This window comes from Myotis nattereri, assembly GCF_964212035.1.
Source record: "Myotis nattereri genome assembly, chromosome: 12".
Lineage (NCBI taxonomy): Eukaryota > Metazoa > Chordata > Mammalia > Chiroptera > Vespertilionidae > Myotis > Myotis nattereri.
Window position 1 is genome coordinate 60,319,692 of NC_138087.1, and position 72,089 is coordinate 60,391,780.

At 37.2% G+C, this 72,089-nt stretch overlaps 1 protein-coding gene across 1 annotated transcript; it reads left to right on the forward strand.

The window, feature by feature from the left end:
* Window positions 1-12,500: 12,500 nt before the first annotated feature.
* On the forward strand, window positions 12,501-60,199 carry SMC2 (structural maintenance of chromosomes 2). Its single transcript, XM_081102928.1, has 24 exons — window positions 12,501-13,551; window positions 14,165-14,314; window positions 16,694-16,816; window positions 18,299-18,337; window positions 21,156-21,266; window positions 21,445-21,489; window positions 23,736-23,969; window positions 24,165-24,314; window positions 27,235-27,468; window positions 28,847-29,006; window positions 29,495-29,612; window positions 30,213-30,351; window positions 30,840-30,959; window positions 33,309-33,513; window positions 35,385-35,520; window positions 38,026-38,150; window positions 38,950-39,143; window positions 40,188-40,331; window positions 44,947-45,141; window positions 47,923-48,123; window positions 51,524-51,640; window positions 53,608-53,768; window positions 57,344-57,491; window positions 58,461-60,199. The coding sequence occupies exons 1-24, from the start codon at window positions 13,261-13,263 to the stop codon at window positions 58,617-58,619; spliced, it is 3,699 nt and encodes a 1,232-aa protein (XP_080959054.1). The 5' UTR covers window positions 12,501-13,260; the 3' UTR covers window positions 58,620-60,199.
* Window positions 60,200-72,089: the final 11,890 nt, after the last annotated feature.

The following is a 72,089-nucleotide window of genomic DNA, read 5'->3' on the forward strand; positions in this document are numbered from 1 at the left end:
TGGAATCAGACACCTGTGCTATGTGTTGTATTACAGTCCAGAAGCCAGCAATGTTTGCCCTCCCTCCATTCCCCAGAAGGTAATAAGCCTGTTTTGCCTACTACTATGTCTCTGATCTTCCATGTAGCACCAGGTTTGCCTGACATAACCTCTTCAACTCCCTGTTGCCTCATTCACTACAGGAGATGTAACTGGGAATCAGAGAGGGAAAGCATTTTCTCAACACAGCCAGTAAGTAGCAAACCATGAAATGTAACTCAGTCCTGCTTCTTAGTAAAATGTTCTTTCTACTAAGCCATTCTTCCCAAGTGATTCTTCCCTTTAGTTTCTCTGGTTTTTCCTCTGAGTTTTATTGGTATTTGCTAGACAAAATTGGGTTTTGTAATGTATTTCTAGAAATAATGTTATGTAAACATAAACTTTAGTCTCAATATTGCATAGGTCCTCTGCATACAATATTCCATCCCCTGACAACTCTTACAGTCACAGAATTTCAGAGCAGGAAGGGGCCCTCAAAATGTTGGCTGAACACTGTCAATTTCAGATAAGTCAAAGGTGGAAAATTAAATGTAAAGAGGTATTTGCCCAGTGTCAACCTGCTAGCAAGTGGCAGAGCCCCTATCATCCTAACTTTTTCTAATTGTACTAGTAGAGAATAAAGTAAAACTCAGCTACAAAATCCTACCAGAGATAACTACTATTAAAATATTATTGTCTATGACCTGTTCCCTTGTTTTGGCATCTATAGAAGCTAATTCATTAATAGGAGAACAGATAAATTGTGGTATGTATTTAATGCCATAATAATTACCACAGTCCTCTTGGGATTGATTTCAATTTGAGCATTTATTAGATATGTGACCTTGGGCAATAATACTTAATTTCCCTGATCTTCAGTTCCCCATCTATAAATACAGGGATGGTTTGAGGATTAGATGTAACATATGAGAAAACAGAGTACAGTATCTGCCAATAACCCATGCTTGATAAAGCACAGCTATTATTCTGTCTAAACAAGTGAAAACATGCATTGTGCATCATTATAATAAGACAGGTATTTTTACAATTTACATGTATTCTATTCTGTACACATACATAGTTATACATTTAAAACTCTATTAACGATGCCTGTGTGTTTCTCATTTGTTAAAAAGAGATCTATCAACATCAGCCTGTGGACTGAAGGGTCCCAGGTTTGATTCCGGTTCAAGGGCAGATGCCCAGGTTGTGGGCTCCATCCCCAGTAGTGGGTGTACAGGAGGAAGCCAATCAACGATTCTTTCTCATCATTGATGTTTCTATCTCTCTCCTCCCTTCCTCTCTGAGAGATCTATCAGATCAATCAGAAACCTGAGCTATGTTGGGCATAATTTTATCTTAGGAAATGGCATCCTGCTGGGCCACTCACAAAAACTAGTCATGTCCTGAAAACAGCCATCCAGTTCAGTAGAAGCATTTAGATCACAGGCCCAAATAACCTTGGTCTTGAACAATTAATTCATATGTGCATTACAGGTCAGAAAAAAGTAACAAGGTATATAAAATATCACCTTAGTTATATATTTAAAATTGTGTATTAGTATTAGGAATATATACCAGTATATAAAACACAAACATATATTTAAATAGGATAAAATATGCCCAAATGGTATCATATACTTTTCTATATTTTTTGAATTCCCACTATGAGTTAGAATACTTTTATCAGAAAATTTTTCAGAAAGAAACAAAGGGATGCCTTCTCTCCCATATGAATTATTTATAGCTGAACCCATAATACATTTTTTTAATTGAAGACAAAGACAAATCTTTGGGTGTGCAACTTAGACTGATTTAATACATTACAGTATGTCACAAGTTGGGGCACCCCTCTGTGTTTTCCCTATGATGCTCCAACTGCCTGGATTCCCTTTTGTCTTTTTGCTTCTTCTACTCCATCAAAAGCCTAAGGGGAAAAAAAGAACCTAACTGTATCTCCAGACACAACTTGTTTCTCCTTCTGAATTAAGGCTTTATTAAATACTCACTAATAATTGACTTCTACCATCTTTAGGACCCATTGTAACTTGAACATATATTTGTCATAAACCTGAAACAATTTTTTGTACCTTCCAAGTGTGTATGTCTGTACCTTGGGATTGCAGGCTCTGCCTAATTCATCTTTGTTTCCTCAGTACTTAGCAGAACAGGTGCTCTGGGAATATTTGTTAAGGTAGATAGGAAAGGAGAAAGAGAGAAAAGGAGGGAAAGAAGGATGGACTTGGATAAACTGGAGCCAGACGGTAGTCAGGGACAATGGGGATTCTGCAAGAGAATTTTCTTGAAGAATGAACGGAATTAGAAGGAAAAGAAACTGGCCCCTTTTGGTGTTACATTTTTCCAATTATGATTGTGTATAGGTCCAGGGAGAATAAAAGAGGCTGTGTGTCCATTGCAAGGTCTATTTCACTAAGCTCAGTAATGATTTGGGGCCTAAACTAGTGCTTTGGAATACTTCTGTTTACAAATGAACATAACACACTTCACAAGTGCAGAGATATTTGCATATTGGCAGCAGTGATGTTGCTTCATGCTATCCGAGGCCCTGGACAGAGCATCATTAAAATAAGGGCAAAGCGGTTTTGGAGGCCAGCAGCTGGGAAATCCCTGTCAGACTAGCAACCCCAGCTGTGACATCAGCAGATCTTGAGAGTGGCTGGTTTAATAAATAGCAGTGGTAGAAACAGACTGATCTAAGGACAGTGAGAACTATCTCTGCTTAGAGCAGAGATGTCTTCTTCTTTAGAATTGTTGAGGCCAGTGGCTGTGGAGTTGGTTAAAAGAAATTAACTTCTTCACAAATTTATTCATCATCTATTTGTTTAACACCTACTCTAAGTCATGGCCCTAAGTTTTTGTCGGTGCTAGATACATACTGGGGAACAAAGCAACTTCTCTTTCTGTTCTCAGGGAGCTAAACTTTAGGAAAAGGAGACAGAAAATAAATAAGTAGATGAGCAAATAAGTAATGTAATTTCAAGTATTCGCACCCAGATGACTTCCAGGTTTTAGAGAAATGTGGAAGCATAGGGGTTTCGGTGGGCAAAATCAAGTGTTTGGTTTTGGACAAGTAAATTTTAAGATGCTGACTTGATATTAGCAGAAATATTGATTAAGCAGTTGGGTATAAGAGCCTGGATCTTGGTGGATAGGTTGAAGCACAATAATGAATCTCCACTGTAGCTAGCATGGGATTAGGGGTAGGGGCATTAGTAGTGCAGCCTGGAGCATAAATAAAGGCTGGGCCGATTCATAGTCCATAAATCCTATCTAGGGCTGTTCCCACAAATATTTAAGGATGGTTACTCTGAAAGGAAAGGAGCCAGAATTGTTTGGGGGAGCATGTGGGAGTGTGGAACCAGAAAGATTTGAGCAATGTTGATATGATCATATTGATACCTACAAATTTGTAAGGTATGGCATGCTTCGGTGATAGATATACATGCAAAAGTGCTATGTGATTGTTTAACAATGTCCCGATGTGATGATTCGTTTTCATTGTATAACTTAATTTACAATTAACATCTATTAATGTCTACAGAATAGTGATGTTATATTAGTGGAGATATAGTAGTGCGGTATAATGGGAGGGTACTGGATTCAAAGCCAAAGTGAGGTCATTGCTTTTTAATGAAGAACTTATTGTTTCAAGCTTCTGGGAGTCATTTTAGCAGCCAGTCTTCAGCTGTGACCACCTTCAGGGATTGCTTTGGCTGCAGAGAACCATGTTTTCCAAGTTCACACCCTTGGGGGAGGGTGGTAGCACATCCAATGTACAAAGACCGTGTAGGGAGACCAGAGAGAGAGAGCTATGCTTGAGGAGCCCCAACTGTTGTCACACCAGATGTTGGGAGTCCTCTTCCCAGCCCAGACATCGCACACACGCACGTGTGAGTGAAGCCTCTGAGTGACCTCAGCCCCCGCCATCACGCATTTGCAACTCATGAGAGACCACAAGCTGAGCCTAGCTAACCCTCAGGTGAGCAAAATAAACGAGTGCTATTATTGCAAGCCACTGTTTTAGGGTGGTTTGTTCGCACCTATAAATAACTGCAAATATAATTAAATTATTTTAACTTTTTCAACCTCAATTTCTCTATGTATGGCATGAAAATAATTTTATTAAAACTTCCTGAACCAATCTCATGAGCATATTGTGGAAATAACTTTAATAGTATATGTAAACTTGCTTTATAAGCTATAAGAGGCATTAGAGGTGCAATTTATTATAATTATCACCATAAATCATCATTAACTTGAAGGATAGTGTACAGAATACCAAAAAGTTTGGCTCCTGATTTCAAGGCACAGTGACATCAGCTTTTAGTTCACAAAAACTTATCCTAACCACATAAGATTTGTAGCACTATGGGAAAAATCTTAGAATACAAATAGAAGGGTCTAAATGGCGGGGTGTTGGGAGGGGGGTGGAAATCAAGAAGTGGATTTAAATGCCTATGAGTCCCAAAGTACCTTGTTGCTACAGTGTCTTGTAAGCTAGCTTCTCTCTTTTTACCATATTCTATGGATTATTCTTCCATTATTGTTCTTAAAGCTTTCATAAAGGATCGTTTAAATGTTTCCTTCTCTATTTGGCCTTGTTTCAGAGCCTTAAAGGGAGAGCAGACCATTTCAATTCCTTCTCAGGCCTTCTGTTCCCATTCCCACCCCTGACCCCATTCCCCATTCATGGCTGAATCCTGCTTGGTGGATGTAGTGGTATTTGTAAGGGATTTCCCCCAGGGCAAGGCAGATGTCAGAGTAAGAGCCTGGCTGTCAGGTCTAACTGTTCTTTTCCAAGTAGGAATCCTCCCTACAGTGTCAAGCTCTGACTATCTAATTATTTTAATTTTTATTTTATAGGGAAGCAATTTCTTTATACTTTAAATTAAAAATACTCATACATATATTTTACTACCTTATTAGACCTTCCTTAATTTACTTGAGATAAAGAATAAATTTAGGAAAATCTCTAGAAGCCTTAATTTCCAAATTGGAGAATGAGCAGCTGTAATTCTTTAAGGGCTCTTCCAGTTGCGGGGTTTACTGATTTTATGTGAGTCAGCCTAGATACCATGACTCTAGAAAGGTGGAGGATACCTTATCTCCAGTTTCCATATTAGTTTGCTGGCAGATATGCTGCTTACATCTTTTTGTTGCTGTCAAGTGAAATAACTGCTCTGGAACAGAGGGTGAGAATAACACAAAGAAATAAAACAAAGAAATTCCACATCAGCCATCATCAGGAGCTCAGGGGCAATTTGGCTAAAAGGAGCTTGAAATGTTAAAAGAAAAACTGAAAATGCAATCTGTTTTCTCATTTGCTTTCTGTTTCTCCTTTAAACAAGCACACTCTGTCTCACCAAAGATTTCTCCTAAAAAGAAATACATCGCACAGCTTGACCTGTAATTTAAATCACAATTAAGGTTCCAGTTAGAATGCATCTTTATCATAAATCTGCCACAAATCCCCCAGTGCTCTGGTAAATTCCCTTATCCTCTTAAACAGCACGACCATAGTTTTATTTTCCCTAGACATAAAATGCTAAATTATAGCTTATTTATGAGCTTCATGAATAAGACTAATTTGATTGCCATTTGCAGAGAAATTCTCACCAGGTTATTACACTCCTAGATCCCATTAACTAATAAAAAATATATACAAAATAAGAATTACTCCCAATTAGTTGTACAAGCAGCATTGCTGGCAATATTTCTTTGTATTAAAAAGAAGATGCCACCACTATTAAGAACTTTTCCTCCTGTTCCCTTGGCCCAGCATTTCTACCTACACTACATCCATCCGTTTTTTATAAACATTTACAAATCTACCTTTTAGCCTGTTATAGCATTTATTACTAGTGGGCCATTGCTTCTCCACTAAGAATTCACTCCCTATGAGCAGTGCTTTCTTTTTGTAACCTATTCATTGCCTTCACCTTTATCAGAAAGCATCAAATAAGCCCCCTAAATATATTCATATTCAACAAATATTTATTGTATACTATGTGCTACGTACTGAGGTATGTCACAAAGGAATAGAGGTCAGAAGAAAAATCTGGATAAAGGATTAAGGGATTATAGACCAGGTTGCAAATAATTCTTCCAGAAATGGACCAGATTCAGGGTTTGAAATATAGGAATACACATGGTGGGGAAATAGGAAGAGGGGATGATCATTTCAAGTTCGCACGTGCAAAGACACAGAGATGGGGAAGAGAACATCAACATTTAGGAATGACAAAAAGTCCTTTAAGATGACACATAAAGTGCTCCATAGTCTGGCTTCTGAGCTTCTCCTACACTAAATCTTGCTCCTTCTTGCCTCATATATTGTGTTTATCTTCTATGTCCTTGCCTGTGCAAGCATGTCTATTTATAATACCTTTCATTCTTCTCTTGCTCTGGTTATGTCTTTATATGTGTTATCTCTACTGAACTATAGACTCCTTTAAGACAGGCCCATATTTTACTTATCTTGGTATTCCAACACCTAACACACTCTTTAGCATAAGGTAGGCATTCTACAAATGCCTATCTCTCATCTATTCATTAACAAAGTTAGCTAACATTATTTTTGTCATTGGTAGGTGCTTGGTACACAGTAGTAAACAACAACAAAACAGAAGATGAGTCTGGGGAAATAGGTTGAGAATAAATTGTCAAAGACCAAGCATGTCACCTTAAAAATGTTACAATTAAAGTTCTGTAAGCAATTTTCACGAAGGGTTTACGCAGTGATGAGATAACATATTTCTGATATAGAAACAGGTATTTGCAGATTAGACCTTTAGAGGGGCAGAAACAGGTGGCTAATAAGTATTGTTGAAATGGGAATTTAAGTTAGAATTTGAAGACAATGACTGTACAGGACTGCAGAATGATGTACAGAAGAGGCAGAGCTTGTGAAAAAAAATCTGAAGTCTTTTCGGGTTTAGTAAAAACTGAGTTGGTAATAAAGGAAACCAATAGGAAGATCAAGCAGATATGTAAGGATTTTAAATAAAAGATAATAAGCAACCATGATGACAGGGAGAACAATGAAATGAGAAGACCAGTTGAGAAAGAGAAGCCAGTCATCAACCCTATAAAGGAAGAGATGTGACAAAGAGGAAGAGAGATGAGATGAGTGGCTTTGGCTATGAACCAGCATGGAGGTGATAAAAGCCAAGGAAATATGGGAAAACTGAGAGAACAAATATGAGAAAAGAAGAAACTGGATTTTATAAGTAGTGAATAAAAATATTTTAAGAGCTGATAGCAGAATTCTTTTTTAAAAGCTGCTTTAAATGTGAACTGTGGGATTCTGAAAGAAAGGCTTGGCAGGAGTAAAACAAAGATCACTGATGTTTTTCATAAAAAATAAATAAGAAGACCTCCTCCAACTCAGTTGACTGATGAGTCCAGGGCAGACCAGCAGCCCCTGACCAATGAATGAACATATTATTCCAACACAGTTTCACTGTGAAAGAGAAGGCTAAGGTACAGCCCAGCTATGGCAGCTAGGCAGCCTTGATTGCCTGCCTCGTTGGGCTTTTATTGGAATTTTTATCTTTAGATGCAATCAGTAGGGTAATCTTGGGAGGACACATGTGTTTACAGTGTCCTCTAGGCAAGAGCATCCAGGGATTAAGCATAAGGATTCCAGTAAACACCGGGGTCTACACATGCATAGACTTGTTTGCAAAAGTCAAGGAATAATTAGGGGCTCTGCCCTCGACACTCCCCTAAGTTGGAATTCCATTAAACAGGGCAGGTGGCCTTCCACACACTTCCCTTTTATCAGAATGTCTTCCTTAGAAACTTTCCAACCAAGTCTTGTGTGTTCCCCAACAGACAAGTTCCTTTTAAAACTCAAGAGATATACTTAGTAAAATATAATTATTATTATTATGTTAACTACATACCAAGATCAATAACAGAAAACAACAATAAACAGGAAATTCTCAGGCTTGCAACTGATATGTTTACAATATCTGCATAATTCAGGAACCACAAACAGAAGTAATAATTTACCAATGCTCCGAGGTCTTTAAGACCCAATAACTCTGGAAGAAGCAAATACATATCACTGCTCTGTAGGGACTCATTTACAACTTAGGGCATAAGAGACTCCCATAAACAAGACTACCCCCTCCCAGAACAGCACCATGGGAGGAAATAAATTGATATGAGTAAAGATTCAGCAAATGTTGTAAACAGTAGAGTTAGGAACTCAAAAGCTGGAATAGAAGAACCTGAAAGAGAAGATAAAATAGATATTTAATTTGATTAAAGATGCACAATCCTATATAATAAAAGCCCAGCGACCAAATGGCAGAACAACCAGAATGACTGGTTGACCAGTCACTATGATGTGCACTGACCACCAGGGGGCAGATGCTCAGCGCAGAAGCTGCCCCCTGGTGGTCAGCGCGCTCCCACAGTGGGAATGCCACTGGGCTGACCAGGATGAGTGGCTGCTCCAGGAACAGCAGCTCAGAGGGTGGGTCCACAGCTGCTCAGCTGACCGGGATGAGTGGTGCTCCCACAGAGGGCCAATCCCCAAAGGCCATGCCCCCACCAGTGCACAAATCCCGTGCACCAGACCTCTAGTAATAGAAATGAAAGAACAGGTGCATTTCTCAAAGAACCAAACAAAACATGTAGTATTGACAATATCGCCATTGAAATGAAAATGAATGGGTCTAACCAGACCCCATAACTGAGTGAATATAATCACCTCCTTTTCTAGTCCTCCTTTTAAATTATGCTCAGCTGCATATCTTTCCAAGTTGGTTAGACAGGTTGTACTTGTATTCTAAATGTGCTGCTACTCAATACAATTTTAAAGTATGAACTTCCTGTCATTATCAATTCATCCCTTGAAGCCAAAATTAACCTCAACAAAACAAATCAGCCTTTCCTTATTTCTATAGTAAAGTTCTTCCATTTTTCCTTATAAGTTCAGGAGAGAGGATTCACCCAGGTCCCTTAAAAAGCTACTTTAGGATTCCAAAGTTCGGAAAGTGCAGGTGGGAAAGAGGGTCCCGCCCAGTGCCCTGGAGGAGGAGACCAAACCTTTTCCTAGGTGCCACTTTATAACTTTAATGATACCTTTACAGTAAGAACTAAGATTCCTCTGGCCTGGCACCGTTGAAGCTTTCAAAAGCTTTTGATCCATGGTGATAAAAGAATAGTGCTCTATTTATACACCTACCCAGTAGTCTACTTTTACTTAACAGTCCTTTCCTCTCCAAATCTGGGGGGTGTATCAGTGCCTTGGTCTTCCCCACTTTCCTGTGATCTCAGGAGGCAGTTATACTTCACCCATTAGTGATTTCTTCAAGCCATCTGTACTAACAGTTCCTTAGTATTTCTGGCAAGCTCTAAAAATTGATACAGCTCTCTCCCTTTATAAGCAATTTTCATTTTAATAAATACTTTTAGTGGGAGTTAATGAGGTGTGTATATTCTTGTAACTACCCAGAAGCCTTTATTTGGCAAAAGTGCATTTGTATACATTTGTTTTTTCCTTTTATCTTAAACATATCAGCTAGTTATTAATCTATTAAATAAGTGCAAAGGCTTATATCTGTCTTACACTTATAATTTCACCCAATAAGGATTATTTCACAATTTAACAAAATTCACATTACAGTTTGTTGGCAAATTAAAATTCTTTACTCACAGTGATGAAATGAAGGGGATACAGTTGAAAATAAATAAAGATTAAATAGAACCGCCTGAAGGGTCCCAGGTTCGATTCCGGCCAAGGGCACATGCCTGGGTTGCTGGCTCCATCCCCAGTAAGGGGCGTGCAGGAGGCAGCTGATCAATGATTCTCTCTCATCATTGATGTTTCTCTCTCTCCTTCTCCCTTCCTCTCTGAAATCAATAAAGAAACATATATTTTAAAAAAAGATTAAATAGAGTCAATACAAGTGAGTAGCTGTGGAGTAAAGGGGATGCAGGAATTAAGGTCGACAAAAATAACTGCTTAACTAAATTGGTTTTAGGGCTGTAATGGTTGACATTATGGGAGGAGGTGAGATATAAGAGTAAATAAATGAATTCTTTCTTAAACAACCCCCCTGACCTCCAGACACACACACACACACACACACACACACACACACACACACACACACTTCTTTTACTCTCAGAGAATTTGGTAGTGTACTGAGACTGGTGTCAAATACTGCAAAGCCATTCCCCGGCCGGAGAGGAACTCTCCACGGATGGCCTGAACTATACCCTCCTCACCGGCTTCCTATTTCTCGGGATCTAGCACCACAGCGCACTCTCAAGCCACGCTCTTCCTAAGAGTTAATGTAAGAAAACGTTACAACCTGTAGAGAATTTTTGTGCGTTTATTTGAGCCAAACTGTGGACAATTGCCGGGAAGCAGAATCTCGGCGTTTTGGGATAATTCTCCGAGAACGGTCGTTTCTGTAAATTACCACCAAAGGTGGAGGCTGGAGTAGGTGATGTGGAATCTACCGGTGTTAGAACCGGGAGGGGGGAGCGCAAAGGGGCGGGGGGAGGCCTCTGGGACTGGATACAAAGAAAAACGATGGACACGTGCTTCTTTTGCATTGGTGCTTCTTTTGCATTGGTGCTTCTTTTGCATTGGTGCTTCTTTTACGTCGGCGGTGCGGGCAGTTAGCAGCCAACAACTCACAGGTAACAGTAGCGGGAGGGAACCTGTGGGCTCGCCCTGGCGCCATCTGTTGTGCCCGAGCATCCAGAAAAGGGAAGTTGCAGGTTCCCCTGACCTCCCGCAGGCAGGTTATCTTAGATGCAAAGAGGCGATCGGCTCAGTAAAGGTCCAAGTTGATTGTCAGGGAAGATACTGGCCTGGGACACACTACCCACTGTCAACGGCCTTTTACTTAAAGGTTTTGACTCCAGGCCATCCTTTGTGGTGACTTCAGGTCTGCGTGTGCAAGGCCTCCACGCGGGCCTTCCCCGAGTTAGGTTCGCATGGGGCCCCTTTCGCCCTCACAACTCATTGGTATCGATGTGCCGCACTCCAGGGAAACGGCCTGTGTGTGTGTGTGTGTGTGTGTGTGTGTGTGTGTGTGAGTAACCGATTTCAGAGACAGGAGGGGACATAGAAACATCAATGATGAGAAACAAGCCTGGCTGCTGGGAGCCTGCACCCCGGGCCTGTGCCCTGATGGGAGTCACACCCTGACCTCCTGGTTCATAGGCTCCCACTCAATCAGAGTCACATGGGGAGCGGGTGGGGGGGCGCTGATGTTTTTTAAAGGAGAAAGCCACGCACATGGTTCCAGTGGCACTGGGCTCCCGGAATGAAGGGGACTATGAGATACTTAAGAGCGCGCGCTGCCAGACTGGGTGGGGACAGCCCCAGCTTCTCCACTTACCACTCGGAAAACGTTGCTTAACTCTGTGACCCAGTTTGCTCCTGTGTAAAATGAGAGCAGTATCACCGATTTCAAAGGGTGGCTACGGGGCTTTTAGAAACCCTTGGAACCCGGAGCGCAAAAAAAAAAAAAAATGTTAGCTGTCGTCAGCATGTTCCCAAAAAGAATCCCCTGAAATGTTAGTTGGCCATGGCTTATGATTAAGCAGCTTGGCAGGGTGAGGCGGGAACACCTATTCGTCCCGCACCTGCCACCCGCCCACACAATTTCTCGGTTGAATAGAATCTCCCGGTCCCGTCCCGTCGGACCGGAAACCCCAGAGGGAAAGGCCGCCAGAACCCGGGTCGGCGAGGGGCAGAGCCAGAATGCGACACAGAGGCGTCAGAGGCCGGCGCCTTCTCAGCCCAAATTCAGCTTCCAGTTCTGAGGAATCGGAGCCAACCCGGTCCCAGCCTCCGGCCCCTGTCGCCCTGAGGCGGGAGCTGTAGGTACCACCGAGCCCGCCAAACCCAAGCGGGGGCGGGGGCGGGGGCGGGGCCTCCGGGGCGCGGCGGTGGCCGGGCGGCGCCCGAGACGGGGCGGGTCCCGCGGAGCGCGAGGCCCGGAGGCTGAGGTGGGGCTGCCCGGGGTGTGCCTGGCGCCGGCCTCCGCACATGCCACCCGCTCCTTTAGCCCGCAGGCCCGCGCCGTCACAGCCCCGGAGCCGACGTTGTCTCCACCCTTTTTCCTATCTTCCTGTCACTTTGATTGTTCGGTGGGAGGGAAAAATGGAACCCTCGGAGTCAGGCATCTCCTAGGCATCAGCCAATGGACTAAGCGGAGGAGGTGGGGTCCTTCGCTCGCGCCGAAATTCAAAGGTATAAATATTTCCGGCAGGGACGCGGACCCGGGGCGAGTGCTGCATCTGCCATGGTGGGAGCCGGTTGCTAGCGCCCGAAGTCGGGCCAGGTTGGCCCGCTCTCCGCCCTTGTGAGCAGGAAGCGCGTGTGGGGGCCTCGAGCGCAGGCGGCCGGACCAGCTGCGAGGCGGGCGGGCGGGCGCGCGGCCGGTGGGGCCTAGCCTGGCATTCCTGCAGCAGGTGGGGGCCGCGGGGCCGGGAGCGGGGAGAGCAGCAAGGAGGGACCTCGGGCTAAAATTAGCCCTACAGCGTTCCCGGCAGAATGGCCAGTTCCTCTCCAGCCTTGGAGTGTGGCGGGGGAGTGTTGACAGGCCTGGTGAGGCGAGGGAACAGCCTGAGTGGAAGCAGGAGGCTGGAGGATGTGTGGGATTCGTGTGTTTAATCAGTATTTATGGATGCTCCCCACTCCGCGCGCACGCCCTGGAGTCAGGCTTATGGGAGCACCCAGCGCGGGGGGAGGGGGGGAGGCGAAGATCCTTTAGGAACTTGGGTGATGACAGGTTGGGTAGACGAGTAAATACATACTGTTTAGTGTCGCCTTTAAGTTCAATGAAGGGAAAAGAAAGCAGAGTAGGGGCACGGGTAGGGGTGCTACAAAGTGGATTTCTACAGAGAAGTCAGGAGGGACCTGCAGTAAGGTGACATGTGGGCAGGGACGCGAGTGGTAAAGGAGGGAGTCACGCCGGGGTGGGCGAGGAGTGTCGGGCAGAGGGAATGACCGGCATGGGAAATAACCTGTGGTCTGTTGGCCGGGTATTATAACGGTGGAAGGTGAGCCTGGAGGAGTAACCGACCTCCAGGTTGAATTAATGGGTTAATTAGTCTCCAGGTAAGGACCAACTCCTGTGTGTTTTCAAGTTGGAGAAGGAGCTCTTTGCACCCGGGGAAGTAGCTCGGGTTGGCAGGCTGCTGCTCTATTTCTGTTGAGCTGTCATTCTGTGTGAGTCTGGCATGCGCCACATAGGGTTCCAGGTTTTCATCCCGCGCGTGTGTGTTGCTTCTGTTCGCACAGAACTTCCTTTGCGGCCCATTGGATTCCTAGCAAAGGCTCACCTGTCCAAGTCAGTCGTAAAAATGCACATTAAGTCCATCATTCTCGAAGGATTCAAGTCCTATGCTCAGAGGACTGAAGTCAATGGTTTTGACCCCCTCTTCAACGCTATCACGGGTTTAAATGGCAGTGGGAAATCCAACATATTGGACTCCATTTGTTTTTTGCTGGGCATCTCCAATCTGTCTCAGGTAAAGTGTAAACTTTCTGATGTATGTGAATTTAAGTTTGGGGAATCCTCACTGAACTCGGAAACTATTGCCAATAGTTGCATTTTTTTTTTACTTTATGGGAATTCTGTCTCACTGCAGCCCTTTAAAGGTAGGGATTATTGCTCAGTTTTTTAAGTTGAGAAACCAGAAACTTAGGTGGGTTGCATAAGGTTGATTCTCTTATGTTATTTGGAGCAACACTCAAACTCAGGTATTCTTACTTTAAGGCAGTCAGGCCCATTCCAGAGTCTGTATTCTGTGCCCCCGCCTCCAAGGTTAAAATGCCTTTTCAGGGTCTGCTAATGGGATTGGATGAATAGTGAAATTCTTAGATCTGTATACCCTTAAGTACCTTAAATGAACTTTTGTTAAGAAACGAGTAGAAAACAATTAAATTTTAAGTTGAAAAATTCCTACGGAAAGATGGACTCATTGATTGAGGTTGCTGCTATTTTCCTGGCCCCGTTGCCTGTCCTTGGTTACTTGATGGATAATACTACAAGGGTGGTTTTACAAATATCAGGAAACCCATTTTTTAGTGCCATTTTGTGCAATATGGGGTTTTGTAATTGATAAACTTTTTTAATTTTAGGTTCGGGCTTCTAATTTACAAGATTTAGTTTACAAAAATGGGCAGGCTGGTATTACTAAAGCCTCAGTCTCAATCACCTTTGACAATTCTGATAAAAAGCAAAGTCCTTTAGGATTTGAAGTTCATGATGAAATTACAGTAACAAGGCAGGTAAGTGGCTAAGAAGTATTTGGATACCTAAGAACTTGCATGTCTGCTCTGTGTTTTGGTGATATGAATTTACTGGGGAGAGGAGTGTTCTATGTGAGAAATCTATGCATTGAATACTGACTCGATTCCCTAAAAATGTCTTCCTCATGTTAAAATCTGACCATGCAAATCTTACCATTTACCATGAGGATTGACAGGAATTTGAAAAGTCATCTATTATTATAAGCACTCAGCCATGCTTCAGTCTTGAACCATAGCTGAATCCTCTCTGTCTGTGCTGGAACTCATAACAGTACTTGAGATCTTACCGTCTTCTACGGTAACCCATTCTGGTTTTGGACAGGTCCAGCTAGAAGCTTGAACAATATAATTTGAGCATAATTGCTGTCTTAAAGTTTTATATATTAATCCTACTTCTATTGAGGGTACAAAGAGCAATATTTAAGTGTTCTGTATGTCTAAATGTTATGACCCTGGAGAGTTAATAATACCTTATGAATTCATATCTGATTTACTTAAAATTGCACTAATTTTTTTCATGTGTGCTATGTTATTGCCATTTCTGTATGCAAGCAGGTTTGTGAAACTGATGCAGGACCTTATATTTTCCCTTAAAAGTCTTTTTTCTTAATAGTCAACTAGAGGCTCGGTGCACGAAATTCATGCAGGGGGGTGGGGGAGTCCTTCAGCCTGGCCTGCAACCTCTCAAAATTCGGGACCCCTTGGGGGATGTTCAACTGCTGGTTTAGGCCCGATCCAGGACTGCTGGCCCCTATCCACTCACCTGCCTGATCGCCCCTAAGCACTCTGCCTGCCTGATCACCCCTAACTGCCTCTGCCTGCCTGATCACCCCTAACTGCCTCTGCCTGCCTGATCACCCCTAAACACCTCTGCCTGCCTGATTGCCCCTAAGAACTCTGCCTGCCTGCCTGATCTCCCCTAACTGCTCGCGTGCCTGCCTGATCGGACCTAACCACTCGCTGGGGTGTAGCTGGCCAGGATGAGGGGCCATGGTCGTTCTGCCGTTTCAGTTGGACTTTTATTATATAGATGTTTTTAGTTTGTCAAAGTTTTGTTTTTAGAAGTTCTGACTCCCATGTATTCTCCACCTTAGTGTATGTAACTTCCACATATCCCTCTCTGTTTTAATGAAAGTCTCTGGTTTAAAAACAAATTAAAAAAGCATTGACTATGATGTGACAGAATCCTGTTCTATGTCATTAAGCATGTATCAAATAATCACTCTTTAGGAATTTTCACTAAGTCTGCAACTAATCTGTCTAAAGTCCCTGTCCTCATGTGGTCCATATGTCTGTATCTTATTGCAAAGACTTCATTAAATTACTAGTATGGATGTACTAGGTCTGTAATTCAAGTATATTAATATATGTTCTATCAGCCTAATAATCCTGTGAGGAAAAGAAAAATTAACTTTACTCAGTATTTATTAAGTGCTTGATGTATGCTGGGCATTCTTGAATGCATTGGGAAATAACAGGGAGAATTAAGAATGAGAAATAGATCTTGTCTTTAAGGACCTCAAAATATGAGTGAGACAGTCATACCCAATAAATGACAATGTGAGTGCTATAGTAGAATATAAACAAACTGGTGTCTGATGTAAGTTCTTAATGAACCCATGCTGGAATTCCATTTTACTCCTTTTCTTGCAAGTATTCACAAATCATGTCTTTATTAATCCCCTTTACAATCTTTTAAGGATTGATATCAAACTGCTTATCTTTAGTTTTTTCGTATCTGATTTTGGTTTCTTTGGGAACAAAAAGGTGGAGGAAGAGGGGTTAAACGCTGAGTGGAAAAATTGCAGGAAGAGGATGATCAGGGATAAAAATATGTTGGAGCCCTGACCGGTTTGGCTCAGTGGATAGAGCATCGGCCTGTAGACTGAAAGGTCCCAGGTTCGATTCCAGTCAAGAGCATGTACCTTGGTTGCAGGCACATTCCCAGTAGGAGGTGTGCAGGAGGCAGCTGATTGATGTTTCTCTCTCATCGATGTTTCTAACTCCCTATCCCTCTTCCTTCCTCTCTGTAAAAAATCAATAAAATATATTTTTTAAAAATATGTTGGAAACAAAGCAAGAAGTGACCTAGAGACCCAGTCCAGTGTAGGGACTTTAGGAGATTTGTGAGTGGTTACATAACTTGTTAGTAAAAGTCTCTGGATTAGAAACCAATTGTTCTGATTCAACCTCATGTTTTCTCGACCATGTCACATTTCCTACAGAGTGGTTTTGCTCAGGATTGGTTTTATTTATCAGTTGGACAAAACAAACAAATGCATGATAATATATTTGGGAGTTTATTATCTTAGTTCAAGGTGTGTGTGTTTATATCTTTAAAAATACTTTTCTTTTTAGGTGGTCATTGGTGGCAGAAATAAATATTTAATCAATGGAGTAAATGCAAACAATACCAGAGTACAGGATCTCTTTTGTTCTGTTGGCCTTAACGTTAACAACCCTCACTTTCTCATCATGCAGGTATTCTATTTGTGATCCTTTTATCTCTTTCACAATGGTTTTGACTTTTTTTATTGTTTTAAGTTATACAAAAGGGAAAGTGCTTCTTTTTGGACTTTTCCATTTTTTTATTTATTCTGTTGGTCTTTGGGCACCTGTTAAGAAATGGGGTTTTAAGTTATTTGTACTGATGTGTTCTAACGTGTTGTATACATTTGAATTTTGAAGAACATCTAGAAGTAATTTTCCTTGATTTACTTGGTTACTTACTAGAAGAACAATATATGCTCACTCTATAAAAAATTTTTAAATGTTGTCTTAGTATTTCATTTAAAAATATTGGATTAAAGTATTTTATTTTAAATATATATTAAATTTTAAATAATTTTCTTCTTTTGAGACTTATCCAAATGAAAAATAAGAATTAATGTTATCTTGCCTTTATATTATCTCACTTGACCCATCCAGCTATCCTTTGAGAAAGTTAAGGCAAGATCAATGGCAGGATCCTGATGATACCAAAATAAAATTATTTTCAATACATCACAGCCTCAAAATTGAAAATTTACTTCAAATGAAACTAAATCTTAAGTAATATTCTCTTGAGAGTTGAATAGCAGGTCTTTTTTTTTCTTTTTCTTTTTTTCCTTTTTTTGTCTCTGAATGATTTTGGTGATTTTTCTAGCATTGAAAGAAAACATTTTACTATTCTATTTAAGGCCTAAAACAGCCTGCAGGCTATATAAGGCCCTGGAAATCATTTGGTCTGGCCCTGCCAAGGCATTAGTGATGAGTTAATTAAATGACTAAATATAGCAGACTAAATATTAAGTTGATAATTTTGTATGGCCCGAAAATGATATTATAAATATCCAAATGCCCTTGGTAGAAAAAAAGTTTCCTACCCTTGGCCTAGAAGTATGCAATCTATTTCTAGAAATTATTTTGGATGGCTGTCTTTCAAAAAGACCAGGAAATACTTAATAATTATACTAAAAGTTTATTGATATGCCTGTTTTGAAATTGGCAAATTCTATATCATTAGTATTAACTGTTGCAGAAATCTGGGCAGAGTTAACTTTGTATCTATCATTTATTAACTTCTGTAATTTATATCACTCTAGAATTATAAGATACCTTCAGTCTCAAATAAAAGAAACATCTTTTATTGTGTGCAAAACAGGAGTGGGGAACCTTTTTTCTGTCAAGGGCCATTTGGATATTTATAACATCATTCCTGGGTCATACAAAATTGTCAGCTTAAAAAAATTAGCCTGCTATATTTGGCCAAACATTTAACTCACCCCTAATGCCTTGGCAGGACCAGACCAAATGATTTCGCGGGCATATTATACAGTCCACAGGCTGGACATTCCCCACTCCTGATATAGAAAAAAGAACTCCCAGAAGATTGATGTATTAGGATACAGTAGCTTCAGTGCAGATAAACATATATGCGTTTAACTTGTTATCATTATGGTAAGTTTACCATTTTATTTACAGGGCCGGATCACAAAAGTATTGAATATGAAACCTCCAGAGGTAAGAGAACTACTTAATGGACAGTAAAAATAGTAATAATTATATATTGTTTTAATCTTCTAGATAATCAATTTTTAGTATGCTTTCTTCCATTATTCTGGAAAACATTTATGTATGAATGATTAGTAAAGAAAGTAGTTTTTTTTTCAACATTTGCCCAATATTTTATTTTAATTTTATAACATAACCATCTGAGCCTTAGTTTTTTAATCCATAAATTGGAGTCAATAATCCTAACCCAAGGATTTATAACAAAAGGTGTAAGACAATGTTAAACAGATTTTAAAAACTATTGATTGAAATATAATTGATATTAATTTCAGATGCACAACATAATGATTCAATATGTATATATTGCAAAATGATCATTATAGTATATTTAGCATCACCACACACTTATAATTTTTCCTTGTGATGAGAACTTTTAAAGTTTATTCTTTTAGCAACTTTCAAATACAGTATTAACTAAAGTCACCATGCTATACATTGTATCCTCATGATTTATAAATGTTATAACTAGAAGTTTATACCTTTTGACTACATATTTCACCCATCTCCAGTCCCCTACCTCTGGCAACCACCAATCTGTTCTCTTTATGAGTTTGGTTTTTGTTTTCTTTTTAGAAAGAATATAAGTGAGATAATACAGTATTTGTCTTTCTCTCTCTGAACTTTGTTTAGCATAATGCCCTCAAGGTCCTTCCATGTTGTCACAAACAGCAAAATTTCCTTTTTTTAAATTGATGAATTACATTCCATCATATATACAGGCATACCTCAGAGTTATTGTGGGTTTAGTTCCAGACCACTGCAATAAAGCAAATCATCTGGTGGAGGGTCTTGCCTTCAATTGGTAAGAAGTAGGACATCTATGAAGTGCAATACAGTGAGGTATGCCTCGGTACCTCACTGTTTAATTTATCAGTGGACACTTAAGTGTTTCAATGTCTTGGCTGTTGTAAATGCTGCATTGGACATGGTGGTGCAAATATCTTTCCAAGTTAGTGTTTTTCCTTTGCATAAATACCCCAAAATGGAATTGCTGCGTCATGTGGTAGTTCTATTTTTAATTTTTTGAGAAACTTCCAAACTGGGAAGTTTTTCCACAGTGACTACACCAATATACAATCCCACGAACAGTGCACAAGATTTTCCCTTTCTCCCATGTACTTGCCAGTACTTTTTATTTCTTGTCTTTTTTATAATAACCATCCTAACAGGTATGAGATTACATATTATTGTAGTTATGATTTGCATTTTCCTTATGACTAGTAATGTTGAGCACCTTTTCATCTACCTATTGGCCATCTATCTTCTGTGGGAAAATATTCGCACATTTTCTGCCCATCTAGAATTGGATTATTTGTGTGTTTTTCTATTGAGTTCTTGGTGTATTTGAATATTAACACCTCTTCAGGTACATGATTAACAAGTATTTTCCCCCGTAGGTTGTCTTTTCATGTTGTTGATGGTGCCCTATGCTGTGCAGAAATTTTTTATAGTTTGATGTAGTCCCACTTGTTAATTTTTGCTTTTTTTGTACTTGCTTTTGGTGTCAAATCCAAAAAGTCATTGCTAAGTTACAGTACTCTTAGTAACTATTGTTGGTAGAGTGAGTAACTTGTAGGATACCAGGGTCCATCACTACAATTACTAATTTCAAGGCATTTGGGGAAATGAAAGGTATTGAACCAAATAATTAAGTTTTCTCTGTAATTTTTGCAGCTTCTGACATCATAATGATGGCAAGAATGTCAAGGAGCTAATGACCTATGCTTTCTTCTAGGAGTTTTATGTGCCCAATGTTAAAATAAATTTTGAATGTGTAAAGCAATTTTCCTCAACCGGTGTTTCATATCAGAGTTAAACCCTATAGAAAAATCCTACAGAAAAAGATTTGAGTGAAATTAATTCATTGCCTATAATGGATTACTTAGGGCATATTTTCTCTTGGCGCCCCCTTGAGAAGAGTTGGTATGAAGGAATGAATGTTTTTTAGAGAACACAGGCTCATTAGTTATTGAGAAGCGCTAATAAGACTGATAATTGATAATACCTTTCTAATTTGAATGTGGGGCATGTTTATTTCCTTTAGATAACATCTTAAGGAAAAACTTCTAATTTGAAAACTGCCAAATACATAGAACTCAAAGCGAGTTCCAGAGGAACAATCCTCTTGAGGTAGGGATTGGTCCTGAGTAGAAGCTTCTGAAAACTGAGTGCTGGAAAAATTTCACTTCTTATACAATTATAATTGATTAATATTTGCCTTTTTAAGAGTGCCTTTCACATGAATTAGCAGTGCTCTGAGATATTACCAGTACTCTGGATGAAGAAACTGAGGCACAGAGAAAATTATGTTATTTGCCCAAGTCCTTGAAGCATGTGCCATGCTTGGGATGCAGATGTTATGCCATGCTTCATCCTTCTAGGCACAAAATGGCTCAAGTCTTACTTGGGACAATTTTAAGTAGAAACTTCTAAAATGAAAGCTGAATGGTGTTAGCCTTTACTTTTTTTAGGCTTATATTTGAAGGAAAAGAGGAGTGAGGAATTACTGGCTTTCAAATTTAAAAGAAATGTACTCTGGTATAGCATAAGGTTTGATGTTAGAATTGGAGTGACAGCCAGAAATGTTTCTGGAATGTGAAGGTTATGGCTAACATGTACATTTTTATGCACTTATCTTTTATCATCCATTTGGGCCATTATTTTGATAAGCTCTTAGTGTGGTCAAGGCTTTAAGTGATATAATTAATGTAAATTTCAATGAGATTTATTGTCTTAGATTCTTAAAACAATAAAATTCTCTTTCTAGATTTTGTCCATGATAGAAGAAGCAGCTGGAACCAGGATGTATGAATACAAAAAAATAGCTGCCCAAAAAACTATAGAAAAAAAGGAGGCTAAGCTGAAAGAAATTAAGACGGTAATTAAATTTATATAAAACAGTTTTAGAGAAGAGAGTCATTTTGCATTTAAAGTTTCTCTGCTCTAAAGATGGAAATCCCCTCCCTTGTTTCAGTTTTCCAGTCTTCTGTACGACTCCTTTTTTAAATGTTTTAAATGATAGTTTACATACTGAAAAATTTTATTTGATTTTTCAGATACTTGAAGAAGAAATTACTCCAACCATTCAGAAATTAAAAGAGGTATGTGTATATATATATATGTATATGTGAGGACAGCAAGCTAGAATCTCTCAGTTTGTGATGTATCCAAGATCATATACATAGGGATGAAATATGTACTACATCTTAGGGCAGTGATGGCGAACCTATGACACGCGTGTCAGAGGTGACACGCGAACTCATTTTTTTGGTTGATTTTTCTTTGTTAAATGGCATTTAAATATGTAAAATAAATATCAAAAATATAAATCTTTGTTTTACTATGGTTGCAAATATCAAAAAATTTCTATAAGTGACACGACACCAGAGTTAAGTTAGGGTTTTTCAAAATGCTGACACACCGAGCTCAAAAGGTTCGCCATCACTGTCTTAGGGATTATTTTCTGGGATGAGATAAAGAATTAGAGTTGGTACCCCATACTTAGCCTTCCACTCTAGAGAACATGAACTTTATATCTATTAAGTCATAATGATTTTGGATAATCTTAGATAATGATATGCCAAAATTTAATACTTTGAAGAGAAATCTAGATTTTTTTGGATAATTAGAATTGCACAGAACAGCATTTCTTAAAGATACAGAACTCTTAGTAACTTCTAGGATATAAGGGCCATCACTACAATTACTACTTTGAAAGCATTTGGGGAAATGAAAGGTATTGAACCAGGTAATTAAGTTTTCTCTATCTTTGCAATTTCTGACGCCATAATCAATGTTTCAGGGAAGGTACATATATAGCACATTTTTAAAGTTAGGCATTTAAAAATTTATTAAATTCTTATTAACATTTGAAATTCTCAAAGTTCTTCTGAATCCATATAGTCGAATAAGTGTCACTTGAAAAACTGAAACATCGTGATCTTGAAGGTACCCCGTGTGCATGATTTAGTGGAAAACACTAGATTACAGTTTAAACTTAGGTTTCACACCTGATTTTGCCAAATTCTTTCTAAATCTGACAACATGAAAAGGTCATTTATTCTGAATTGGTTTCTTTGTCTGCATATTAGGAAATTTAATAGTTACTTTGTGTGCCCCAGATGGTCCTTATGGGAATCAGGCTTAGTATTGTGTAAGTGCTTAGAATAATTACATGAATGAATGTTGGGTAGGCATTTAGGTAATAGGAGTGCTTTGTATTATGCCATCCAAATAATAAAACCCTAATATACAAATCGACCAAACGGTGGAACAACCAGTTGCTATGACACGCACTGACCACCAATGGGCAGACACTCAATGCAGGAACTGCCCCCAGTTGGGGCCCCCAGATTGCCCCGCTGGTCGCCCCACAGATCAGCCCTGACCACCGGCCAGGCCTAGGGACCCTACCCTATATATTGGGATCAGTCTCTTGGAATTAAAAATTAAAACCTGGCAATGCTATTCTAACACTGAAAGAACAGGATGATGCAGCGATGACAGGCATGGACTCTGGCTTGCACATTTTATGGTCAGCCCTGATTATGACACTTATAACTATGTGACAAAGCCATTTACTTAACTTCTCTCTGCTTCAGTTTTTCCACCCATAAGGTGGGGAAACTGGTACTACTGCCTTTGAAGGATCATGTTATGTACTACTTTTTATAATCAGGGCAAAAAAAATGTAGCTGCCCATACAACAGCAAGATGCCTTTTATCTGTATGAATAGTATGGGTACTTGTGCATGCAGCGTCCCAGATTGAGAGAGGGATGTCCAGTTGCCAATAGGACACCCCCGAAGGGTCCCAATTGCGAAAGGGTGCAGGCTGGGCTGAGGGACCCCGCCTTCTCCCCACCGCCCCGTGCATGAATTTCGTGCACCAGGCCTCTAGTTTTATATAAGGTACTTAAGTATCTGCAGATTTTTGTATCCACAGGGGGTCCTGGAATCAATCCTTCGTAAATAAAGAGGGATGACTAGACTAGAAAAATATATTAATGCTGTATTATTGATAGTTGTAAATGTTGTATTTTTAGACTTATGAACCCCAGTGTATGCATCTATATATTCATATTTCTATGTTAATTCCAACTGACTGATTATGTATTAAAAGAAATAGCCACATAGGATTCACTAGACTTGGTGTAATGTTATCCAAAAAGGCAGAGTTCTGATATTATTTCAGGTTTCCTAAAATTTATAATCCATGATTACTTAGTCTAAGACAAAATCTGTCATGTCATGGGAAATTTTATACATGTTGCTGCAGTTTGATTCTTTCCAAATTTGTTTAAAAATATGAATTCTGAATTGTGCTTTATTGCTGATTTCTCTTTCAGGAAAGATCTTCCTACTTGGAGTATCAAAAAGTAATGAGGGAAATAGAACATTTGAGTCGTTTATATATTGCTTATCAGTTTTTGCTTGCTGAAGATACCAAAGAACGCTCAGCTGAGGACTTTAAAGAAATGCAGGATAAAGTTCAAAAGCTTCAAGAGGAATTGTCTGAGAATGATAAAAAAATAAAAGCGCTTAATCATGAAATAGAGGAGTTGGAAAAAAGAAAAGATAAGGTTAGACATACATGTACAAATACATAATATAGCCTGAGCAAATGCTAAATTATATACAATGATTATTTAGGATTGATTCACTGGGCATTGTCAGTCTAATCTTTTAGAAAGTAACTTATGTACAAATCATATAAGAAAATGATGACATGAACAAATTTTAAGTATTTTGATTTAATTGTATATATTTGATTACAGGAAATTGGAGGTGTACTCCGATCTTTAGAAGATGCTCTTGCAGAAGCTCAGCGAGTTAATACTAAATCTCAAAGTGCCTTTGATCTCAAGAAGAAAAATCTGACAGGCGAAGAAAACAAACGCAAAGAACTGGAAAAAAATATGATTGAGGTAAGCAAATAAGCTTAATTTTATGTCACTAGTAGTATACATTCTATTTATATTTACTGAGTGTCTGCTATGGGTCAAGTGTACGTGTTTGGGTTGGGTGTGTAGCAAAGGACTAAGTGACAAAAATGGGCAATGCCTTCTGTGTCTTCATTCTAGTGAGGAAAATGATAAAGAAAATAAATAAATGAGGTATATAGCATGTTATACTATGATAACTGATGTGGATAGAAAACAAAGCAGGGGAGAGGTTTGGGAGTATATGAGAGAGGGGTGCAATTTGGGCTTTTAAGTTGGGTAGCCATTGAAGGTCTCATAGTGTGATAGTTCATTAAAGACCCAAAGGATGTCAGAGAACCATGTAGATAAATTTGGAGGCTGTGGGGAAAGATGGTCCAGGCAGAAAAACAGGAATTTCCCCAGGGCCTAACAAGAACATCAGTGTTGTTGGTTAGCGCCAAGTAGTAGGAATGTGGAAAGATAATAGGATGTAGGTTCACATGTAGTTTTACAGGGCAGTGTGAAGGACTTTGACCTATATTTCCAATGACATGGGAAGCCACTGGAGTTGGTTGAGCAGAAACATGATGTTTCTTATTTTAGTTGGACTGCTTGTATTGTGTTTTTTAATTTTTAGATTACAGTTGTTGACATACAATATTATATTTGTTTCAGGTGTACAACATAGATATTAGACATTTATATAACTTGATTTCACTTAGCATAATACCCTCTAGGTCCATCCATGTTGTAGCAAATGGCAAGATCTCATTCTCTTTATGGTTGAATAATACTCCATTATATATATGTACCACATCTGTATCTTGAGATGGAGCCCTTGGAAAAATGCAATAGAAATGGAGTGTACTGAGAAAGTTGTGACATTTTATGCGCATCTTAAGGGTAGGTCCAACCAGAATGACCTGGAGATTGGCTGTTAAATATAAAAGGAAGGAGTGAAGGAAAATTCTAGGTTTTGACAGTTGGACCTAGGATTACCATAAGCTGAGTGGAGAATAGGAAGAAGTATAGTATGAATTTGATGGGCTTGAGGTCCCTGTTAGACATCTAAATAGAGATGTTGAATCCAGGTTAGAAATACAAATCCAAGTACATATGTTGGCATGTCCGAAATTATTGACTCTTTCCCTGAATTCTAGACTCAGGGAAGCTAGATAAATTCTAGACTCATTAGTCTAGCTTCTTAATAGTTTTACATGGGTGGCTAACAAAGTCTAAAACTTAACATATCCAAAATAAAATTCTTAAATTTACACCGCCTACCCAAACCTGCCTATATTATTGAATTTTTCTCATACCGGTAAAGGACACCACTGGCAACCTAACAGTTCTGTCCAGAAATCATAGGGTCCTCCTGGATTTCTCCTTTTCTCTCAAATCCTATATCTAATCCATCAGCAAATTCTGTTGGCTTTAAAAGTATATCCAGAATACAGGCACTTTTCATCACCTCCATCACTGCTAACCTGGTATAAGCCATTACCTCCCATGAGGGATACTGCAATAGTGTCCTTACTAGTTGCCCCTCCTGCTCTATAGTCTGATCTGTACAAAAGCTAAAATACAAATTAGATCACATCATTCTTGTACTTAAAACCTTTAGTGGTTTCAAAGTTACAAGTATAATTAAATCCAAGTCTTTACCATGGTTTACAATACTATATGGTCTAACCCCTGGCTCCTTCTTACCACTTGCTCATTGCTCCAATTACAATTCCTCCTAGTATAGCATGGCCACTCCTTTTATTTCATTTAGGCTTCTGCTCAAATGTTATCACAAAAAGACCTCTTGTCATTCTTCTTAAAATAATAGCCCCCCCATCACCTTCCATCCCTTTACTTTGCTTTGTTTGCTTACTATGTCTTCCACCCTAACATATAGGCTCCCTGAGGAGTCTAAAACAATACATAGTTTTGTTTGGTACATAGTAAACATCTGGTAAATATTTATTCAATCATGAATTAAACAGGTGGGCCGAAATTTCTGATTTCTAGTCACTTTCATATAAACAGTATAGATATACATATTTTTTAGGGCTGGTATCTTTCATAAAAAGGTGTTAAGTAATGCTATCCCCACAATTATTTAATGCTTAAATTTTATGGCCCTTAATAGTTTATAAAAATAATCTTAAAAAAAATTAATTGATTTTTAAAGAGAGGGAGAGAGCTAAACATCGTTTTGTTATTCCATTTATTTATGCATTTATTGGATGATTCTTGTATATACCATGACCTTGGATCAAACCTACAACCTTTGGTGTACTGGGATGACGTTTTAGCCAACTGAACTACCAGGCCAGGGCCTAAAAATATTTTTATATACACGTTCTTAATCCTAAAATCTCTACTTTTAAAAATGGTGTAGGATGGCTATTATAATTATTTAGATTTAGAAACTGATTTTTAGTTTCTTCAAGTGGTTTAAATTTGCAATTATGTCAGCGCATTATCTCTCAGATTTGACTATAACATATGAAAGTATTTCTAGAAAGATAAGAAGCACATATTTACATCCCCAGTAGTGGGTGTGCAGGAGGCAGCTGATCAATGTTTCTCTCTCATCGATGTTTCTAACTCTCTATCCCTCTCCATCTCTCTTCCTCTCTGTAAAAAATCAATAAAATACATTTAAAAAAAAAAAAAAGGATCTGGCCTGGGAGACAAGAAGCCTACCTTTCATTAAAAAAAAAAAAAAGGCAGCACATTTATCCTAAAAATAGAGCGAATTTCAAAATGAGAATAAAATGTTTAAATTATTTTATTTAAGGTGACATTTTCCTTGTAACCATGCCCACCTTCAAATTGCAGTGAAATTTGATGACATAAGTATACATATGTATTAGAAAATAGATGTTTCTCCTAAAATATAACACTTTTCAATCTGAAACTCTTCCTAAAGGATTCTAAAACTTTAGCAGCAAAGGAAAAAGAGGTTAAAAAGATAACAGATGGGCTGAACACCCTTCAAGAAGCAAGTAATAAAGACGCTGAAGCTTTGGCTGCTGCACAACAGCACTTTAATGCTGTTTCCGCTGGCCTGTCCAGTAACGAAGATGGAGCAGAAGCAACTCTTGCTGGTCAAATGATGGCCTGTAAAAATGACATAAGTAAAGCTCAGACAGAAGCCAAACAGGTAAATATAGACATTAAGCACTATGTGATTACTTTTTTTGTTTTTGAGAAGATGCTTCACATTTATGCTTTGTTAAAAAATAGTCAGATCAATGTCAAGGATCTTGTTTATTTTATTCTGCCACTTTATAGCATTTACTGTAATGAAATTCTAATATGTGGATTGCTAAATATTGATAGTTTAAAGATGCTTTAAAACCTAAAATGCCTTTATAGGTTAATTGAAATTGTTAGTGTAATAAAGGCTTTATTTTGTTTCCAGCAGTATATGGAATATTTGCGGTTAGTCAATTTTATATATTTTTTTGCTGTATTTATTGGCATCATTAACTTGAAGTACTAAGATTTAACAGGAACAGAAAAGTATCCTCTCCATTTCTATGCCCAACACATCTAGTTCTTAAAACCTTGGTTCTAAAACTTGACAACATACTCTTTGGAAGTATCTCCACTTCCCACCTACCCCCATTCTAGTCTTTGGTTTTCCTACTCTGATTTCATAATTTTCAAAGGCTTGTCAATCTATTAGAATGGTTTTCAAATGTTTAGATAGTTGTACAACTCTTAAAGTCCTGTGAATATAAGACTTTTGATAGCAGAAAGAAAAAAATGTATATATACACATTCTTTGTTTGTAATGGAAGACTCAGCTCTGAAAATATATACGGACATGTGTGTGTATTGTATATTAATCCAATTGAAGTTTTTCTATCACCTATTTGCCACTTTTTTATTCAACAAAGATGATCACAAAATATTTGTTAAAAATCAATAGCCAAAAAACTTTGAAACCCTCTCGGTTTTCCTATAAACTTATTTGTATTGGGACAAGCCCATCGTTATTCAGTTTTAGAGGGAGGATATACCCATATAGAGCTTAGAATACTACTTCATGGTTTTAAGGACTAGTGCTCAATTATATAAACTAGCATTTAAATTGCTGTCAATTTAGTTTCCCTTTTTCTATGTAATGTTATTTCTCATTGCTCAGTATAGCTTCTCTTGTTAGATTGTACTAATGTATATTTGTGACTGTTGTCTAAGTGGAAAGGAAGAGAACTAGAGTTAGGATTTTTAGCTTTCTATTGTGTTCTTAATTTAACCAGCTAATGACAAGTATTCTTTGATATAATTTGAACTAATTCATTTCATATTTTATAATTATTAAAAATATGGATTTAAATTGCAAGTTATTTTATGGTTTATGTTAAACATATTAGTTTTTACTCTGAGTAGTTTTTTTGAGGAGAAAATGTTGGGAAATGATTGATCTGTTGGGATACTAATCCAAGTGGCCAACAGTTGCATTTTCAAGGCTGATTCTCTTAAACCAATCTGAACTATATGCCTCAGATGGTCTGTTACATTTTTCTTTGCAGGCTCAGATGAAATTGAAACATGCCCAACAAGAATTAAAGACTAAACAAGCTGAAGTTAAGAAGATGGATAGTGGCTACAGGAAGGATCAAGAAGCTTTAGAGGCTGTGAAGAAGCTTAAAGAAAAACTTGAAGCCGAAATAAAAAAGCTAAATTATGAAGGTTTGCCTTTAAATACATACTATTAAATCATTAGGAGGTAGTGGTGGTTGGTGAAACTAACTTAAAAAAATAGCAAGTAGGAAAAATTTTTATCCTATTAATGAGTATTAGTATAAGAAATGTTTACAAATATAGTCTCAAAAATTCTAACTACAACGTAGTGCTTAGAATTTTTGAAGATTCACTAAGAATTTCCTGCTCCAATCACTCTGATCTGACACTTAAACTCAAAAATGTCATTTGTATATTTCTACTTCAGTAGGCATTCAATTCATTTGTTATTTTTTGGAATAGAAATTGTATTATTTGTCAGAAATGTCTACTTAACACAATAGAAATTTGAATGTTAAGCATGCTTTTTATTTAATACTTATCATAAATTTGTATTTTGCTTCTAGAAATGCTTTGGAAATAGAGGTTACAAATATTTTCCTTAAAACAGAATATTTTAAGACTTGGTTTTAATTTACTTATGATTTACTGTTTAGAAAACAAGGAGGAAAGCCTTCTGGAAAAGCGCAGGCAGCTGTCACGTGATATCAGTAGATTGAAAGAAACATATGAAGCTCTCTTGGCCAGATTTCCCAATCTTCAATTTGCCTACAGGTATGAGATTTAAATCTTGAACTTTAACATAGTAATAACCAAGATCTCTTTTTATTTTGGCTGGAAGGCAGTCTTAAAATTTCATGGACATTAAGATTTTTGTATGAAAATTATTGTGAACTGCTTTACGTTAATTGCAGTGTTTCAGGTGTGGGCAGGGGAAATTCTTGTGAGATTTAATGGCTGTTAATGCCACCTATTTTAAAACCAAAATGAGAGGAATTTAATCTCAATCCAAAGTTTCTTTAAAGGTTTTCTATCATTAATGATAAATATCTATATTAACATTTTACAGTTTGCTTTCCTCATGGGACTTTTTTCATAGAATGCTATGGTAATTATGTATTACAAAGATTAGAAAGTCAAAGTTATTTTTGTTACATTGAAACAATATGTACTAAAAGATCTTTTGATTGATTTAAAAACAATAGCTGGGTAGTCATCTGGGACATTTTCAAGTTTTTGTTTTGTTAAATCTATATGATTCTTCTGTCAGTTTAAAGTGTTGTCGAAAAGAGCTCCTGAGTATTACTATATATATATATAATTTTTTTCTATTTTCTTATCTAAGATTGACTTTTGTCAACTTTTCCATTTTAGGGATCCAGAGAAGAACTGGAATAGAAATTGTGTGAAAGGACTTGTAGCTTCTTTGATTAGTGTGAAAGATACTTCTGCAACCACAGCTTTAGAATTGGTGGCTGGGGAACGACTCTACAATGTTGTAGTAGACACAGAGGTAAATTGATTTTAATAAAGGAAATTTGTAATTGCTGTTCAGCTTGATAATGATATGCTGCTAGAAGATTTGGGTACTTTTTTGATGTTGTAAGCTTCTTCCAAAGTTGCTTATTTTTACAAGTTAAAACTTTTCAGTTAATGACATTTTTACTATATTATTATATTTGATTAGAGGCCCAATGCACAAAAATAGTGCAAGGGGCTTGGCCCTCGCAGCCCCAGCAGCCTCAGGTCATTCTGCTGTTCAGTCTAATTAGCATATTAGCTCTTTATTATATAGGATTTAGCTGTATTTCAGAGGAAGTCTCAAGCTCACTCAGGAATCCAGAATGTATATTATCAGCCTTAGACTTTTAATTGTTCAGGATAGTAGGCACTAAATATTTATTTGATTATGGATTCCTAAATGTGCACTCTCCATTCAAATGTTTTCTGTTATCATTAATAATATATATGTATTTTTATTTCACATGCACTGTGTTTTAGGTTACTGGAAAAAAGCTACTAGAAAAGGGGGAACTGAAGCGTCGATACACTATAATTCCACTCAATAAAATTTCAGCCACATGTATTGCTCCAGAAACCCTGAGGGTCGCTCAGAATCTTGTAAGTCTTACATGTTTTATCTCTATTTTTAAAATTAGAGAACATTAATTTTGGGGGACTTAATCATATGCAGAACTGCAAAATTTTTTTGCTACCATGATTTAAAAATTAAGATAAAAAGTATAGTTGGTGTTTCAAAGTTGTAGTATTAGAATCTCTTTAACCCTTAAGTCAAGTTACATAACTCTCAGGTGATAGTAAAAACAGTACTCTCCCCATTAAGAAAGGACCCTACATACGGCCTTGGTCCTATACGATTATAATGGAGCTCAAAAATTTTTAAGGATTAGTGAAGTCCTAGCCTTAGTAATTTCATAGCACATATTACACAAGTACCTAACCCTTGTGTTACAGTTGCCTACAGTATTTCATACAGTAACATGCTGAACAGGTTTGTAGCCTAGAAGCTGTAGGGCAACAATTTGTTACTCTTAAATAGTCTATTTGGTATAAAAATATTTTAGGCTTGTTAAGAAAGTAGAAGTTACCCTTTGTAAAAGATATTTTCATTTGTAAGGGTGAAGAGGGGAGTGACACCTTACCTCTAGAAACTCATATCAGTGTAGAAGACAAGGAATTAAATCTACATAGCAAACTTACCTTTGTTTACTGTGCTTTTTCTGGTAACTTACTCTCCCCACCCCAACATCTTTTGCCTTGCACTGAAGATGGTATTTAAGGTAAGATGGTAAAAATGCTGGCTTCAGCTATTTTGAGGAGTCAGTTTTCCAGGTCTCTTCCATGTAAACAGGAGGTATATATGTTATTAAACTTTTGTTTCATAGGGATGTCTCAGCCAAGAACCAGAAAAGTGAGGGGAAAACTGTTTTTCCTCCCCTACAGATCAATAGGCTAGTTGTGTAGTAGGCTCAACCATCTAGGTTTGTGTTAAGTACACTCTATGACAGTGGTCGCCAACCGTTCGGACCTCACAGACCACCAGTGGTCCTCGGACCACCGGTTGGCGACTGCTGCCTATGATGTTTGCACAATAAAGAAATCGCCAAACAATGCATTCTTAGAACATATCCCCATCATTAAGTGGCTCTTGATTGTATTGAATTTCTGTTTTCTGAATAATTAGAATTACAGTTTATTAATACCAGAATTCTTCAGTTTTTTTCATGCTAGGCACATGTAAACTGTCCACAGCAAGACCGTATATGGAAGGTGTCTGTTGATCTTGCAGAGATGCTTCTCTGTTAGAGTTCTTCTAAGTGCCTTTCAATCTGTGGATATACAAAACACATGGCAGAGATATTCAGTCAGCCGTTGAGAAGTAGTAGCTAACTCCTACCCCTGGTATGACTACTAGTAAAATAGCAGATGAGTATAAGAAAGTTCATTTAAACGGCTATTAACGACTGTATAACATTCAGCAGCAGAATCAGCTTATTGAGTAGTTATTTCAAGTGCAGGAGTTGAAAAGACTGAAACCTCACAGTGCATTTGTAATTAAGATATTAAATGGATATTCAGTATATTTGCTGAAATTTTGAGAAGTCTTCAATTAAAACTACTTCAAAGTACAATTGTGTTGATCTATACACTGTCAGGGGATGGAGATGAGTGAATAGTAATTGAAAGGTGGTATTTTGGGTTAGTACTTCCTTTACTTTGAAGGCTTTGAAAGTTATTTCAACCTTAGGTCCAGTCCCAGTGTCAGCAGTAAATTGGGATTTCAAGTAACAGTAAAAATACAGCTAAATCCTTTAGCCAGATGTGTTTAATGTAGCTGCTACGTCACGGTACAATTCTGAATATGTGTTACATAGAGCCTCCTTTATTTTGACTTCTGCTGCTGCTAACCTTCATAAAGAATGCTTAGTTGTTCTAAAAGACGGGCAGAGATGGACACTGTAAATAAAGTCTGACAAGACACAGTTGTATCAAAATAAAGGACAGGGATTTAAAAAAATTTTTTTACTCAATTATTGTGTTTTTATTTCGGTGGCTGCCCTAGCATATTTAATTTAAATGAAAAAGCATTCACTGTGGAACCACCATATTACTAATAATTGAAACAAAACATTTTATGTCAAAATGTTGGTCCAGCATTGCTATACTTTAATTAAGAAAGTCTGTTCGAATAGTCCAGTGTGGATTTAGAAACTTCATAGTGGCCCCTCCTTGCTGGAAACTCTCAATAGGTCTTTCAGGGTTTAAATTTGGAAAAAAAAAAATTTTCCTAAATGAAACTCTTGAGATTTCCATAGCATTTTAGAAAGTTCTAAAGGAATTATTTTGCTAGATAAGTATTACCTAAATTTCTATTGTAGCAATTCTTACTATTTTATAAAATAATTTTGAAAGGAAAGTAGTAAGTACACATCTGTTTTTTCCCCACAGGTTGGCCCTAACAATGTTCATGTGGCTCTTTCCCTGGTTGAATACAAACCGGAACTTCAGAAAGCAATGGAATTTGTCTTTGGAACAACATTTGTTTGTGACAATATGGATAATGCAAAAAAAGTAGCCTTTGATAAAAGGATAATGACTAGAACGGTAACTCGAGGAGGTGAGGTATTTGATCCTCATGGGACACTGAGTGGAGGTAGGTATTATATCATTTGTCCTCATAATTCTATGTGGTAAATAGGATGGGACCTTTTATTATCTTTAACAGAAAATAGTAGGGTTGGAATGACTTAATCCAGAGTTTTATTACTAATCTAGAAAATGGGTTCTCCTTTGAATACCTACCACATGAACAGGTATTTAATAATATTGAGAGATTACATGATGTCATAGTCCTCAGTGAGCTCTAGTCTAAGCATCAATCCTAGCTTTTTTTATTCATCTCAAGTAAAACTATTACTGTTTATTTTCTTTTGCTTTTTGCCCTATCAGAATATTCTAGTCACTGGGAAATGAAGTCTTTTCCCCCCCAGTATATTTGTGGCTTAACCACCCATTTCTCCTTCATCAAATATGTTAACTTCTACTTTGTGTATATGCCACTGCTCCTGTCAAAATAAAATTAAATTTGCCCTGGAGATGGTACTTTTTTTAATGCTTTAAGAAAGGAATTCTTAGATAATGACCATATGCTTCTTGTTTTAATGTTTACCACATTGAGTTTACAGATCTGTATCAAGTGATCTCATAATATCAAACACTGAATAATACTTACTGTCTACTAGGCAGTGTTGTAAGATTGTGCTGTCCAAAATAGGAACTGTTAGCCACATGTGGCTCTTTGCATTTAAATAATCAAAATTAAAGTTAATTTCCTCACTTGCACAAGTCACATTCTCAGGGCTCAGTAACCATAAATGGTTAATTAATGGGTAATTGGAAAATGCAGGTAGAGAACATCTCTATCACGCTATAAAAGCATATTCTAAGGGCTTTAAATAATTAACTCTTTTAATCCTTATAGCAACTATGAGGTAAGCATATCACAATCATCTCTCATATACAGTTGTAGAAAGTAAGGTACAGAGTTGTTAAATAACTTACTAATAAGTGGCAAAACTCAGAATTTGAACTCTAATAATTAGAGTTCGTGCTTTTAGCCAAACCAAGAGGTAACACCTCTTACATATTAGATAACAATTTCTTTCTAGGCCAAGAAGACAAGAGTCAACAAAATGAATCCGATGATCAAATTCCCCGGTACACAATAAGATGACTAGTAGTTACAATGGAAAGACAGACCAAATATTTTTAAATATCTAAAATAGAAGAAACTAGATTTCATTGATTTGTATGTTCTTAAAATTCCTTCCAAAGGGATGGCAAATGTGTAACCCCATATCATTAACAAAATGCTCATAATGGCATTGCTAATTAACCTATGTATTTTATCAAACTTACAGAGTTTTCTTGCCAATATAACCTCAGCCTGTCAATGTCAGACAAATACAGTTGTTTATAAAGTGAAACCAATTCTCTCTGCTATATCAGAGCCCGGACAAGATTATGGTATAACAAACAGCCCCTAAATCTCAGTGGCTTACAAGTGGTTTTTTTTTGTTGTTTTTTTTTGTTGTTTTTTTTTCATGATTATGCTACAATAACTGTAGGTCAGTTGTCTCTGCCCCATGCTAATCTCATTCTGGAACCCAGGCTGAAGGAGAAATGGGCGAGGGGGAAAATGTGGTGATTTAGGTGCTGTCATTTAAGGCCCACTTTCAGAAGAGGCACATTTACCATTTTGTTGACCAGATCAAATTACATGCCTAACCCCGATCTTTATGAGTAGGCAGGGACAGTGATTAGCTTGAACAAATAATCCACCACATCTACTTAGAAGTACTTACCAAGTATGTATGTTGTAAGCTTTAAATGAAGTAAATTCTATAATTTCATAAGCTCATTCTAAAGGATTGCATATGGAATCATTTCAAGTATAATTCTCTTAGAAAACTTCTTATTTACTAAGTATGTGATAACTTATTGTACAATTTCAATTTCTATCAGGTGCTCGATCCCAGGCGGCTTCAATTTTAACCAAGTTTCAGGAGCTCAAAGATGTCCAAGATAAGCTGAGAATCAAGGAGAATGAACTACAGGCTCTAGAAGAGGAATTAGTAGGTCTTAAAAACACTGCTGAAAAGTAAGACCTATTGAATTAAGCTACATATATTTATATATATTCTTTTTGGTCAAAGATTTTGCATGGTAGAAAAGGAAAGAAAATAATACCTTTATTTGAAGAAATGCAACTTTGTCTTTTTTTCAGACTATCCTTGGTTTTTTTTTTAGTTGAATAAATTGTTTGTTATGCAGGTTTTCTAATAAAAAAATGTCTTTGTTATAAGAAATTAATTAAACAGAGGAAAAATTAACCAAATATTCTCCTTTCCCTTTGAGATGTACTCTGGAGGTTGATAGCAGATACTTGGTCCTTGATTTGAATGAAATGACACAGTTTAGCATTGATCAGGTGTCTGCACTGACTTTAGCAGCATTATGGCTGAACTATAGCTATTGAAAATTATTAGGTTGCGTACGGAGGAAGTAAGTTCATGTCAGAAAGTCACTGCTAAAATTAAAGTGTCCTTACATGTTTCTTCTGTGGGTGTAGATTATAGGTATGTATGTTAACCTTTCAATATTACTTCTGTTTATGTATGGTACAAGGTATATGCATGTTATAATATTTTCAAAATTGGGATCATGGTGTTTAATGTAACCTCTTTTTGTAACTTAACATTACTCACTTTTGAGTGCCTCTTCCTATGTGCCAAATACCCTTATTGGAGCTGGAATATAGTGATGAATCAAAGAGATAAATCTCTTCCTTCATCGTGTGTGTGTGTGTGTGTATGTGTGTATATATATGTATGTGTGTGTGTGTGTGTGTATATATATATATATATGGAAACAAACACTAAAGAAGGTTAAATGGGTAAAGTGTGTTAGAGAAATGCTAAGTTCTAAGGAGAAAAAAGGACAACAGGAAAGGAGATATTGAGCTGTCCAGGGCAAACAGGTGCTGAAATTACATATTTGGTGTTCAGGGAAAGCATCGCTTAGAAGGTGGCTGTTGAATGATGTGAGTGAACTCCACGTGTGGTTATCCTGGAGAAGAGTCCTTACTTGCTTTGAAAGGCTTCAGTAGTATAAACACTACAACTTACAAAGTACATTATATGAAAGTGTAATTTTTTCCAGTCCCTCTGAAGCTGGCAATTGGCAACTGAGATAAAATTAAAATCAAACATTTTATTTAGAATTCATAACGCTGAATAAAGGTTTTTTAAAGATCTACATAAACTTAGAAATGAAATTTGTAGCATTCATTTAAAATTATCAAAGCTTAGAATGGTAACAAGATATTTAGGATACTATGTATATTGAAGAAATTGTTATAATCAGTCAACATGGTCATTCCAAGATACAGTATATCAGAATGCCCACTTTCAAACATCATATACATGTTTAGCCTGCTTTTACCTTCAGTAACATAAATTAACCATAAAGTGACTGAACTTTTTCTTTGAGAAAAATGCAACAAGATTTTCCTGAGCTCTGTGTGGAAGCTCTGGCATGGCAGTGAGTTTGTGCTCACATTTGGCTTAGAACTGTTAGCTTTGTTCAGCAGTATTGGATCATTTATTTTGCAGAATTGTCCTGTAGATTTGTAGCATTGGGGTTAAGGAAACGAAGTAGATTTTGAAAAATATGAGAATGGAAGGGTCAAGTAAAGCTATTCTTTCATAGACCATATCAGGAACATAGCCTTTTTTTTTTTTTTAATTGATGTCAAGCAGTTTGAGGCTACATACACATAGAAGTATTTGTTTTATACTTTTTCCTCAAATTTCATGATTTTCTAATTACTTGAAATTTAACTGTAGCTGAATTAGCTACATACTTTCTAAAGAAATAACTAAATAGCCAGAACTGGGGTAGATCACAGCGTTTGCAAGGAAAATGCATTGCAAATGTTTACTCTGTGTGCTGTGCACTTTTAAATTATGTCTCGTTAGAAAATGTAGGGAACATTTTTTTTTTAACATTTGAAAATGGAGATTACTAATCAAATTTTAAAAAATTTTAAATTTGTGTGTAAATATGCACTGAGTGGCCAGATTATTGTGACCACCCCATCAGTACTTCATTGACACTTCCAAAAATACTGAATATTGAAAACTTCTTAAGCAAATACTCTCAAGGTTTTATTATTATTATTTGCATAACTAATTCACTTCATTGTACTGATGGGGTGGTCATAATAATCTGGCCACTCAGTGTATAGTATTAATCTGGTGTGTTGTTTTTTTTTGTGGAGTTTTTCCTTTCGGTAAGGATTAGTAGGAAGGGTTATTTTTAAGGAAGCCCTATTTCATTCAAAGATGATTGTTATTGTTTTCTAAAAATAGAAGTATTGCTGTAAATAATTATCGGTCTTGGTCATTTCGAGTTGTTAACCTCCAATGACCAAATCAACCTTGAATTTAATTGATGCCTCAAAACTAGTCTTGTAACCAGTGGTATCTTATATTGTTTATATTTAGTATGTGAGTTTATTTTAGGTAAAAGCCTGTAGTTTGGATGCATGTCTCAAACATCAGAAAAATTATGTTCATTTGGTACAAACATCTCTTTTTCTAAGGTATCGCAAACTAAAACAGCAGTGGGAGATGAAAACCGAGGAGGCAGATTTATTACAAACCAAGCTCCAGCAAAGTTCATATCACAAGCAACAAGAAGAATTAGATGCTCTTAAAAAAACCATTGGTAAGATGAGGAACTGTACCTAATGTGTTTCTGATAACCATACTTGAGGTATTTAGAGCTTATCTTTATTATGTAGTTATTTGAATTATCTTTAAAACTTATTTTAATTATTACATGTTACGATTACTGTATTGCCAAATTCTGCCCATTTGTAGAAGTACACATTTGCACTAGTGGCATATGAAAGTCCTCATTTCTCCAAATCCATTCCTGTTCAGACTTTTAAAATTTTCCAGGTTCTATCAGTGTGTAATTTGTGAGAGTAACATACTCATTCTCTCTTACTTTATTCTTTCTTCTTAAATTTAGAGACAATATTTTTACTATGCTTATCCTAGACATGTTTTCACAGTATTTCTCTTGAATCAAAATAAGTGAGCGATGAACACAACATTGTTTATAGAATTAAGTCTAAGCTTTCTGGCGATTATAATAAAGGAAAAATATTATAGTTATTCTCTTTGTTCTGGTTTTAGGAAGCACACAGATATTAAAAAGATCATAGACCATCTTTTTAATATAAGTTATAGGTTAGGGTTTATTAATTTCATATGATTGGAAATAATTTCATTATAGATCTCCAGATAGTTCAAGTATGGCTCTTATGCAGGATCTGTGTTTCAACATACCATTTCTAGAATAAGGTTGGAATAGTTTTGTTTTGTTTTGTTTTTTAATTTCTAGCCTCTAACTTTCCAGACCATTTTTTCTATTAAAAGTTGACTTTGTAAGCCATTATCTATAACTGTTAATAGTTGAAGTACCTCAGTTAGCCACATTTGCCTACTTTATTAAACAGAGGAAAGTGAGGAGACCTTAAAAAACACCAAAGAAATTCAAAGAAAAGCAGAAGAAAAATATGAAGTATTAGAGAATAAAATGAAAAATGCAGAAGCTGAAAGAGAGAAAGAGCTGAAAGATGCTCAGAAAAAACTTGATTGTGCCAAAACAAAAGCGGATGCTTCCAGCAAGAAAATGAAAGAAAAACAACAGGTAATAACCTTTGTTGAAATAGAACCAATCTTTTAACATCAACACAGAGCTAAAGGTGGTAGAGCACCAGCAGTTGGCCTTATTTTTCAGTATTCATCACAGAATTTAAAAACAATGAGTACTTTTTTAGGAAATATATTTTGTTATGTCATATCAGATTCAGTATTTATTTTGTTGATCACTTATGTGAATGTATACTGTGAAAGAATGATGTAGGACAAAGCATGCTGTATTTATGGAATGCCATTCGATTGTAGGTTGGTGATATTTGATTATATCTTTTGGATAGTACCAAAGCTGGGAATTAAACCTAGATTTTTTTCTGACTCCAGTGTCTATGTTCTGAATCACTGTTCCATAAAATTTCACTTTTCTTCATAGTTATTTTTTTAACTCATGCTTTTGTCATTAAATAGCTGCACAAATTATTTTCTAATGATAAGAAAGGCTATAATAGGAAAGAAGAAAATAGAGAAACTAGTTTTTTTACATTGTTTAGAAAAGGCTTTTACCTGTACTTAATGTATCTGTTATGTAGGATTCGATATTGTTTTCCCCTATAGGAGTAAAAGGAAAATAGTTCATGCAAAGTTCCTTGAACTGGTAAAAAAATGACAAATGTATGTGCAATATTTAAGTATAGGAGAGTAAATTTTATTTTCCCTCCCTTCTGGTGAAGCAGTTTAGATATGTTTTAGGTCAGTGATGGCGAACCTTTTGAGCTCAGTGTGTCAGCATTTTGAAAAACCCTAACTTAACTCTGGTGCCGTGTCACATATAGAAGTTTTTTGATATTTGCAACCATAGTAAAACAAAGACATATTTTTGATATTTATTTTATATATTTAAATGCCATTTAACAAAGAAAAATCAACCAAAAAAATGAGTTTGCGTGTCACCTCTGACATGCATGTCATAGGTTCGCCATCACTGTTTAGGTAGTTAAGCAATTAAGCTGTTGGTCTTACTTGCATGAGAGTCTTACTAATTTTGTTGATATGTAGTATTTACTTTTCAGTAGTTAATGCCCTGTGTTTCTTATAGGAAGTTGAAGCTATCACTCTGGAACTAGAAGAGCTCAAGAGAGAGCATGCATCCTGTGAACAACAGCTTGAAGCTGTAAATGAAGCCATCAAATCCTATGAAGGTCAGATTGAAGTGATGGCAGCTGAGGTGGCTAAAACTAAGGTAAGGTTTATTTACCATATTGAAGAAATTGCAAATGTTCATCTACTTATATAACATTGGCTAGAAGACATTTAATTAACTTTAGAGGTCTCAATCTCTTCACTCAAAAATAACTACTGATCCAGAAAGAGTCCTGAAATAATGTTACTAATTATTTTAGTCCAGGTTTATTCAGATAACAAAAACTACACAGTAATTTGAATGGGTAACTTTTAAATTAAGAACATTATTAACAGTAATAGGAATTTGGAATGATGTGGGATCACTAAGGGGTTTAGAGAACTCTGAAAATAGGAACAGCAGATAAGGGAACAGCTATTACCTGTAGGGCTGAAGCAGTGTCCCCATGGACGAAATAAATCTGGAAAGAGCCCCATTCCACTGCAGGACTGAGAACCAGATGTAGTTGGAGAAGACCTGACTGTGGCCCACTGGTGAGGTTTGGAGAGCCAGGGAAAGCCCTCTGTAGGAAAGTGCTGTGTGGGCGGCGCTTGCTAAGAAATAGCTTTCTGTGATGCCAGGGGAGACTGGCTGTGGGGAGGCGCCTAGCCTGTGAACATGCTGAGAAGCCCCCTCACTGCCATGAAGCTTGTCCTTGAGAAAAGCACACCAGACAGTAAAGCCCCTTCCTTCTACACCAGCCGTGGGCAAACTACGGCCCGGGGCTGGATACGGCCCGTTTGAAATGAATAAAACTAAAAAAAAAAGACCGTACCCTTTTATGTAATGATGTTTACTTTGAATTTATATTAGTTCACACAAACACTCCATCCATGCTTTTGTTCCGGCCCTCCGGTCCAGTTTAAGAACCCATTGTGGCCCTCGAGTCAAAAAGTTTGCCCACCCCTGTTCTACACAGTGTCCGCACAGCATCCTTTCCTGATGAGGCATAATATTGTAGCTGGCGAGGGAGACTTCACGATAGCAGAAGCAGGCAGTGGATTTGGAGTCAAGGGGGATTCTTAGGGTATGTCTTTATTATTAGAGATTGCCCCTCCTGAATATTGGATACCCTCTTGTCCCTTTTTGTGATTTTGACTTTGAATTCTGTTGTTTCATGTTAATAAGTTATAATTGACATTAGTTTCAGGTGTAGAATATAATGATTAATATTTGTATATATTGCAAAATGATCATCAAAGTAAGTCTAGTTAACATCTGTCACCACACAGTTATATTTTTCATGTGATGAGAACTTTTAACTTATTCTCTTAGCAACTTTTAATTATGCATTAACTAGTAATCACGCTGTTCAGTGTATGTACTTTCATTTTTGTGATATAAGAAATGAAGTTTTCTGTCATGTTGCTATCAGTACTGTTTTTGTAAATAGTATGTTATTGATTTTCATGTTAACAAAATGTACACAGCTTAACAAGAGTTCCATTCATTTACCTACATTGTGGTAAAAGAATGTTTTTGTCTTGCTTCTACTTCTACATCTTCCCCTTGAAACGACTTTTAATTATTGTATTATCCTGTATTTTGAAAAGTAGGTCTTTCCTCTTGATTCTGTTCCTGTTTAAATTTGTTTTTTCTTGTTGTTTATAAGGGATAGAAATGCTTCTCAGCTTTGTGGTTTATAATTAAGTTTTCTATAGTTTCTATTATGTCTCCAAAGGAAATTTTACTTTTTAAAACATTGTTTCCTTTGATTCATCTTTTAATCTCATTCCTCCATATTTTCTGTCTTTCATGAATATCATGGTGTAGAATTTTTAAAAATTAGACACTCCTTCCTTCATCTAAATAAAGTCAAAGCATGTACCTCTTTCTATAAAGAGGGTATCCATTTCTCTTTATGGAAAATTATAAAATGGGTCACTTAGTTTTTAAAGGTTGTTCTTTCAGACTTTACATTCTAAATTGTTTTCCTTTGCTGGTAAGAGGTGTCAAGGACATTTTAGGGAGTTAAGAAAAAAAACTGCCTAAAACTAATTAGCTTAAAACAAATAACACTAAAATTTTGTTTCTGCTCAACCTTAAGTGACAGATTTCCTGTTTTTCCCTACCATTATAAAAACGATTATTTAAAAGATTAAGCATTGCACTGCAGGTGTGACTAATTTAATGTTTAGGCAGTCTTCTTCATAAACATGTTTTTGTCAGATACAGCATTAGTTAGATTCAGCATAAACTTGTCTGTTTTCCATTGGTTAATATCACCAGAGTATTTTTTATTATTGTTTTTTAAACCTTTTAAAAAGCTAAAATGTCTTTGGGTCTTTTTAAATCAGCGATTTTCGACCTTTTTCATCTCATGGCACAAATAAATGAATTACTAAAATTCTGTGGCACACCAAAAAGTATATTTTTTGCAGATCTGACCAAAAAATGGGTAAAATTTGTATTGATATACAACTGACGGCTATTGTTGTGTTGGCTATTGTAATTTTTTTATTTGACAATCTAAGGGAAGAAGGTCAGTGCCCCTGACTAAATAGTCAGGTATTGCTTGTTTTAAAAATACTATGGGTTGCTGCCGGGAGCCGGTCCATGCTTGCTGTTTCAAGGGACCTGGCATATATGGCATACTGTTCTTAATATGTTTGCTCACCTTCTTGGCACTATGTGTTTTAACCAAGGTCTCTGAGAAAGGTTGTTTCCCCAGGTAGGGATTTTCCCCTGATGTTAGGGAGGGAATAAAACCTCTTAACTAAGTGCCAGGTGGGTAATTAATCACTTTAACTATGAACAATCATGCTTAAGCTACATAATCTTTACTCCCTGGAATGGAGATAAGAAACGCCCTAACCTTTGGAATAGAGATTGATAGGATTGGAATCAACTGGTATAAATACAGATGTAAGGAGACAGAACCAGGAGGCAGAGAACCTACACAGAACCTAGAGACAGAAGAACTTTGCTGGAGAGAACATGGCCAAAGATCCTGGACTGAACCTGACTACAGAAATTGGCAAGAGAACCTGATTAGAACCTGGTGACTGAACCTGGCTGGAGAACCTAGCGAGGGAACATGGCTACAGAACCTGGCTGGAGAACCTAGCAAGAGAACATGGACACAGATCCTGGCTAGAGATCCTGGCTAGGCTGCTGATCAACTGAACACTGTCTCCGTGTCCTTCCTTCTTCGCCGACTCCGTCTATGCCTTTGGGAACCCCTGGACCTGCTGGGGTTGGACCCCGGCATCTGGCACCCGAACAGGGACAAAAGAAATTGGCAGAAACTGGCTACAGAACCTAGAGACAGAACCTGGCTACAGAACCTGGATAGAACATGGCAAGAGAACCTAGCGAGGGAACATGGCTACAGAACCTGGCTGGAGAACCTAGCAAGAGAACATGGACACAGAACCTGGCTGGAGATCCTAAGCAGAACCTCTCTGGAGATCCTGGCTAGGCTGCTGATCAACTGAACGCTGTCTCCGTGTCATTCCTTCTTCGCTGACTCCGTCTACACCTTTGGGGACCCCTGGACCTGCTGGGGCAGGACCCCAGCAGGTTGCCGAACCGGTTTGGCTCAGTGGATAGAACGTCGGCCTGCAGACTGAAGGGTCCCAGGTTCGATTCGGTCAAGGGCATGTACCTTGGTTGCGGGCACATCCCCAGTAGAGGGCGTGTAGGAGGCAGCTGATCGATCTCTCTCATCGATGTTTCTAGCTCTCTATCCCTCTCCGTTCTTCTCTGTAAAAAATCAATAAAATATATTTTTAAAAAAATATACTATGGGCACGCTGGTTTAGATAAATGCCATGATTTATCTTCCTTCTGCAAAAGCATTTTGGGCACATTCAGTAACCTAATCATAATGTCAAGTATTCTTCATTGTTCAAAATTACATTGTTTCCTTATGAGCATGCTTAAAAAATTATTACATTCCCTTTTAATCAGGTTGTTCTTCCTGAGTCTTTTAGAGAACAGTTGTCCTATTTGTTTTCCATCACCCAAATACAAGTTGACCTAGGTTTTTTTGTCTGTAGGTATTTGTGTGAGTTAAGATCTAGGGAGAAGCATTGGTGGTAGACTAAATTCCAGGTGTAATGACCACTTTGAGGTTGGGGGATAGAAGTCAGACCAGGAAGTTTTCCTTTGTGCCACAGATCTAGTTCTTCAAAAAAGTTCCTTTTTCTTCCATTTCCCTGTTTTGACCCCTGTTCTAGAACCAAACAGTGACCTTCCGTTGTTACTGATAAAGGTAATGTGGCTTACATCTACAGAAGGGAAAATGAACAGATCCCAGCCTACCTTATTTCTACCCTTGTTTTTTGCTCCTCCTGATAAGTGTCATTTGGGAGTTTATCAGATTACCTTATTAACTACCCAGAATTGCTACTTTTTCGAGAAATCTCACTGGTCAGATTCCAATAGTCTCTCCTGGCCCCAATTAATGCTAACTACATTATATTCAGCAAAAACTTTGTTGCCTCGAGCATAATCACTGCATCTCATCTCTCTTTTTTTTCCTAGTGGAAATCCCAGTTTTCTATGTGTAAGTTTTATTGGTCATTTTAATGGGGATATAATATATACAGGGTATGTGACTACTGCCTGTAGTCACATTGCTGTCTTACCCAGAAGGCTGTTAGATGATCTTTTAGTGAACTAAAAATATCTCCTATATCCTTGCTATATATCGTCTAATTATTTGTTTCAGGAATCATTAAATAAAGCTCAAGAAGAGATGACCAAGCAAAAAGAAGTGATAACAGCCCAGGACAATGTAATTAAAGCTAAATATGCAGAAGTGGCAAAGCATAAGGAACAAAACAATGAGTCTCAGCTTAAAATTAAGGAACTGGACCACAACATCAGCAAACACAAACGGGAAGCTGAAGATGCTGCTGCAAAGGTATGTTTGCATTCATTATTACCCTTAATCATATTTTTGCTTCTGGGTTATTGAGATATTCCAATAAACTGCTGGATGAAGAACTAAGTATAAATGGCAGAACTACTGTGTAACATAATTTTGAAGCTTTTTTTGTTTGTTTGTTTTTTGTTTTAAGATATTTTATTGATTTTTTACAGAGAGGAAGGGAGAGAGATAGAGAGTTAGAAACATCGATCAGCCGCCTCCTGCACATCTCCCACCGGGGATGTGCCCATCCCTGGTACATGCCCTTGACCGGAATCAAACCTGGGACCTTTCAGTCCGCAGGCCGACGCTCTATCCACTGAGCCAAACCGGTTTCGGCGGTTGGTTTATCTTTGCCTAAATCAAGCCCTGTCCATTGTTCTTGTGCATCTAGTTTCATAATTTTGAAGCTTTAAAACTACGTTAACTGCTCAGCGATATGCATTTTTACCAATGGCACAAATGTTTTTATATTTAATTCCAGGTATTCATACCAATCTACAAGGTGTTTTTACCACATATTTAATGGTCTCCCATACAAATGACTGGTTTTTCCTCCCCAGTATTCATAGAACTATTACTAATGTGTTGGTAGTAATAATACATATTCTTTACCTTATTTCACATTGGATTTAAAGACTCACAGAAATGTACATACAGGCAACTTCTGAACTTAATTGGCTTCTGGATGTCCAATTTTTGCATCCTCATCTGAAATCTGACCGTTTTACCAAACAGTTGTCTTTTTTATATTATCTCGGGTTTATTAGGTTTGTTTGCTTTTTAATGTATTTTAATTGATATTGGATAGAGAGATAGGAACATCAGTAAGAGAATCATTGGTTGGCTGCACCCTGCATACCCCCTACTGTGGATCAAACCAACAGCCCATGCATGTGCCCTGACCAGGAATCAAACCCTGACATCCTGGTTCATAGGTCAACACTCAACCACTGAGCCACACCGGCTGGGCTATCTCAGGTTTTTTGTGTTTTTTTTTTGGTCACTTAGTTTTAGGTATCCTAAGGAAAATACACACTTTTGGAGAAATTCATTGCTTGGTTAATGGGCTGCATCCATTAGTCTAAATAATTTACCCATTAAGTTTTCTTACGAGTATGTAATAGTTTGGTGCCTTTAAATTTTTTTTTACCATCATAAATGTATAACAGATTTAACTTCAAAAAGATCACAGTATACAAAACAGTCTCTCCACCCCCTGAAAGAGCCATATTTAGGTTAATTACTTAGTTTTAAAAAAGTTTTTTTTTATAGCCACATCATAATATCCTAATATTTTATTAGTATTGACTTCCCATTAGCCTTTTTGATCATTAAAAACACTAGTATTGGTGACTGGTAGGGAATTTTATTTACAGTTAAGGCGGTTAAGAAAGGTACCTGAAAGTGAAACTGCTAAAAAGTCAGTGATCCTTTGAAATACATGGTTTATCAAATATTTATTACCAACTAGTATCAGATGCTAGATAAAAGGATGAGCAACATGTACACAGAATGCCTTCATAGAGTTTACATATCAGTAGGGAAGACAGCCTAGAGATGAGACCATAACCAGGGAATTAATAAAGAAACAAATTGATAAATATTATTCTATTAGTCAAAACTAACCTTAAACACTACATTTTTTCGTATGTTTTTATTGATTTCAGATAGAAAGATGCCGGGAGCCAGTCCATCCTTGCTGTTTCAAGGGACCTGGCATATATGGCATACTGTTCTTAATATGTTTGCTCACCTTCTTGGCACTATGTGTTTTAACCAAGGTCACCTCTCTGAGAAAGGTTGTTTCCCCAGGTAGGGATTTTCCCCTGAAGTTAGGGAGGGAATAAAACCCCTTAACTAAGTGCCAGGCGGGTAATTAATCACTTTAACTACGAACAATCATACTTAAGCTACATAATCTTTACTCCCTGGAATGGAGATAAAGAAATGCCCTAACCTTTGGAATAGAGATTGATAGGATTGGAATCAACTGGTATAAATACAGATGTAACAAGACAACAGGACACAGAACCTAGAGACAGAACCTAGTGAGAGAACCTGGCTACAGAACCTGACTAGAACCTGGTGACTGAACCTGGCTGGAGAACCTAGCGAGGGAACATGGCTACAGAACCTGGCTGGAGAACCTGGCTAGGCTGCTGATCAACTGAACGCTGCCTCCGTGTCATTCCTTCTTCGCCGACTCCGTCCACACCTTTGGGGACCCCTGGACCTGCTGGGGTTGGACCCCAGCAGAAAGAGAAAGGGAGAGAGATAGAAACATCAATGATGAGAGAGAATCATTGATTGGCTGCCTCCTGCATGCCCCCTGACTGGGAATTGAATTGTGACCTCCTGGTTCATGTGTCGACACTCAACCACTGATTCCACACCAGTTGGGCCACAGGTGGTGGTTGTCTTTTTTTTAAGCAATGATTGAATTTGGTAAAATCTAAGAAGCCTCATCTGATTTACATTTCATTCCAATGGAAATTACATATACATTATAAAAATTTCTGTGAGTTGGCTTTATTATCATGCTTAAGTAATAGATTAGGAAGTTTTTTTTTGTTTTTCTAAAAATATAATTTCTTGGGCCTGGCTTCCAGGTAAAAATACTCGTACTTACTATAGGTTGGTTCACTGTCAACAGTAAACCTCATTTTTTCAAGTGAGTCATTGTGGTGTCCTCCAAAGTGTTTGATTTAAAATTAGTAAATATTTAAATGTAACTTTATACACAATGATAGATCCTTCTCATCATGTGACTAGGTATCCAAAATGTTGAAAGATTATGACTGGATTAATGCAGAGAAACACCTCTTTGGACTACCCAATAGTGCCTATGATTTCAAAACTAATAACCCAAAAGAAGCTGGTCAGAGACTTCAGAAGTTGCAAGAAATGAAGGAAAAACTAGGAAGAAATGTCAACATGAGAGCTATGAATGTACTAACAGAAGCGGAAGAGCGGGTAAGTCATTTTCTTATGACTGGCAATGTTAGAACATGAATAGCATTGTAGCCTCAATGGCTTTGTATAACCTCTGAGGTGGTTATTAGGGTCAAACTTTTGCTTCATGTCTTTGGTACTTGCTTTTTCCCCCGGTTTCCCTTTTCTCCCTTTTCAGTTCTTTGTTTTCTTATTTCATTCTTTGCAATACCTTTTGTTCATACGTTCTGTTGTACCTTGAATGACTTTTCTGCTGGCTTTGCCCTTTTGTCATAAATATGTTCTATTCTTATTCTTGGTATAACTAAAAATACTTTCAGATCATGTTAACGCTTCACATTGCTATTACCATTTGTTTCACTTACCTTGAGAGGCTAAGAAAAATAAGGTATACTTCCTCCTTACCAATCTCCAGTGTATACTGGAAACATTATATAAAGAGATTAAAACTGTTATATATGTAACCAGTGTTTTCCTAATCTGTAATTCCAGCAGCATTTTCTATGTAATGCTCTCAGTTGCTCTATAATGTTAACCATCTCCCCTACTCTGACAAAACATTTATAGTCAGCCATGTCCCTAGGAAAATCCAGAGGGGAAAGCAAGCCCTATTCTTGACTAGCAGTCAGAGTAATTTTATATTATGCCCTATACCTTCTTTAATTCTACAAAATTTCATTTGAATTTGTATGATGGAGTTAATGAGAGCTCTGTAAAACTGATAATACTTAGGATGAGCTCAATTACTTTTAAGAAATTTTGCTCTAATGAGTTTAATAACAACACCACAAAACTGTTGACATACAAACAGGCTAATAATGTACATGTTGTGATTTCTATAAAATGTTCCTGCTGGTTTTCATTTCTCCATTAAAGCTTTGCAGTGTACTGGGGAAGTAAATTGTTAGCCTGAACTTGTGCTGCGGAACATCATGAAACATGTTCACTTTTATTAGATAATGATTACTGGGTCTAATTTTTTTTAAAAGAATCCATCAACTTCCATCTCCTTTCCAGAGAGGAAAGCTCTATTATTGGTCAACAGATGGCCTTTTGTTGGTGTATTGTGTCTGTCTACATAAGAAACTACTACATGGAATTATGCAAGGAATAAGATAAAAACATGGAAAGAGGTTTGAGGAGTTTGGCCATAAAGAAGAGGAGCATCCAGGTGCTAGCAGGACTGGCTGGAGCTTTTAAGGGCCTTGAAATGTGAGGCTTTTTAGGAAGTTCTGTTACTCATGGTATAATTATCCCTTTGCAGCCAGCCTACCTCAAATTTTTTTCCAGAAAATTTATCCATTAACCAGGAAAGGCCAGTGAAGATGTGATGTTGAGCTGAAACTTGAGGCACCAATTAGGTCAGATGTAGAGGAAAAATGTTCAGGAAGAGAGGTCAGGCTACAGTGAGTTTACCAGGTATACCGGTTAATAATGCAGACTTTTTTCACTAGATGGAGTTACACATATGTTGATATACACTGAGTGGCCAGATTATTATGACCACCCCATCAGTACTTCATTAACACTTCCAAAAATACTGAATATTGAAAACTTCCTAAGCAAATACTCCCAAGGTTTTATTATTTGCATAACTAATTCACTTCATTGTACTGATGGGGTGGTCATAATAATCTGGCCACTCAGTGTATATGTGATTTGATATGTATGCTATTTTGTCGTATTGACAGTAAGCTTTAAAACTGCTATGTCACATGTTCTGAAGGTGTTAACATCAGATATTTTTACATTTAAAAATGTCAAATTTCGTGCCCAAAAAAAGCATTTGCGGGAAGTTTTAATTCATTATTTGAAGAAAAGTGCTGCTGAAAGTTATTGAATACTTCAAGAAGCTTATGGTGAACATGCTCCATCTCAAGATACTTGTGACCGCTGGTTTAAACGCTTTAAAAGGGATCATTTCAATGTGAAAGACAAAGAACATCCAGGTCAACTGAAAAAGTCTGAAGACCAACAGTTACAAGCATTATTGGATGAAGATGCGTGTCAAACTCAAAAACAACTTGCAGAAAGATTAAACGTTGCTCAGCAAACAATTTCCGTTTGTTTAAACGTAGCTCAGCAAACAATATCTGATCATTTACAAGCAATGGGAAAGATTTTAAAGGAAGGAAAATGGGTGCCACATCAACTGAATGAAAGACAAATGGAAAACCAAAAAGTCATCAGTAAAATGTTGCTTCAACGGCACAAAAGAAAGTCTTTTTGCATCGAATTGTGACTGGCGATGAAAAGTGGATTTATTTAGAGAATCCCAAATGCACAAAATCATGGGTTGATCCAGGTCAACTATCAACATCGACTGCAAGGCCAAATCGCTTCGGAAAGAAGACAATGCTCTGTGGTTGGTGGGATCAGAAAGGTGTGGTGTATTATGATGTGAAACTGTTAATACTGATGGCTACCAACAACAAATAATCAATTTTAACCACGCTTTGATTGTAAAATGACCAGAATGTGCCAGAAGACACGACAAAGTAATTTTGCTTCATGATGACGCACCATCACACACTTCAAAACCAGTTAAAGACACGTTAAAAGACCTTGCCTGGGAAGTATTAACCCACCCACCGTATTCACCAGACCTTGCTCCTTAGATTCCCACTTGTTCCGATGGATGGCACACTCACTTTCTGAGCGGCACTTCAAAATATACGAAGAAGTGGAAAATTGGGTCTCTGAATGGTTTGCCTCAAAACAAGAAAAGTTCTATTGGGACAGTATCCACAAATTACCTGAAAGATGGGGGAAATATGGAGCTAGCGATGGACATTACTTTGAATAAAGCACTTTCGATGTTTCTCTTAAAATTTTTGTATTTTCTGTGATTACAAAATCCGCATTATTAACCAGTACACCTGGTGTATGTTCAAGGACCTGAAGAAAGACCATATGGCTGCAGCCTGCCTGGGGAAGAGTGTGATATCAAAAAGAGAGATAAATAAAGGCCAGATGATGTAGCATTTGTATATCATGGTGAAGAAGTGAAATTTTGTGTCACTGCTGAGATTAACCTTAAAAAGAAAGCATGCAGGGCTACTTTTGAGTTTACATATGACATATTTTTCTTTGTGTCTTGGCTTCTAGAATATTAGAAAGGGAATATTAGTGGAGTCAAAATATTTTAGGTGCTATAATCTCATCTATAATAAATTCTCATCTATAATAACTAAATTTTACATATAGGTGATATAATTTAGACCAATTATAAGGAAAGTAAATGTAACTATTGGAAAGTAAATATAACTGTTAATACACTATTATATATCTTTTTGGTAAATAAGAGCGTACATAATATAATGTATACAAAATAATGAAAGCTCTTTATTCCTGACTGAATTCTAGAATAGAAATAGAAAATTTTGTTTTTCCAAAAAGTATGTTTTTTTTATCTTATTAGTATAATGACTTGATGAAGAAGAAGAGAATTGTAGAAAATGACAAATCCAAAATACTTGCAACTATAGAAGACCTTGACCAGAAGAAAAACCAAGCCCTGAACATTGCTTGGCAAAAGGTATTTGAACCAAAACTAGTATCATTTATTCTATGTGAGGCAAAGATGAAGAATACTGGCAATAGGTTATACTCTAAGTTGAATTGGAAATGGCTGGTTTGTGTTTGGAGGAGGTATTGCGCATACTAAATTAAAACCTCATAGACCTCAGGCATTTTGTCCTAAAGGACTTGACTACCAATTTGCAAAGGTAAGTGTGTGTCATCCCATCATTCTCTCTTAGTCTACTTCTCTGGTTCCTAGATTATAATATTTCCTAATTCTTTATTACCCTGTTAAAGGGGACACTATTTGTCCTATTTCCTTCCCATGAGATCACAGGCTCTTATATTTGGAAGAAACCTCAGATACTGCCCGCTCACCCTCTGCTCGAGATTGGAGCAGTATTATTTTCTCGTCGGGAATCTGACTGTTGGAAAGCTCTCCCTGGGCTCCTTCAATTCTACCCTCCCTTGTTCTTCTTGCCCAAACTCAGAGGTCAAATGTTAGCTCTAAGAATGTTTCCACAGTAAGATTTGCACATTCCTTACCACTTACAAATTAATAAGTATTAACACGTACTAAAAATTAACTGTTAATTTTAAATGAATTATCTTAAAACAATTCCATAACTTTGGCAGCTATTATCCCTACTTAATACATGAAGAAACCAGAGCTTACAAAATTGAAATAGCCTACAAAGATCATATAGCCAAAAGGTAGAAAAACGGGGTGTTTTTTTTTTCTAAATTAGTACCCAAGTTAAAACTGCCTTTTATGCCTAACTACTATCACCCTTATTCTTTAACAACTGGGCAGTAAACAAGGAAGTTTGATATTCTCTTTTACTGGACTCTTTACTTTAAAAATCCCAATTATTTTTGTTTTATGACAACTTTGGAAGATTTCAAGGATTCTCATTTATTTCCACTTCCCTGTAGATTATTATTTAGCATGTGTATAGTTGCTCTTAAAATATGCAATCTTAGTAAATCTACATTCAGGAGCACTGCTGTGTCTAAGATTTCCTTATTACTAAAAATACTCATGAGAAATATATTTGCCTTTATTTGAATTTGGAGATTTCCCTAGAGAACCTGGGTGTCATGACCGTGTGTGTGAGTGTATACACCCTCAAATTTGTCTGAACTCTCTAAGGTTATTAGTCATGTCTTTGAGAACAGATGGCCGAATTCTCAAATCATTAAGTGTGTATGCACAAAAATTACCCAATTATAAACTACCCTATTGGCCCTAAATCTCTATAATCTCCTACTGTGCCTTGATGAAGATAAGCCAAACAGCTTCTTTAGCCTCTTTCTCTTGAATTTGAATGCTATTCCCACCCTTTGTCACCCCAACTTTGTTGGCTATGAGAAGAAGCATAGAAAGAACCATTCAACACTTAGAGCAGGTCTGGTGGTTTGATTTCAGGCCTCTTTCTCCTAGAGCCACCCTGATCATCCTAGGTTTTTAAGGTTAGCTGATAACCACAGGGCCATCTTACCATACCATTCAACAGAAAACAAGCTTTATAAGAGAACATTTTGTGGCAAAAAGAGATTTTGTTTTATTTTTGCTTCTCTAACCACAAGTTGAATCTCCTATTATGTACAGTCATGTGTCTGAGGATTCCTGTATGATAGCCCACAAAACTACCAAAACTTCAGGGTAGAGTTGAGGTATAGCCTCTAGGTCCCTCTGGAAGTTAGAACAGGTAATAAACTTTCTGTAAAGGGACATAAAATATTTTTTGTGTGTGTGAGCGCCAAATACTCTCTGTTGCAACTACTAGACTACATTGTTTTAGTGCTTGCAGCCATAGAAAATACATAATTGAATGGGTATTGCTAGATTTGTCATATGGGCCATAATTTGTCAACCCTGGTTAGAGTAACAGCAAAATGCATTGTTGGGTTACATATACACCTGTCAATATTTGATATTTTAGGAAACTATCGTATTTTAATATCTTCCTTTTTTCCCAGGTGAACAAGGACTTTGGGTCTATTTTTTCTACTCTTTTGCCTGGTGCTAATGCTATGCTTGCACCACCAGAGGGGCAAACCGTGTTGGATGGTCTGGAGTTCAAGGTTGCCTTAGGAAATACTTGGAAAGAAAACCTAACTGAACTTAGTGGTGGTCAGAGGTGAGTAATCCCTTAGGTTCATTATAATTACTAATTACTCTTATTATTGCCCATCATCTCATTGTCTACCACTTATTTCAGTTTGCAGCGTTTAACTCTCTTTGTGTATAGAATTTAAGGAGCCTATTATGTAAGACTACCTGCCAGCTGCGAGTTTGACATGCTTGGACTAAAACATTTTAGTTAAAACATTTAGTTAAAATGGTAGGCAAAAATGTAAGAATAATGAACTCGAAACCTAGATAAAATAGATGAAAAACAATTATTTTCAGATATTAGAAAATGAGCAGTCCAGAATATGTACCCCAGCTTTCTTCCTGGGAGCAATTTCTGGAATGCAGATGCAGTGAGAGAAATCCACACAAAGCTCAGTAGTCTCACTAAATTCAGGAAACAAGGATTAGAATTAAGTCCGTATTATCCCTGAAGTGAAGGCCACTATAGATGCACCTTAGCAAAGGTCATTGCAGGCCTTGAAGAATAAAGCTGATCTGCATGTAACTTAATTGGTTCTCAGAACAAGGTCCAACACTCTTTAAAGAAAGACAACAAAACTGAGACTCTGAACAACACAATAACAGTGTGCAGCATGGTGATTCAGTCAGTCAGTACCAGGAGAAATTGATACGGTCATATGGCCTGACTCCTTACCTGCAGAGAACCAAGTAATTAAAACTTCCTAAGACAAAATTGTGATTGAATGTTTACATAATTGAAGATGGTTGGTTATTAATATTTCTCCTGCAAGAGGTATAGTCCATAGTCCTTGAATTATTCTCACATGCCCCAGAATGCCATGTTACTCTTATGTACATGGAAAATACTAAGAAAGACCTGTTAATTTCCTTATGAAATGCTTTGTCGTTTTTATTAAAATAGCAAGCCCTATTTTTCATTAATAAAATTCATAATTTTTTTCTATTGCCTGTCAACCAAAATTGAATTCCACAGTTTAGATCCTAGTCATCTGTTTTTGCCAAAGTCCTAGAAAATATTTTGAGGAAAATATAAAATGCATGTTTATTTTATTAGGATCTAAAAATTATTTCCATAATTAAGATGAGGATAAAATTATTTGTAACAGTACCAATATTCAGCAAAGTAGTTTAACCTCTGGTGTGGGTTTTTTATTTTTCTAAAACTCAGTGCCTTAAACATTTGGCACAGAGGAAGCAAATGGAAAATAATTTTAGGTTGTTAGAATGACCTCAGCTACCTGCCATAGAGGCACATTTCACTCTGTTATTTGTTTTTTATTGTACCATTCATTCATTTTCTTTGCTAGACATTTTGATTTCACCTCCTAGACCCCCTCTGCTTGTACACATTTTCCCCACCTGTTTCTTAATAAATATCTATTGGAATACAGTAAGCATTAAAGTGACAATTCATTCCAGTGCTGCATATAGGAGATATTTGATATTATAGAAAAAGTGTATTACACATTCTCTTGTAATTTTCTAATGTTGAATAATTATATTTTGTATTAAAATACAAATTATTACAGTTCTTTATACCAGATTAGAATGAAAATAGCTACCAGTTAAAGGGAATGGTTAGCTAGAAGAGAACTTTAAAAGAGCTGCAGATTCTAAGAGTGGGTGTCACTCCTATATATACAAATAGGAGTGTGTATATATATATATATATATAGAGAGAGAGAGAGAGAGAGAGAGAGAGAGAGAGAGTGTATATAAGGAATTGGCTCATTTTATTGTGGAGGCTGAGAAGTCCCACCGTTTGCTGTTTGCAAACTAGAGACCCAAGAAAGCCAGTGGTATTTCAGTCTGAGTGTGAAGACCTGAGAACCAGGAGCAGCCAGGGCAGAAATATTCATGTCCCAACTCAAGTAATCAACAGGGAGGGAAGAATTCTTTCCTCTACCTTTTTACTATTCAGGCCCTCAGCGGACTGACTACTGTCCACCCACATTGTGGTGGGCAGACTGCTTTACTGAGTTCCCATTCAAATGCTAATTTCATCCAGAAATGATGTTTAGCCAGACATCTGGGCATCCTGTGATTCAATAAAGTTGACAGAATTAACCATCCCATAAGGATTGCTTAAACCTCTGGCACTGTGAAGTACTTAGAGGAATGGGCCATAATCTATTCAACATACTCAAATGTGCCAATAAAAAATGGATAGACTTTGTGTGTGCACATGTATGCATACATAGTAAAAGTTTGAAAGAGGGCACCTAAGCGAGTTACACTGTTACCAAGACAGTAGCTGTTACTTAACAAGTGTATATAGCCCTCACTCATCTGCCACCTAGGCATCTAATGCAACTGTGGAAGGAAAACTATTAACACTTAGTATGTTTTCTTAAAGATAGGTGCCGAATATGATATCCTAATTATTTGGAAAGAAGAATATACCAGTAAACCTGTTCTAAAAATAAAACTCACTGGGGAAAGGAAAAAATGAAAGGCTTAAAATGAAAGACATTTTGATACAAGTGTTGAAGTTTGAAACTTAAGGTTCTTTTTTTCTGTGGCTATCTCTTAGCTAAAATCTGTACTTTTCATAATGCCAGGGTTCTTGTTCCAGCATCTAGAAGGGTTCAGCAATCTGGAGAAGGGCTGTGTGTAACTTAATAAGAAACATAATTTTGAAAGGCATTTGGGGGTCAGAGGAGCCTAGCTAAAGAAACTAAGATCTCCTCCTCTCAGGACCCCATGCTTTTTATTAATACAAATTGTCTTGAGGCAAGGCAGAGCTATACACATCAAAGGGTCAGGTTTCATTTACAGAGCCCATTGTCAGATTGGAAGAATTTGCCTACGGCTATTCAGGTGTTTGGCCAATAGGAGGCAATAACATGTAAATTAAGATGCCCTGGCCGAAACCGGTTTGGCTCAGTGGATGGAGCGTCGGCCTGCGGACTGAAGGGTCCCAGGTTCGATTCCGGTCAAGGGCATGTACCTGGGTTGCGGGCACATCCCCAGTGGGAGATGTGCGGGAGGCAGCTGATCGATGTTTCTCTCTCATCAATGTTTCTAACTCTCTATCTCTCTCCCTTCCTCTCTGTAAAAAATCAATAAAATATATTTAAAAAAAAAAAAAAAAAAAAAAAAAAGATGCCCTGAGCTGTCTGGCAGCAAGCAGTCATCCCTTTTGCAGTGGTTCTCAACCTTCCTAATGCCGTGACCCTTTAATACAGTTCCTCATATTGTGGTGACCCCCAATCTCATTGTTACAAATTGAACATAATTAAAGCATAGTGATTAATCACAAAAACTATGTATTATATATGTGTTTTCCGATGGTCTTAGGCAACCCCTGTGAAAGGGTCGTTTGACCCCCAAAGGGGTCGCAGCCCACAGGTTGAGAACTGCTCCTTTTCAGGATTTAGGGAAATGCCTTTAGCCATTCCCAACAGGTGACAAAATATGTGACTCAGCCCTTGTTGAGTCCCCAAGTTTCATCAACCTTTCGATGAAACTCTTGCAATTATGACATGCTGGAACTGGCTTCTGGCATCATAATAAGAGCATAGCAGATTTGCTTCAGTTCTTTGGTAAAAAGTGGTAAAAATCAAGTTTTGACAGCTTTCTGTACACTTTTCTTAGGTCATTGGTGGCTTTGTCATTAATATTGTCCATGCTCCTCTTCAAACCTGCTCCAATTTACATCCTGGATGAGGTCGATGCAGCCCTGGATCTTTCTCACACCCAGAACATTGGGCAGATGCTGCGTACTCATTTCACACATTCTCAGGTAAGAACCAGACAGAATGTCTTCATTTTTAAAAAGGATAAAGAAAGTCTGAGTATTAGTATTTGTTTTTCTGGAACTATTCTTTAGTAGTGGTCACCATTAATAAGATATTTAAAATTGAATACTAAAGCATTGTATATTTCTTAAATATTTATTAATATTCAGATGGGTTTAGAATGAAAGAGTTGAGTTTGGTCTCCTATTAAAGAAAAAGTCAGACATTACAATGGTGGTAGCATGAAGGAGAATCTAATATAGTTAGGAATTAATTTAGGTTTAAATGTAATTATTTTTCTAGAAAGCTGCCAGAGGTGCAGTCAGAACAAACATGTTTCAGAGATATATACCTAGGTATCAGAACATCATGTGGCACTTGGTAGGGTACTCTTTATTTCTCCTGGCTAGACAGTAGAGGCAGCCCCTTTAAGTTAAGAGCCGTTTGTTTGTGTTGAACTGGGGCTGCCAAATATGGTTTATAGATCATGCATTATACAACTCGGGTCTTCACTTACCATAGTTATCATAGACTATTTATGGCAGTTATTTGCAGACAACAGTGAATTGGTACCTATTAATTATACAAATATAAATGTTCCATTTGAGCTTGTGGAAATGCTGTAGGAACTTCAGACCTTGGTAGTATTAAAATATTTCACTAGGGCATTTAGAGCTAACAACAAAATAGTTGTCAGCTACAGAAGACCAACAAGCTGTCAAGCAGCAGGAAATGTAAACCTGGATAATGAAGCTATCAAGGTAAAATTAAGAGACTCTTAAAACAAATATGAAAAGCTAGAATAAGCTTAGATATCTAATATTATAACTAGTTGCTACCTACATTTGAGGGTGTGTGTTTAAAGAATCAAAATATCTCCAAATAATTATTTAACCTCATTAGTTTTAAAAAGTGAACTTCTTTAAGAATATAATAAAAAGTATCTTTTATGCTTTTTTTTTATTTCCCTTAAGTTCATTGTGGTGTCCCTAAAGGAAGGTATGTTCAACAATGCAAACGTCCTTTTCAAAACCAAGTTTGTGGATGGTGTTTCTACAGTAGCCAGATTTACTCAGTGTCAGAATGGAAAGGTCCCAAAGGAAACCAAGGCCAAGGCAAAAGGACCCAAGTGATCACATGTGGAAGTTTAAAGTATGAATTTACTTCTTCACCTTGACCTGCTTTTTAAACAGACTTTTTAAGAACCTGGGATTTATCTCATTTGTTTATATAAAGATTTAATGTTTTTTATTACTTGATCCATATTTTCTCTTCCCATATATAATCACTTATAAATGAACATGACTTCTCTTTTCTTAGTTTAACTATGGTCCAATTACTGTGATTGTGATTTTATGCATGTATCAATTATTTTTCTTACACAAGTCTTGTAGAGTAGGGAGCCTGAGATACCTGTTTGGTGGGAAATTCCGTTTGTAAAAGCAAAAATACAAAGAAACAGGTAAAATTAGATTATGGGATAAATATAGCTGATAATCAGCTTTTAGTTTAATTCCTAAGATAATATTAATGTATTTTCTATTGCTAATAAAGTCATTAGGTAAGGAAGAATAAAAAAGCAAGGAGCTGGACCAACAACGGGAATACAGCAAGGTGTTAGGCACCTTCTGAGCTATTTGTGGTTAGTTTCTTGAGAACACAGTGCTAGATCCTGATTCAGACTCAGATGACAGAAATCAAGGCCTATTTCCCATTTTGTGATGTTTGAATATCATGTTTCTAGATGCTCAGTAATTGATCTGTACATGCGTACATTTTTTAAAAATCTTTATAAATATTTCTGTGGGAGTTTAGGAGAAAGGTATGTTGCTTGCTGCTCTCTGGTGCAAGTTTATCTGAAGTCTCCCAATACTTCTGTCAATCTAATCAATAACAATCTATTGTTGGGTGTGAATGTAGAAGCCAACAGACCAAATAAAATTTACCTTTTTCTTCAGTCTAAGATATTTGTAAGTAAATTAGATCCATCTGTTTAACCAAAAGAACTCAAAATTTGATTGTTTCTTAGTGTCTTCTATTCTCCAGTTCAAAAGATTGTGCTGACAAACAACCTAAGAATAGTTGTTAGTGTCTATAGGTATATTATCACCAGTGTCTCCAAACTCTGAATCTTGAAAGTTCTGACATGATCTCATCTGATCTTGGGTATATTATTTTGATCCCACATCCCTTCATATTTCAGTTCTAATTCCTTTGTTTTTCCCTTTCCCTAATATATGCTCATACTTCTTGGTCATGGGTTTAATATTTTTCATTCTTCATTTTTATACATATGTTAGGATGTCAGATAGCACTCAGGTAACTGATATTATGGGATACCTTGAAAAGGATTGAATGAGGAATTAGTCCTGACTACTGTGGGAGGCTAGGGGAGTACTAGTAAATGCTGAGTTACAGGAAGCCCAATATCACAGAGAACAGACATAAGAAAATTTTTATTTTCTCTCAAATGCATTGCAAATTATTTGCCAAAACAGTTTACACTGTCACAATATAGTATACCTGTTGGCCACAGCCTAGTCAGCAAGGCTGTTAATTTTAATACTTATAACTTACTAGTTATAAAGTGGCACTTCATTGTTATTTAACTAGTATTGTGTAAATAACCCGTGGGGTGAGTATTGTTGCCATGTGTACTAATTTTCTTTCCTTTGCTACAAATTATCTATTTGTTTGCTTTCCTAATTTTTGTAAGTAATGTTGTCATTCTTTGATTAGAGGGAGGACATTAAGTGGGATGGGGATATTATTTCATACATCCGCAATAATATGAGTAATATTTATTGAGCTCTATCTATGCATTAGACACTACTCTCACATGCACATATTTTCATTTTTAATCCATTAATGACCCAGTGGACTCAGTACTGTTGTCAGGATTATGTAATGGAGGAAACTGAATTGAGCAGAGAAGTTAAACTTGCCCACAGTGATAACACAGTTGAGTGGCAGAGCCAGGATACCAATGCTGACAGTTGGTCTCCAGAATCTATGAGGTACTACTGCCTGACAGCCTGAACATTTGTATTTGTACGTAACACATTTAAAGGGTACCTACATGAGCAGGATGTACAACATGTGAATTATCTAGAGGAAGAATCTCAAACGTTTGAAGACAGTTTTTTAGTTTTAGCATTTCAAGTACACTAACAACAAATGCAAAAGAACAAACTTGAGAATCCCTCTTCCAATGTGGTGGGGTTCCCACAGTCATGTCAGCTTCAGTCAGGGCAGCTTTATTTCTTTTTTATCATGTAACTTCTTTATAGCCCGTTACTATTACGAATTAGCTTGCTTAATTTCTTTACTATTAAACCAGCCTTTTGTGTCCTGGGAATAACCCCCACTTGCTCCTATTGTCTAGTTCTTTTTATGTATTGCTGGATCCAATTTGCTAATAATTTGGTCATGACACTTATGTTTTCATGAGTGGCACTGGTCTGTAGGCTTTTTTTTTTTTTCTTACTGCCTTTATTTGGTTCCAGGGTAATGGGAAATGTTTTTAATTTTTTGGAGTGTATTTAACTTTCAGTTACAATGGGGGTTTTCCAGGTAGTTTTTTCTTAACTGATTGTTAGTTTAATTTTGTTATGGTCAGGGTATATCATTTTAATTTTTAAAAAATTAGAAAATGATAGATTTAAATGCTTCTCTTAGAAAACAATGAAGTATAAATTCAGTGGTCTAAGGTTCTACTTTAAGCTATATCTTTAAGATAAGAACAAAGTAAACCCAAATTAAATGGAAATAAAATAAAGGGTAGAAATCAGCAACATGTAAAACAAAAACAGTGGAGAAAAAAAAAAATCAATGAAACCAACATCTAGTTCTCAAAAGAGCAACAAAATTGGAATATTTCTAATTTGACCAAGGAAACCAGAGAGATTAGAAACCACTAGTATCAGGAATGAAATCAGAGTTGCCACTCTGGATCCTTACCTAAAGGATACAAAATCATGACCATTTTTTATGCCAATAACTTCAACAATTTGGACAAGATTGAAAAACTATTAGAAAAATAAAACTCACCAAAACTGGCACAAGGATATAGAAAACCTGAATAGCCTCACATCTGTTAATGCAGTTGAAAATTATCTTCCCACAAAGAGAACTCCAATATTATATGGTTTTACTTGTAAATTTTACCATTCAAGGAAGAAATAACATCAGTGTTACACAAAGTCTTATAGAAAACAGATGGAGAGGGAATACCTCCAACTTGTTTTGTGAGACCAGTGTTACTCTAATACAAAAACTCGACAAAGACATTACAAACAAAATTATAGGGCTGTAGTCCGCAAACAAAAATTCTGAAAATATTAGCAAATTGAGTCTAACATCATCTATAAAAGATAAGCCATTTTCAAGTTGTTTTCAACAGATGGTACTGACAGATATTTACACAGAAACAAACACTGACCCTTCACACACGTGTAAAGGCATCACAGCACAAACTACTGGTAGAACTGTGCCGTTTTCATGGTCGTGTCTCCAAATATTTTGAATGGCAGTTTCACTTCAGAGTGTCTGATGGAACTGTACAAATTATTTTTTATATCAACCTGCTGAGTACATGGCTTTAATAATTGGAATGACAAAATGGGAATTATGTATAAGCACTTTTGCATACCAAATCATGATGTGTATTTTGCAAAAATGCAATTATGTCACTTGGGGTCTGAAGTATCCACTTCTTTATTTTTCCCCACGGAAGGCCATTTTTACTTGAACATAAGACTAAGACAAATATGGTTATTAAGTCTATGGTATATGGTAGACATTTCTCAAAACTGAACAAAGTCAGTCTGCCATAAGAACCTGACATATCTGTTGCAAGTAAGAAAATTGTAGCTTTCAAGTGAAAATTAGAATTTTGGCAAGCTTGTATTCATCATTGTGAACGTGACATCTTCTCAGTACTTAGAAGACTTTTCTTGCCCTGGCGGTGTGGCTCAGTGGTTGAGCATCAGCCCATGCACCAGGAGGTTGCAGGTTTGACTTTTGGTCAGGGCACATGCCCAGGTTGTGTGCTCGATCCCCAGCAGGGGGTGTGCAGGAGGCAGCCGATAGCTGTTGATGTTTCTCTCTCCCTCTCTCATTCTCTCTAATAAAAACAGTTTAAAAAAAAAACTTTTCTCATAACTGGTAGTAATAGTAACGGGGTTTTTAAATATTGTATTATGAAATGTGTTAACATTTTGAAGATCTGCATCGCCTGGTGAATGGTATTTTCCACCCTCCGATGTGCAATGTTAGAAAATCCTGCCTGGGTGAAACAGCCATTCTAAGTATAGTGAAGACCAATGGGTTTTAATGTTAGAGTATGAGAACTTCATTGTTATGGTTCAGATTCCACATTGCAACTAACTTTTAAGAAGCTATTGTCTCATTTTGTTCTTAGTATCAAGAAAGAATATTAAATTATCTAATACTATACATTCTCAACTCTGGATGGGAAACTAGGAAGTGGCTGGGGCAGTGGGCACGTGGGCAGGATTTAAGCTCAGACTGGCTGAAGAGCCCATACTCTTAGCCATTATAGCAAGCTCTGAGTTAGGTACACTCTTGGGTTTGTGCCTGGAGCCGAGATAGCATTCCCATTATGCCTTGCATAGACCCTGATCATGCATGGGTGGGAGCAAGGAGAGAGAGATTTAAATACATTGTAGAGAAAAAGGTTGCAGTTTAGTTCTAAGGCTCATGCTAGTGGATCATTTTATGCCAATCTGGTGAGATAGTATGGCAACTAATCCTTAAACTTCAGAATGGTAAGAAGCTGTCCTTTTCTTGCCTCCAGTTAAGGACCAGTGTTGTCTTCAACGAATTGAGGCTTTACATATCCTTACAAGACAATCTTTTGTATGTGGTTCATAAGATGAGCTTTGTTACTTGATGGCCACTAGGCATTTTCTAAAGTTCTCTCGAACTTGGAAGCTCATTCTTGCTCCATTCTGTGTATTGGACCTAATGCACATTACTACCTGTTCAAACAGAATGGCATTCTAAGCCCTCCAATCTCCCATTTTGTCGAGTCGCATTCTATCTTAAACTAACTGCCTTTATGGAACCTATATTCCACTCAGCCTGCAACAGTGGCCACTCTGAACACAGCTTTGTCTCTACAGTCAATGCGAAAGTCACTCTATTCCATTCCTAGCAACAGTGTGCCCATCCTTTAAGGATCTACTCAAAAGTCACCACCACTTCGGGTCCTTCTATGCCCACCCCTTTGAATAAGGCGCCAAGTATTCCATAATAGTAGTAACTAAACATGTGTCTTAGTTCTAATAAATAGCTGAGTGTGTCTTTTTAGAGCCCATACCATAGCCTATTAGTCCCTTCATCTCAAAGATTATTTTCTTAATAAATGAGCAGGATCATAAAAATTAAACATGGAACAGACCATGGTATTTGTATTTAGTTCATGTACCACACTGGATTAGCAAACTGACTAGAAGGAGAATGTTTGACCTGAAAAGTCACTATTAGGATTTTGTCTTATACCCGCGGTAGTAAAAGTCTCTCGGTAAAAATTTAAAAGCAGAGACCTCATGCTGGAGATTTTTCCTCCAAAGAATTAAAGCAATCGATGTCCTATTATATACATTCTATCCAGTACTTCTTATTTTGTTTTTATAGGCATGAAAATTATGTAAATTGTCTAAACTTGTGCTCCGAAGTTCAGGTTTTGATTTCACATCTTTCAACTTTATTTTTTTTTTTTCAGTTACATCAATACTGAGTAAATTTATTGTTCTGTTTTGTGTGTTTTTTTCACATCTTTCAACTTTAATCAAAGACAAAATTTTACTCCCTTGTATGCTCTTATTTCGTCTAAGGTTAATTGACAGATGTGGGTTTCATCGGGGCTCTCTATTCTGTTCCATTGATCTATATGTACGTCTTTTTATGCCAGTACTATGCTGTTTTGATTACTACGGCCTTGTATAGTTGGATATCAGGTAGTGTGAAACCTACTTTGTTCCTTCTCAAAATTGCAGAAGCTATTCAGGTTATTTGTGGCTCCATAAATTTTTTTGAATTATTTGTTCTAGTTCTGTGAAATACACCAGTGGTATTTTGATACAAATTGTGTTCAATTTACAGATTGCTTTGGGTAATATGGACATTTTAGTGTTATTCTTCCTATCAATGAGGATGGCATATCCTTCCATTTATTTGAATCTTCAGTTTCTTTAGTATCTTATAATTTTTTGAGTACAGGTCTTTTACCTCCCTGGTTAAATTTATTCCCAGGGTGGGTAGGTGTGTGTGTGTGTGTGTGTGTGTGTGTGTGTGTGTGTGTGTGTTCTGTGTCACTAATCATCAAAGAAATGCAAATTAAAATGGTAATGAGACATCACCTCACATCTGTCAAAATGACTACCATCAATAATCAGCAAACGGGTGTTGGTGAGGATGTGGAGAAAAGGGAACTCTGTGCACTGTTGATGGGAATGCAGACTGATATAGCTACTGCAGAAAACAGTATGGAGGCTCCTCAAAAAACTAAAAAGAACTGCCTATAACCCAGCAATTCCACTTCTGGGTTATGTATCTGAAGAAACCCACTACACTAATTTGAAAAAATATATGCACTCCTATGTTCATTGCAGTGTCATTTACAATAGCCAAGACATGGAGGCAATCCCAAGTACCCATCAATAGATTAGAGGTACATTTACACAATGGAGTATTGCTCAACCATAAAAAAAAATGAGTCTTACCATTTGAGACAGAATGGAAGGATCTAGAGGGTCTTGTACTCAATAAACTAAGTCAGAGGAAGACATACCATATTTCACTTATATGTGGAATCTAAAGGACAAAATAAACGAACAAAATTGAAACAAACTCAGACACAGAGAGCAGACTGCTGGTTGCTGTAGGGGAAGAGTGTTGGACTGGGTGAAAGAGGTGAAGGGATTAAGAAACACAAATCGGCAGTTACAGAACAGCCACGGGGACGTAAAGTACAGCATGGGGAATACAGTCGATAATATTTCAGCGACTATGGTGCCAGGTGGGTACTATCGAGGGGAACACTTGGTAAAGTATATGATTGTCTAACCACTATTCTGTATACTTGAAACCAATACAAAATGATATTGAAAGTAAACTAATTGGAAAAAAATCATGTAAGTCCCTTAGTAATTTAGATATAGAACTTTGCTGTATTGCCTATTTCTTAGGATTAAAAATTCAAGGCAGATGTTAATTTGAAGGGAAAAAAAATTAAAGTTTTCTACCCTGAGATTGCTTCCAGCTCAGCATAAGGAAGCAGGTGTTAAACACATCTTGATTACCTCTGCTTTTGGGGACTAGAAAGAACATGAGTAATTTACTTTTATAAATAATTCCAATACCCTAAGCCACATCTTCCACTTCCTCTCTCACATAATTCCCATCAGGCCTAAATGGACCAGAGGTGCACTGAGCTGCTCATCTGTGGCCCTCGCTATTCCCTGGTGGGTTCTAAAATACAGGCCACAAAATGTGGACTGAGATATAAAGAGGAAACAAGCATACATGACTTGGCAGTTCTCTCTCTTCCCTGACTTTAACAAAGGAGCCGTTATTCTCCTAGATGAGAAAACACAGGCTCAGAGAAGGCAATTTCCTCCCTCAGTTAAGGAGCAACAGAATCAGAATTTGAATGTGCCTACTAATCCCAACGTTCATAATCTTTCAACTTCAGTTGTTTCTAAAACATTATTTAACAACATAAAAACTATTTAAAAGAAACATGCTTTCCACACAAGATTGACTCTAATATGTATAACATAAACTTCAAAATGAACTTTTGCCTTCCATTCCAATAAAATTTTAAAATAGAAAATACAAAGTAAGTACAAACAACTACAAAACAATGTTTTGCTTAATAACACTTACCTAACTATGCCAGTAGAGGGTGGAATAAAATGGTTTGGAGTGAGACTACGATAAGTGCAGCAGAGCAGGCTCGTTGGAGTTCAGCATGTCCACGTGGACCAGGGAATGACTCATTTGCCCCTCACTCCTCCCTGCACCCCGCTCTAAGACTTTGTGCAACACGGCATAGTGTCAGTCTTCCTAACACACCGTGTGCATATTAACCTGTTTCATGGCACAATGCATTAAAATACAGCTACTTCATGCTAAAGGGATTGTTATACAAGTATAAACTATGCAGGGCTTAAGAGGCAAGTTGCTGAAATGAACCCCAAATATGCTGGTCTTCCTATTTAATGTTACCAAAATAAAAGCACAAAATTCAAAGTATCTAGAAGACATGACTCCTGAGAGTGTATCCTGATTCCTCCCGACATGCTCCAACTGCAGTTTGAAAAGGACCACAATAGAGCATACTGAAGCTACGTTTGCATGATTTGGATAGAGGGTCATCATTCTCTGGCAAAGGCCAGGTTCCTTCAGTGGCGCATTCTGACTGGTATTTCTCATCTGTTCCTCCCCCTCCCTGGAAGGGGACAGCTTCAGAACTCGGTTAATTTGGACCTAAGGAAAAGTAGCTGGAATAGCTCTCTCACTTTGGGTCTAATTTTTAATTTCTAAAGTCCTGTAAGAATGCCAAAGGTAATATAACTTGTGGCAGATGCTTTTGCAGGAGGCTCATTATGGCACCTGTAACCAAACCCCTGTGGTTTGTTTGTAAAACATAGCTGAAGGCAGGAAGGCTCTGATTACTTCTCTGCAAGAGTAGGAAGGGAATGAACCCTTACTCGCAGCAAAGGCAATAAATGCCATTCCAGAAAAGAGGGAAGGGCATGCATAAAGCATGGAACGATTTCATAACTGTCATTTTAAGTGTAAATGCATTGTATATTAAATGTACATGGATATTAAATAGAAAGAACACTGAATGTTGGAGAACTGAGAATATTTCTCTGCCTGGCATACAGAGTGGGTAAATGGAATCAAGAATAAAACTGGAGGATGTGGAGCAAAGAGAACCCTTGTGTACTATTAGTGGGGCTACATATTGGTTTTCCACTATGGAAAACATAATTTGGAGTTCCCTCAAAAAATTAAAAATAGAACTACCATATGACCCAGCAGTTTCATTTCTGCGTATTTGTTTGAAGAAATGAAAACACTAAACTCAAAAATATATGCACCCCCATGTTCAATGCAACATTATTTACATGAAAACAGCCAAGATATGAAAACAACCTCCGTGTCCATCAATAGACAATTGGGTAAAGAAGATGTGGTATATATATCCAGTGGAATATTTTTCAGCCATTAAAAGAAGAAAATCTTGCAATTTGTGACAACATGGGTGGATGTTGGCAGCAATATGCTAAGTGAAATATAAAAAAATAAATACTGTATGATCTCACTTATACATTCAATCTAAAATAGATAAACCAACAAGACAAAAAACTCTGAGCTCATAGTTACAAGAGAGCAGACTGAGGGTTTTCATAGATGAGGAGTGGGGGATGGGTGAACGGGGTCAGAAGGTCCAAACTTCTAGTTAGAAAAAAAGTCAAGAAGATGTAATGTAATTAATACTGTTTTACATATTTGCAAATTGTTGAGATATTAAAAGTTCTCATCACAAGAAATTTTGTAACTATGTATGGTGATTATTAACTAGACCTATTACGATCATTTCATAATATTTTACAAATATTAAGTCATGTTGTATACCTGAAACTAACAAAATATTATCTCAATTATACCTCAATTTTAAAAAAGTTCAGAGTTAGGACTGGATGGAGAAAAGTCTACTTGACTTTAAACTGTCCTCTTACATCTGACTTTAATGAATAATTGATTTTAGAAAAAACTTTTCAGAAATCAGAAGAATGAAATTGAAACTCCATCCTGAAATATAAAAGGAAAATGATCAAACAGGAGAAAAACAATGTGATGAAAATTATTAACATGTGGACGTGAACCCATCGTCCAACTTGAAAATTTAGCACAATTCTAAGAAGAGCAATAACCAGAAACAAAGTGTTCCTGAATGGGGAGAAAAATGCTGCAAAAGCAGGTAAAAGATGTTCCTGAATTTTAGGCAAAATTGGTGGAATAGGAGCCAAACCTCATCTAGGCCTGATGTGTTTTTTGATAAAAAGACACTATAACTAAATTAAAATGGTGTTACATTCAAACTCGAATTCGTGGTGTGAACATGGTCAGTTTCCTAACGTTTCAATGCCAGGCACACTAAGAAAACCTACCACACCTTCTGGTGCCTCCCGCTTTCTAGGAACTACAGATATGACCACAGACTGAACCCAAGGGGGGAATGAAGTTAGACGAGATGCTTAACCTCAAGAGCGAGTTTAGGTAACTGTCAGAATCAACAAGTCACTCTAAGTCCCAGGCCTCAGGCACTCTCCTTCCTTCTCCCTCTGAACTAGTGGCAGGTCTTACTGACAAACCTGATTCTCAGTTTCTCCTGGCCTCTTTCTGGTCTCTAATCACGGGCATGTTCTGGTAGGTCCTTTGCTAATATTTCTACAGGAAATTTTCCCCCAAAACAGTTTATTCCCCAAAGCCCTGTTCCTAACCCATCCCCAGGCCCAGCCTTAGTTTCTAGCACCACAGCCCTGGCCACTCCTGCTTGTCTGGAAGAAAATATGGAACCTATACATTTAGCTAAAAATATTCTAACAAGCATTTTGACTCAAATTTTTTCTTTCGTTAAAAGAACAAGTTCAGAAGAATAATGACATGTACACATTTTTGGTGTACATTATGTGTTTGGAATATACACTTCTAAGAAATAAGTGCCTGAATAACTTGCATATACCTTTAAATGGTTTTTTATTACATAATTTTAAATTATATCTATAATCTAAAACATACACTTTTAAATACTTATATAAATGTATAGATAATTTAAACTATATTCCATAACATTATGGCATGTATTTGCATCCATTTCAATACATACATATGCTACATGTACATATATGTGCTATAACCACGAAGCAATGTATTTACATTTAAATGACCATTGTGGAAATTGTTCAAAATAGATTGTAAGAGGAAAGATAATGTATCAAAGACATGTGCCTTTTAAAAAAGAAATTGTATATATACATACCATATATGTAGAGTGTATTTTTGTGTGTATAAAATAGAAAAAAAATCAATATTTTTAGCCAATCTAATAAGTGTGGATCTTTTTATTATTTCCAGATATTGTAGTTGTAAATAACTGCAGTGAAAACTGCACTGTAGCTAAATCTTTGCACACATTTTTTTCAATGCCTGTTACATGATAGGTATTTAATAAGGGTCAAATGAAAAATTTCAAAACATTTATAAATTTCAATTGTAAACATGTAATTCTGCCTTTGATAAAAATCTTTCCAATACTGAAAATATATTAAATAGAATAAATTTTATTACTTAGGTTGTTGCTATGACCTTGTAACTCTCTCTCTCTGTCTTTTGTCTATTTCCACTGCTCACTCTACTTTCATTATCCTTCTAAAATACAGATCTGATCATGTCATTCTTTTCAAACTGTATTTATTCTCTATTGTCCACAAACTAAACACGGACAGTTATATTTAACTGTAGTCCATACTGCCTGGCTCCGTCTCCACCACACCACCCCTTCACCCCCACTCAGGGTGCTCCATCCACTGAGTGACAGACACATTCAGTCACACCCCCGCTGCCCGCAGCACTTTCCGTCATGCATTTACTTCTTCATGCGTGCAGGCTTTTGAACACTCTTCTATTATAGCCCTCATGACTCTAAACTTTTTATTTCTGTTTTCCAAAACAGACCAACTACTTCAGATCAAGAAGAAAATCTTCATCTGTTTTAGTGCCTCAATGACCATTAGTAAATTTTCTTTGGGTTTAGAATGAAGTAACGACAATGCTTCACACACTTCTCACCACTGTCAGACCTTCACATTCAGTGATCAATCAAATACTACTCTACTTTAAAGAGCATCACTGGTGGTCATGTGAATTTGGCATTTACAAAGTCTATTTTTGGCAAAGAGACAACACCACAACTACTGTAGTTCCAAGCAAAATGAAATAAAAATGTAGCCTCTACAACATGGCTTCACTGTCTTTGCTCAGGCTCTGTACTACTGTTTGTGTGGATGGGAGCTAAGTCTACAAACACACGAACAAACAAAACCCACAATATTGGGGAAATACGGCCCATCATAACCTCAGAGAGTGCTAAAGGGAGAGAATGAACATTTTGTCCAGGGCAGCATAGTTTATGGAGACGGGTTTTAGTGCATTGTCCGGTCATTACATAACTTACTCTTGTCCTCTAGACTTCTCACTTCCGGGAGCTTTCCTGATCCGTGAAAAGTTCTAGGAACCTTGACCTGCTCTGAATTTTCTCACCCCAGGAAGTCAGGTCAAGATGAACTTTAAATGACATTGGTGAATGTTTCATGGCCTGCCTCAGCACTAGAGAGCAGAAACATTGATATGTGTGAGAACATTCGACATGGCTAGAAAGGGCTGCTGAATGAGGCACACTGGAGACGGTAGAAACGTTCAGGAGGGACAGGGCCTAAAATATCTGACCCTGAAACAATGAATCTTCAGAGCACTAGGGTGGACCAGTCCTTATCCTGTCACCTGGAGATGCCACTGCGGCAGCTACGGACACAGCAAGGGAAACCCAGGCACGCTGAACACTGCACTCGCAACGGTGATATGGAAGAGCCTCATCATAGAGCCCTGGGTAGCATTTTATAAAATCATGACTGGGTTTGGCTAAAAGGCAAGATTCATCATCTATGAATGCTTCTCCAGCTGTCTGCCCCATGACAAATCAGGAACAATTTATCCAGCCACTCTAAACAGCTCTTACCAGTCTTCCTCGACCATGTAGCTTTCTCCTCCCCAAACTTGTTCCCTGTAAGAGTTATAACCCCTTTTCCAAATCCTGGGTATTTCTGACTCAGCCCTTTATATCTTGTTAAATATAATAAAGAAAAGTACACAAGTCATAAGAGCATAGCTAAGAGTGAACACATCTACCCAAGTGGCTAGGAGCTGTGTTGGCCCCAGAATACCTGTAGGAAGGGTTAGGAGGGGAAATATTGGAAAGGGGATGTCACTTGAAGTTGCACTTAAATAGCTTCATTCCCAATAAAGCAAAACATGAGGAAAATAAGACATTTGGGGGGCGGGGGGGGGGTTGCCCTAGCAGCTTAACTCTGTACCTAGTTAATCAGTATCCCTAGTGCACATTCTAGTTAGCCTATAACAGTGATGGCGAACCTTTTGAGCTCGGCGTGTCAGCATTTTGAAAAACTCTAACTTAACTCTGGTGCCGTGTCACATATAGAAATTTTTTGATATTTACAACCATAGTAAAACAAAGACTTATATTTTTGATATTTATTTTATATATTTAAATGCCATTTAACAAAGAAAAAATCAACCAAAAAAATGAGTTCGTGTGTCACCTCTGACACGCATGTCATAGGTTCGCCATCACTGGCCTATAATCAAGTCACTGCCCCTTCCTTAATTATCTGGTCTTGCAAAACCTGTTTACCTAAATACTCCCATTTTACAGAGGCCATAACCATGAACAATACACAACCCCTGGAGGGGGTTATCAGTGCTGG

What these genes read in the sequence shown, in the direction of transcription:
- SMC2 (XM_081102928.1), top strand. Translation starts at nt 13,261, where the DNA reads ATGCGCCACATAGGGTTCCAGGTTTTCATCCCGCGCGTGTGTGTTGCT. An exon ending in AAATTACAGTAACAAGGCAG is followed by an intron (nt 14,315 to 16,693) that starts GTAAGTGGCTAA and finishes TTTTCTTTTTAG; the next exon opens with GTGGTCATTGGTGGCAGAAA. An exon ending in CTCAGACAGAAGCCAAACAG is followed by an intron (nt 27,469 to 28,846) that starts GTAAATATAGAC and finishes TTTTCTTTGCAG; the next exon opens with GCTCAGATGAAATTGAAACA.